The sequence below is a fragment of the Rhinoderma darwinii genome, chromosome 4 (genome assembly GCF_050947455.1).
Source record: "Rhinoderma darwinii isolate aRhiDar2 chromosome 4, aRhiDar2.hap1, whole genome shotgun sequence".
NCBI classification, from domain to species: Eukaryota; Metazoa; Chordata; class Amphibia; order Anura; family Rhinodermatidae; genus Rhinoderma; species Rhinoderma darwinii.
Window position 1 is genome coordinate 295,954,772 of NC_134690.1, and position 72,089 is coordinate 296,026,860.

A 72,089-nucleotide genomic window follows, 5' to 3' on the forward strand; every position below is an offset into this window, starting at 1 on the left:
CTGGGCACTACATATTGGCATATCTATGGAAAAAAAAATCACATTTTCACTCTGCAATATCGAGTGCACACTAATTTATGCAAAACACCTGCAGAGTTAACATGCTCCCTACACCACTAGGTAAATGCATTGAGGGGTGTAGTTTCCAAAATGGGGATCACTTTTGGGGGGTTTCCACTGTTTCGGTCCCACAGGGGTTTTGCAAATGCGACATAGCGACCAGAAACCAATCCAGCAACATCTGTACTCCGAAAGCTAAATTGCGCTCCTTCCCTTCTGAGCCCTGCTGTGTGCCCATAAATGAGTTTATAACCACATATGGGGTATTGCCGGAGACTTTGCTTAACAAATGTTTGGATTCTTTTTCTGCTTTATTTTTTGAGAAAATGAAAATTTTTGAGCTAAAGCTACGTCTTATTGGGAAAAAAATTTAATTTTTATTTTCACTGCCCAATTCAAATAAAATCTATGAAACAGCTGTGGGGTCAAAATGCTCACTACACCCCTAGATTAATTCCTGAAGGGGTGTAGTATCACAAATGGAGTCATTTTTGGGTAGTTCCACTGTACTGGTACCTTAGGGGCTTTGCAAAAGTGACATGGTGTCAAGAAACCAATCCATCAAAATCTGTGCTCCAGACTTTCTCTAAGTCTGAAGCGTTAAATGTTTCTCTCCCTGCCCAGCTAGTGTCGCTTCTCCAAAGTAACTTCCCTTTCTCGTGGCCTTCCAGAGGCATTACATATTTAGGTGCTCGTATAAGTAGAGACCTCACACAGCTGTTTACAAATAACTTCATCCCCCTGCTGGCCAAGTTTCGTACTGACCTTAGTTCCTGGCATAAGACTGAATTCTCCTGGTTCGGCCGGATTAATATTATTAAAATGTCTCTACTCCCCCGTTTACTTTATCTCCTGCAGACCATCCCCGTCACTATCCCATCTACCTACTGGTTGCGGCTTCAGCAGTGTTTTGGCTCCTTCATTTGGCCGACTGGTCGTCCGCGTTTGAGCCGAGCTCTTCTGACTCGCTCCAGGGGTGCGGGTGGGGTGGGTCTGCCGGACTGTCGGCTCTATTATCTAGCATCAACACATGCGCGGGTTTTAGATTTTTTTCACAACCGAGAATCAAAACTGTGGGTTCGTTTGGCTCAACAACTATGCCCCAGTACCCTATCTACCCTGCCGTGGACCCTGCCTGGGAATAGACCGACCCAACCCTCCTTTGTTGTACACCATACCCTTGTGGCGTTGAGGCACATAAAGCCTGGAAGTACGCTGGTTGACCCCCTGGGTCCTTTAACTCCGGTTACGGACAATCCTGCCTTTCCTGCTGGTAAGGCTGGTCGCTCCTTCCTAGGTAGGTCACCCACCAACCCCTTGTATTTTGCACAGGTTCTATCTGCCTCCTCTCTTCTCCCTTTAACCTCTATCTGCCCCGATGACGTGCTCTCTCCTCGCCGTATGTATGAATACGCCCAGTTGAAGCACTTTTATGGAGCTGTTAATCGACGCGCACATCTCCACCGGTTGTTAACTGACTTTGAACGCCTCTGTGTCTCCACCCAGCCCCCTACCCACGCCATCTCCACATTATACAAACTACTACTTGCACAGCGATCCCAACAACTCCCCTCCTTCTGCGGGGCTTGGGAGAGAGAATTACAGACTACATTTACAGAAGCACAGTGGAAGAGGTGTTTCACCCTTTCTCAAAAAGCCTCTATAGCCAGTAGGGCCCAGGAAACTAGTTACAAAATTGTCTCTAGATGGTATCGGGTCCCGGCGGCTCTGCATAAATGGTTTCCATCTGTGCCTGACCGTTGTTGGCGGTGTGGTGCTGCGGGAGGCTCCATGTCACATGTCTTGTGGAGTTGCCCCTTGTTGAGGAGTTTTTGGGATGCAGTACTTAAATTAATACTAGAGGTTACCGGAGTTTCTGTTCCCGACTCCCCAGAAGCTACTCTGTTATTTATGTTTCCGATGCCAATACACGTTTATAAAAGTTCCCTAGCTAGACATCTCCTTCAGGCGGCAAAGTCAGTGATCCCGCGCAGGTGGAAAACTGCAATGCCTCCAACATTAGATGAGTGGTTTCGGGAGGTTGCCGTGATACAGCACATGGAACACTTGGTAGCTCACTCCCCGGCAGCTGTGGTAAAATATACGTCTACATGGTCGCCATGGATAGTGTTCCTTTCGTCTTCTTCATACCTCACGGCCGTAACCTGAGTTGGCCTATGCCCCTGTGAAGTGTACGGTGGTGCTTATTTTCTGTTGGCTGCATTCATAATACCCCGGAACAGGAGTCCAGGATCCTCTTGCCCTCGCCCTTCCCTCCTTTCCCTCCCTCTCTTGGGGCCTTTTCTATTCGTTCTTTTCGCCTGTCTAGGGTAATGTGCCTCTCCTTCTCTGCTTCAATTAAGTGGCCTCAACGTATGCTCTGCTGCTTTGCTCATGAACTCATATGCTACTGACGTATACTGAATAATGTTCTTGAATGGGGATGTGATGCACATTTCTGATTTTGTTTTAGTGGGTTTTTGCTTTGGTCTTTGACCTTGTTTGTTTGTTAATTTACTGTGTGGAGGCCTTCCCTCCAAAATCTGTGCTCCAAAAGCGAAATGCCGCTCCTTCTCTTCTGTTCCTTGCCATGTGCCCAAACAGCAGTTTATGACCACACATGGGGTATTGCCGTACTCAGGAGAAATTGCTTTACAAATGTTGGGGGGTTATTTTTTTCCTTTATTTGTTGAGAAAATTAAAAATGTTGACCTATAGCTACATCTTATTGATGAAAAAGGATTGTTTTTATTTAACCTGCCCAATTCTAATAAATTCTATGTAACACATGTGGGGTCAAAATGATCACCACACACGTAGATCTTCAAGGGCTGCAGTTTCCAAAATGGGGTCACTTTTTTGGCGTTTTCATTGTTTTGCCCCCTCAGGGGCTCTGCAAATGCGACCTGGCCTCCGCAAACCATTCCTGCTAAATTTGATCTCCAAAAGCCAAATGGAGCTCTTTTCCTTCTAAGCCCTGCCGTGTGTCCAAACAGCCATTTATTACCACATGTGGGGTATTGTTTTACTCAGGAGAAATTGCTTTACAAATTTTGAGGTGCTTTTTCTCCTTTAATCCTTGTGGAAATGAGAAAAAATTAGCTAAAGCTACATTTTCTTTGAAAGAATGTAGATTTTCCTTTTCACGGCCTACTTCCAATAATTTCTGCAAAAAACCTGCAGTGTCAAAATGCTCACTATACCCCTATATAATTTCCTCAAGGGGTGCAGTTTCCAAAATGGGGCCACTTGTTGGGGGTTTCCACTGTTTTGGTCCCTCAGGGGCTTTGCAAATGAGACATGGCCTCCGCAAACCATTCCTGCTAAATTTGAGCTCCAAAAGTCAAATAGCGCTCTTTCCCTTCTAAGCCCTGCCGTGTGTCCAAACAGATGTTTATGACCACATGTGGAGTATTGTTTTACTCGGGAGAAATCGCTCGACAAATTTTGCGGTGCTTTTTCTCCTTTAGTCCTTTTGGAAATAAAAAAAAATTAGCTAAACCTAGATTTTATTTGAAAGAATTAAGATTTTCATTTTCACAGCTAACTTCCAAAAAATTTCTCAAAAAAAACTGTCCGGTCAAAATGCTCACTATACCCCTAAATAAATTCCTTCTAGGGGTGTAGTTTCCTAAATGGGGTCACTTTTGGGGGGTTTCCACTGTTTTGGTACCACAAGAGCCCTTCAAAACTGACATGAAGCCTAAAATATATTCTAATAAAAAGGAGACCCCAAAATCCTCTAGGTGCTCCTTTACTTTTGAGGTCTGTGCTTCAGTCTATTAGCAGACTAGGACCACATGTGAGATATTTCCTAAAACTGCAGAACTTGGGCAATAAATATTGAGTTGCGTTTTTCTGGTTAAACTTTGTGTTACAAAAAAAATGGATTAAAAATTAATTTCTGCAACAACAAAAAATTTAATTTGTAAATTTCACCTCTACTTTTGTTTAATTCCTGTGAAACGTTTAAAGGGTTAAGAAACTTTCTAAATGCTGTTTTGAATACTTTGAGGCGTGAAGTTTTTAAAATGTGGTGACATTTGGTGGTTTCTAATATCTAAGGACCTCAAAGCTGCTTCACAACTGAACTGGCCCCTGTAAAAATAGCCTTTTGAAATTTTCTTGAAAATGTGAGAAATTGCTGCTAAAGTTCTAAGCCTTGTAATTTCCTAGAAAAATAAAAGGATGTTCAAAAAACAAGGCCAATCTAAAGTAGACATATGGGGGATGTTAATTAGCAATAATTTTGCCAGTAACATAAAGTCCAATGTATCACGAGAAAACAATCTCAGAATCGCTTGGATAGGTTAAAGTATTCCGAAGTTATTACCACATAAAGGGAAACATGTCAGATTTGAAAAATGAGGCTCTGTCAGGAAGGTCAAAAGTGGCTAAAGAGGGAAGGGGTTAATATTATGTGTGATGTAATGGAGTGGAAATGGAAAAAAACAGCAGGTCCATTTTCTTATGGATTTCGTTTTTTACGGTGTTCACTGTACAGTGAAAGTGACGTGTTACCTTTATTCTGAGGGTCAGTACGATCGCGGTGATACCAAATTTATATCGTTTTTGTTATGTTTTATTACCTTTAAAAAAAATACAAAGTTTAAAAAAAATATTTGCACCATATTGTGACCCCAATAATAACTTTTTTATATTTCTGTGTACAAAGCTGTGTAAGGCGTCTTTTTGTACGTGGAAAGATGTGGTTTTTATTGATACCATTTTGGAGAATATCGGGCATTTCAAACACTTTATTCAATTTTGTGGGTGGTTGTAGTGGCATTGTAGTGAGATTCAGACATTTTTTTTAGTTTTTTTTCACGCTACGGCGTTCACCGTATTGGATAAATATTTTTATATTATTATAGTTTGGGTATTTTCGGACACAGGGATACCTAATGTGTTTATGTTTATTTTTATATTGTGATATAGGGATTTTTTAAAATTGTTTTTTAGCCCCTCTAGAGGACTTGTACCTGCGATCATTGGATCGCTTGTGCCATAGACTGCAATATCACAGTATTGCAGTCTATGTTGAAATCAGTGCTTTGTTATTGAGACCTGCCACAGGCAGGTCCTAATAGAAATCTTCCTATAGCAGGGCTGGGAGCGTTCACAAGGCGGCCAGCTGCTAGAGGAACAAACCGGCTCCCGCCATCTTGCCACGTGTGAGCCGGTGTTACACAGCAGAGACCCAGCGGCTATGAAGTCCGCTCTGCTTCTGAGCAGGCGCCATATTTAAATACCCTTTCCTTTACATAAATAGCCAGTGCAGCGACAGGAAAGGGTTAACAGGAAATAACTCAGAAGCAAAATGTTCTTCTTTTCTGCCTCCCTTCAGCCCCTGTAGCATTGATTTTATCACATCTCTATATAAATAGTAAATCTGTCTAGTTATGAAGTGACGTCACCTCACCATACTGTAGCGTTACATTACTAAGCAGTCTTGCCATTCAGGAGTGTGGACAATTTGGGTGACAACAGTTGTCTGGGTTTTCTCTCGGCAGATATACAGAAGTGTCCTTCCTTAAAGAAGCTCTGTCACCAGATTCTCAAATCCCTATCGCCTATTGCATGTGATCGGCGCTGCAATGTAGATAACAGTAACGTTTTTTTTTTTTTTTAAAGTTAAATTTTTGCCAAGTTATGAGCTATTTTATATATATTCAAATGAGGTTTGAAATGGACAACTGGGCGTTTTTTTTTCGTTATGTTCAACTGGGCGTGTATTGTGTTTTTAACTGGGCGTGTTTACGTGTATGACGCTGACCAATCAGTGACCAGTCAGCATCATACACTCATCTCCATTGATTTACACAGCAGCGATGTGCAGCCACATAAACAGAGATTAACGTTAATCAAGTGTCCTGATAATGAATACACATGATCATCCAGCCTGGACGTCATGTGTATTCAGAATCCTGACACTTCTGAATCTTTTCTGTGAGATTCCAGCAAACCACGCGTAATCTCGCGAGATTACGAGGTAAACGAGATTTTGTTTCCCTTGATGGAAATCTCACAGAAAAGATTCAGAAGTGTCAGGATTCTGAATACACATGACGTCCAGGCTGGAGGTCATGTGTATTCATTATCAGGACACTTGATTAACGTTAATGTCTGTGTATGTGGCTGCACATCGTTCTAGTAAGAACATGATGCTGCTGTGTAAATGAATGGAGAGGAGTGCATGATGCTGACTGGTCACTGATTCGTCAGCATCATACACTTCTATTCACAACGCCCAGTTAGTAAAACAAGTAAACACGCCCAGTTAAAAACACAATACACGCCCAGTTGGACATATGAAAAAAAACACTTCCAGTTGTCTATTTCAAAGCTCATTTGCATATATATATATATATATATATATATATATATATATATATATAATAGCTCATAATGTTAAGGATCTGCCAGGCACAGCTTCTGTATCCACGCCCATAGGTAATCGGTCTGCACCTGCTTCTATGTCTGTGAGACTGACTCCATCTTCCACCACTCAGGATGGCAGGCTTAGGAGTGGGAGAGCCTATCACAGCCTGGCCAGACGGAGCTAGTTCCCGCCCTCTGTCTATTTATACCTGCCTTTCCTGTTCCTCCTTGCTTGTGATTCTTCTCTGTTTGTTTCTTGGCCTTGCTGCAGCTTCTTGAACTACTTGTCCCTGCTTCGTATTGACCCTGGCTTACTGACTACTCTTCTGCTCTGCGTTTGGTACCTCGTACACTCCTGGTTTGACTCGGCTTATTCACTACTCTCCTGCTCTACGTTTGGCACCTCGTACTCTCCTGGTTTGACTCGGCTCGTTTACTACTCTTGTTGTTCACGGTGTTGCCGTGGGCAACTGCCCCGTTTCCCTTTGTTCTGTGTTTCCTTGTCTGTTGTCTGTCGTGCACTTATTGAGTGTAGGGACCGTCGCCCAGTTGTACCCCGTCGCCTAGGGCGGGTCGTTGCAAGTAGGCAGGGTCTGAGTGGCGGGTAGATTAGGGCTCACTTGTCTGTTTCCCTATCCCTGTCATTACACATAACTTGGCCAAAAATGAACGTTTTAAAAAAAACACTAAAAAAACGTTAATGTTATCTACATTGCAGCGCCGATCACATGCAATAGGAGATAGGGATTTGAGAATCTGGTGACAGAGCCTCTTTAACTTATGTCTTCGGCCCCATGCACACGACCGTATTTTTCATCCGTAATTACGGACCCATTCATTTCTATTGGCCACGGACACCTTTCTGTATTTTTGCTGAAAAAATTATAGAACCTCCCACTCTCCCATAGAAGCCTATGGGCGCTTCCGTATATACGGGCGGCTATGGATGTGTATCCGTAAACCGTCCGTATTTACAGAAGCGTTGCTAAGCAACATGTTAGTGACATAATTTGCAGCCTCCCTTTTTTTTACGTATCCGTATATACGGATCAAATATGGATGCACTATAGACCGTATTTGCGGATATCGTTCCATATATATACGGATAAGTTACGGATGACTACGGATCCATATTTACCGACAGTATTTACGGATAGATGAAAATACGGTCATGTGCATGGGGCCTAACCCGAGATGTATGGCGCGAGATGTTAAACGAAGATGTAAAAGAAAGTATTTACTCCGACGGATGCCTTATGTCGCCCATAGACTCCCATGTTAAAAACAAGTGTACGTTTAACGTCTGCTTTTTTTTGATGGATGGCACGAGATTGTATTGAATTGGTATTATGATACATTGTATAACTTGATGCAAGTTAAGGGTTAACACATCTGTAAGGCCCAGGTCACACAAAGTTTTTTGATGCGGAAACCGTATCAGAATTAGTGTCAAAAAAAGTCCCAAACCGCCTCCCATTGATTTCAGCCGCTCGTGTTACAAAAAAGCGGCATGCTCTTTCTTACCGCGGCACCGCCTCTGACATCCCATTGAAATCGATGGAAGGCAGAGAAAGCGTTTTTTGAGCCGTTTTTTACCTGAAAAACACAGCGAAAAAGGCCACGAAAATAGCGACACGAATTTGCAGGCAGATTTTCCATTCCTGAATTAGTTTTGAGGCAGATTTTTCTGCCTGCAAAAAAACTCTGTGTAAACGGGGTCTAACTGAGAATTATTATTTTTATTTACAATCTATTTACTGTTTTTTCTTCCCTTTTTTGAGATGACGTGTCTTGATATGATGTCATCAGTCATACTCCTATGTGGTGAACAGGTAAGTTACAAGAGGTAGGTGACTATTTAATATGAATGTATTGTCTGCGTTATTCACATAGAGTATATATGTATACTGCTACACATGGCCCGACGTGTTGCACCCATAAAATGGCGTAATCAGGAAAGATTGGTGACATATTTAGGAATGAATGACTCTCTTTTATGGACAGTTGTAGACACATGAAGGATTTTTGTGGGAATGATCTTCTACATGGGGAATAATGCCAGGGTTGCAGATATCTTCTAATGTCTGCCCCTTACATGAAGAGAGTCTCTATAGTGAGACATATGAGAATGCGTGTACGATTGGGAGCAGATCCCATCTACAGCCCCCATATCCTTCCAAATCACTTTACCGCATCATGGGAAATACCTATTTTTGTTGCCAGCTTTGCCCATGAAGGAACTTTATGCTTTAGGTTGGGGCTACATGGGAATTTCTAATCATGTTCAACACAAATGACTACTAGTACTACAGGGGCTCTGCAATTGTGACATCGCGCCCAGAAACCATTCCAAAATCCAAATGGTGCTCCTTCCATTCTGAGCCCTACCGTGTGTCCAAACAGACGTTTATGACCACATGTGGGGTATTGTTTTACTCGGGAGAAATTGCTTTACAAATGTTGCAGTGCTTTTTCTCCTTCAGTCCTTGTGGAAATGAAAAAAATTAGCTAAACCTACATTTTCTTTGAAAAAATTTAGATTTTCATTTTTACGGCCTACTTCCAATAAGTTCTGTAAAACACCTGTAGGGTCAAACTGCTCACTGTACCCCTAGATAATTTCCTCATGGGGTATAGTTTCCAAAATGGGGTCACTTGTTGGGGGTTTCCACTGTTTTTTGTCCCCTCAGGGGCTTTGCAAATGCAACATGGCCTCCACAAACCATTCCTGCTAAATTTGAGTTCCAAAAGCCAAATGGCGCTCTTTCCCTTCTCAGCCTCGCCATGTGTCCAAACAGCCATTTATTACCACATGTGGGGTACCGTTTTACTCCGGAGAAATTTCTTTACAAATTTTATGGTGCTTTTTCTCCTTTAGTTCTTGTGGAAATGAAAAAAATTTAGCTAAGCCTACATTTTATTTGAAAAAAATTAGATTTTCATTTTCACAGCCTACTTCCAAAAATGTCTGCAAAAAACCTGTGGGGTCAAAATGCTCACTATACCCCTAGATAATTTCCTCAAGGGGTATAGTTTTCAAAATGGGGTCACTTGTTTGAGGTTTCCACTGTTTTGTCCCCTCAGGGGCTTTGCAAATGAGACATGGCCTCCGCAAACCATTCCTGCTAAATTTGAGCTCCAAGAGCCAAATGGCGCTCTTTCCCTTCTCAGCCCTGCTGTGTGTCCAAACAACCGTTTATTACCACATGTGGGGTATTGTTTTACTCGGGAGAAATTGCTCTACAAATGTTGTGGTAAAAAAAGATTTTCATTTTCATGGCCTAGTTCCAAAAATTTGTGCAAAAAAACTGGCACCTCAAAATGCTTGCTACACCCCTAAATAAATTCCTTGAGGGGTGTAGTTTCCCAAATGGGGTCACTTTTGGGGAGTTTCCACTGTTTTAGTTCCACAAGACCTCTTCAAAGCTGACATGGTGCCTAAAATATATTCTAATAAAAAGGAGGCCCAAAATCCACTAGGTGCTGCTTTGCTTTGGAGGGCGGTGCTTCAGTCCAGTAGCACACTAGAGCTACATGTGGGATATTTCCTAAAACTGCAGAACCTGGGCAATAAATATTGAGTTGCATTTCTATGGTAAAACCTTCTGTGGTACAAAAAAAAATGGATTCAAATTGAATTTCTGGAAAAAAATAATGAACTTTGTAAATTTCACCTCTAGTTTGCCTTAATTCCTGCGAAATGTCTAAAGCGTTAAGAAACTTTCTAAATGCTGTTTTGAATACTTTGAGGGGTTCTGTTTTTAAAATGGGGTGACTTATTGGGGATTTCAAATATATAAGGACCTCAAAGCCACTTCACAGCTGAACTGGCCCCTGTAAAAATAGCCTTTTGAAATTTTCTTGAAAATGTGAGAAATTGCTGCTAAAGTTCTAAGCCTTGTAACGTCCTAGAAAAATAAAAGGATTTTCAAAAACCGAGGCCAATCTAAAGTAGACATATGGGTGATGTTAATTAGCAACAATTTTGTGTGGTATTACTATCTGTCTTACAAGCAGATACATATAAATTTAGAAAAATGCAAATTTTTGCAATTTTTCGCAAAATTTTGGTGTTTTTCACAATTAAATACTGAATGTATCGGGCAAATTTTGCCAGTAATATAAAGTCCAATGTGTCACGAGAAAACAATCTCGGAATCGCTTGGATAGGTAAAAGCATTCCGGAGTTATTACCACATAATTGAAACATGTCAGATTTGAAAAATGAGGCTCTGTCAGGAAGGTCAAAAGTTGCCACAGCGGGAAGGGGTTAAAGAGGCTCTGTCACCACATTATAAGTGCCCTATCTCTTACATAAGGAGATCGGCGCTGTCATGTAGGTGACAGTAATGCTTTCTATTTAAAAAACGATCTATTTTCACCACTTTATTAGCGATTTTAGATTTATGCTAATGAGTGTCTTAATGCCCAAGTGGGCGTGTTTTTACGTAAGACCAAGTGGGCGTTGTACAGAGGAGTGTATGACGCTGACCAATCAGCGTCATGCACTCCTCTCCATTCATTTAGGCAGCGCATAGGGATCCTTTTAGATCGCTATGTGCTGTCTTATACTAACACATTAACAATACTGAAGTGTTTAGACAGTGAATAGACATTCCACGGGATGTCTATTCACAATCCCTGCACTTCGTTAATGTGTCTATGGTAGTTACAGCAGAGCACAGCGTAATCTCGCGAGATTACGCTGTAGATGAAAGGTTACAACGAGATGTTGCCCTAGAAAAGGGACAAAACAAACAGAGCCCTAAAGAGGCCAAATAAATGGTACCTAGATGAAGACCATAGAAATGGTTCCTGAGTAAGGACTTTATAAATAGTGCCCGAGGACCACTGAAATGGTGCTTGCATGTGCCCAAAAACAGATGATGCCCTAGAAAAGGGCCAAAACAAAGAGAGCCCTAAAGAGGCAAAATAAATGGTACATAGATGAAGACCATAGAAATGGTTCCTGAGTAAGGACTATATAAATAGTGCCCAAGGACAACTGAAATGGTGCCTGCGTGTGGCCAAAAACAGATGCCCTGGAAAAGGGTCAAAACAAATAGAGCCCTAAAGAGGCCAAAATAAATGGTACCCAAATGAGGACCATAGAAATGGTGCCCGAGAAAGGACCATATAAATAGTGCCCGAGGACCACTGAAATGGTGCCTGCGTGTGGCCAAAAACAGATGATGCCCTAGAAAAGGGCCAAAACAAAGAGAGCCCTAAAGAGGCAAAATAAATGGTACCTAGATGAAGACCATAGAAATGGTTCCCGAGTAAAGACTATATAAATAGTGCCCGAGGACCACTGAAATGGTGCTTGCGTGTGCCCAAAAACAGATGATGCCCTAGAAAAGGGCCAAAACAAAGAGAGCCCTAAAGAGGCAAAATAAATGGTACATAGATGAAGACCATAGAAATGGTTCCTGAGTAAGGACTATATAAATAGTGCCCGAGGACTACTGAAATGGTGCCTGTGTGTGGCCAAAAACAGATGCCCTAGAAAAGGATCAAAACAAATAGAGCCCTAAAGAGGCCAAAATAAATGGTACCCAAATGAGGACCATAGAAATGGTGCCCGAGAAAGGACCATATAAATAGTGCCCGAGGACCACTGAAATGGTGCCTGCGTGTGGCCAAAAACAGATGCCCTAGAAAAGGGTCAAAACAAAAAGAGGCCAAAATAAATGGTACCCAAATGAGGACCATAGAAATGGTGCCCGAGAAAGGACCATATAAATAGTGCCCGAGGACCACTGAAATGGTGCCTGCGTGTGGCCAAAAACAGATGATGCCCTAGAAAAGGGCCAAAACAAAGAGAGCCCTAAAGAGGCCAAATAAATGGTACCTAGATGAAGACCATAAAAATGGTTCCCGAGTAAGGACTATAAATAGTGCTCGAGGACCACTGAAACGGTGCCTGCGTGTGGCCAAAAACAGATGCCCCAGAAAAGGGTCAAAACAAATAGAGCCCTAAAGAGGCCAAAAGAAATGGTACCCAAATGAGGACCATAGAAATGGTGCCTGAGAAATGACCATGTAAATAGTGCCCGAGGACCACTGACATGGTGCCTGCATGTGGCCAAAAACAGATAATGCCCTAGAAAAGGGCCAAAATAAAGAGAGCCCTAAAGAGGCCAAATAAATGGTACCTAGATAAAGACCATAGAAATGGTTCCCGAGTAAGGACTGTATAAATAGTGCCCGAGGACCACTGAAATGGTGCTTGCGTGTGGCCAAAAACAGATAATGCCCTAGAAAAGGGTCAGAACAAATAGAGACCTAAAGAGGCTAAAATAAATGGTAATGGATGAGTATAATATAGTGAGTGTGGGTAGGTTTGTGTAAAATCGAAGTGTGTTATTTAGTGAGTGCAAATAAGTATATAATAGATGAGTGTAACTTAGTGAGTTTGGGTAGGTAGGTATATAATGGATGAGTGTAATATAGTGAGCGCAGATAGGTAGGTATATATTGGATGAGTGTAATATAGTGAGTGCAGGTAGGAAGGTAGGTACAGTGAAGGAAATAAGTATTTGATCCCTTGCTGATTTTGTAAGTTTGCCCACTGTCAAAGACATAAACAGTCTAGATTTTTTAGGCTAGGTTAATTATACCAGTGAGAGATAGATTATATTTAAAAAAAAAGAAGAAAATCACATTGTCAAAATTATATATATTTATTTTTATTGTGCGCAGAGAAATAATTATTTGATCCCCTACCAACCATTAAGAGTTCAGCCTCCTCCAGACCAGTTACACGCTCCAAATCAACTTGGTGGCTGCATTAAAGACAGCTGTCTTACATGGTCACCTGTATAAAAGACTCCTGTCCACAGACTCAATTAATCAGTCTGACTCTAACCTCTACAACATGGGCAAGACCAAAGAGCTTTCTAAGTATGTCAGGGACAAGATCATAGACCTGCACAAGGCTGGAATGGGCTACAAAACCATAAGTAAGACGCTGGGTGAGAAGGAGACAACTGTTGGTGCAATAGTAAGAAAATGGAAGACATACAAAATGACTGTCAATCGACATCGATCTGGGGCTCCATGCAAAATCTCACCTCGTGGGGTATCCTTGATCCTGAGGAAGGTGAGAGCTCAGCCGAAAACTACACGGGGGGGAACTTGTTAATGTTCTCAAGGCAGCTGGGACCACAGTCACCAAGAAAACCATTGGTAACACATTACGCCGTAATGGATTAAAATCCTGCAGTGCCCGCAAGGTCCCCCTGCTCAAGAAGGCACATGTGCAGGCCCGTCTGAAGTTTGAAAATGAACATCTGGATGATTCTGAGAGTGATTGGGAGAAGATGTTGTGGTCAGATGAGACTAAAATTGAGCTCTTTGGCATTAACTCTACTCGCCGTGTTTGGAGGAAGAGAAATGCTGCCTATGACCCAAAGAACACCGTCCCCACTGTCAAGCATGGAGGTGGAAACATTATGTTTTGGGGGTGTTTCTCTGCTAAGGGCACAGGACTACTTCACCGCATCAATGGGAGAATGGATGGAGCCATGTACCGTCAAATCCTGAGTGACAACCTCCTTCCCTCCACCAGGACATTAAAAATGGCTCGTGGCTGGATCTTCCAGCACGACAATGACCCGAAACATACAGCCAAGGCAACAAAGGAGTGGCTCAAAAAGAAGCATATTAAGGTCATGGAGTGGCCTAGCCAGTCTCCAGACCTTAATCCCATCAAAAACTTATGGAGGGAGCTGAAGATCCGAGTTGCCAAGCGACAGCCTCAAAATCTTAATGATTTACAGATGATCTGCAAAGAGGAGTGGGCCAAAATTCCATCTAACATGTGTGCAAACCTCATCAACTACAAGAAACGTCTGACTGCTGTGCTTGCCAACAAGGGTTTTGCCACCAAGTATTAAGTCTGGTTTGCCAAAGGGATCAAATACTTATTTCTCTGTGCACAATGCAAATAAATTGATATAATTTTGACAATGTGATTTTCTTTTTTTTTTTTTTATATATAATCTATCTCTCACTGGTAAAATTAAACTAGCCTAAAAATTCTAGACTGTTCATGTCTTTCACAGTGGGCAAACTTACAAAATCAGCAAGGGATCAAATACTTATTTCCTTCACTGTATATAATGGATGAGTGTAATATAGTAAGTGTGGGTTAGTAGGTGTATGTCATGTAGTGATGGAGGTATGGGGTGGTGGCCAGGAGCCAGAGGAGGTAAGTATATGGCAGCCGCAGAGAGCCTTATGCCCCCTCTTTGTAGCCTTGTGGGGAAAGTGAAGACAACATTTCCAGAGGAGAGATGAAGCATGATCATTTTCCTCAGGTTCCCAAGATTTCTCCTCAGACCAAAGTTTTTCTAATTGACCAGGTACCGGAGCTTCCATCTGGACCTTTTGGTGCCCAGAATCCCGTTGACTTCATACTCTCCATCAGGAGTGGAGGAAGCAGGAGAACGAGGAAACTTCTTGGAGAAGTGATTCTGGAACAGAGACTTGGCAAGAGGCACATGAAAACATTTGGGAGTTTTCAAAGACTGTGGGATGTGGAGCTTGTAGAAAACCAAGGATCCAATTTAAAACAGTGGGTCCTCAAACAAATGTACTTGGTGGATAACTAGACCTTGTCTCCTGGGTGGAATTGTGTAGTAACTCTATACTTCTTGTATGCATTTCCCTTCAATCGGCCTACTCCTTTACTTATAGACTCCTTGGCCTCATGCCCTTTGTGCAAGAATTGAGCATGAGTGAAACTGGCTGCTGGAACTTTGGACAGTGTTGGAACTGGCAGAGGGATTATTGGATGCTGTCCATAAACCAAGGAAAAAGGTGTGGATTCCCAGGTCTAGTTATTATAAGTAAACTCTGCCCAGGGAAGGAGACTAGTCCAGTCAGCTTGTAGTGCGGATACAAAATTGCTGAAAAAGTTTTCCAAAACCTGGTTGAACCATTCCAATTCTCCATTAGATTAATGGTGGTAGGAGGAAAGAAAATCCAACTTAACTTCAAACAACTTGCAGAGTGGCCTTTAGAACTTTGAAGTAAATGTCACTCCTCTATCGGACACGATATGCTTAGGTAGTCATTTCAGACGAAAAATGTGTTTAATGAAGAGAGTAGACAGATGTTTAGCAGAAGAAAGGCCGGTCAGAGGAATAAAGTGTGCCATCTTCGAAAAACGGTCAACTACGAACCAGATTACAGTACAACCAGAGCAACTTGGTAAGCCAAGTCCAACCTGCTTGATGAGGGTTTAGTCTATATGCCGTTTGCAGATACAATACATTTTTGTGGTCGGTGTAGACAGTGATGGGATAATGAGCACCTTCTAGCAAACGTCTCCATTCTTCGAGAGCCAATTTTATGGCCAAGAGTTCCTGATCTCCAATGCCATAATTTTTCTGGGTAGGGGACAAGGCATTGGAGAAGAATCCACAGGAAAGCGTTTTTGCTTTATCATTTTCTTGAAAAATAACAGCACGCACTCCTTACAGATGAGACCTGCTTCTCCAAGATGGAGGTTTTACTGTATTCCAGTCCATGGAGAACTAAGGCAGAGGAGAAGGCCTGTTTAAGGCTGAGGAAAGCAGAAACCCGAATTTTGGCAATGAAACCCTTTTTGGTGATAGCAGAGATGGGTGCCACCAGATAAGAAAATTTAGGAATTAATTGTCGATCATAATAAGTATCTTCAGGAAGTCGTTGTATGGCTTTGAGTCCATGGGGACTAGGCAATTTAAGTACTGCTGGATCTATTTGAATTCCTTGATCAGAGATATATCCTACAAAAGACAGTCTGGATCACTCAAAAAGCAATTTTTTAAGCTTGGCATATAGATGATTCTCTCTAAGTCGGTGCAGAACAAGACTTTATTGCTTGCGATGAGTATAGTGGTCTGGGGAGAAAACAAAAATGGCATCCAAATATAACAAAACACAGCCGTATAATAGATCTTGCAAAATGTCGTTAACAAGTTCTTGAAAGACAGCCGGGGGATTTCTGAGACCAAAAGGCACAATTAGATATTCATGGTTTCCATCTCTAGTGTTAAACATGATTTTCCCCTCATTCCCTTCACAGATGTGAATCAAATTGTAAGTACCACGTAAGTCTAGCTTGGTGAAAATCTTAGCACCTTGCAGTCAGTCAAAGAGCTTGGAAATGAACGTGTTTTTTTTTTAATCGTGATTTCATTAAGACCTCGGTAGTTAATACAGGGCCTGTTCATCCTTGATGCGGTCTGCCAGACCTTTCCAAAACATAGCGACAAGAGAATCAATGTTCCACTGTAACTCTGTGGATAATGTGCAAAACTGGATGGCATATTGTCCTACTGGAGTAGCGACGAAGAAGCAAATGATGACTTTTTTAAAAGTCGTTAAAAATTCTTGGATAACAAAGATGATGGGTTTTTCCTTTTCCATAGAGGTGATGCCCAGGCCTGCGCCTCACCAGACAGTAGAGACAAGATGTTTGCTACCTTAGCATGGTCGGAAGCAAATTGCTGCGCTACTAGCTCAAAACGGATTGTGCATTGATTTAATCCTCTACATGGCTTGGAGTCGCCTTTGTAAGGTGGAGGAGTTGGTGGATGCAATCCAGGACTGAAGGCAGCAAATTGAGGAGGTGGCGATTTGCGCCCCAGGAGCAGATAAAACACTTAAATGTGAAGAAACATTTTGTAATAACTGATACAATTGATACTAGCGGACACATTGCCTGAAATGGTGTAGAAAGTTCTCTAGGATCTGGTTGACCCTCCCCACTTGGCCATTGAACTGTGGATGGTATTCAGAAGAAAGATCTAACTTGACTTCCAGCAGGCCACACAGAGCTCTCCAAAATCTTTAGGTGAACTGTACACCGTGGCCTGAAACAATATGATGGGAAAGAACATGCAGGCGAAATATATGCTGTATAAAGAGACCGGCAAGATGAGGAGTAGAAGGCAAACCAGACAAAAGATCAAAATGTGCCATTTTGAATAAGTGATCTACCATCACCCAGATGGTATTGCATTTGCGTGAAAGGAGTAGATCCCTCACAATGTCCATCGCAATATGTTGCCACAGAGAATCAGGGACTGTAAGAGGTAGAAGACCAGGTGGTCTGGACTTGGAGGTCTTGTTCCGGGAGCAGAAGGAACAGGAAGCGACATAGTCCTGAACATCCTGGACCATGGCTGGCTACCAAAATTGATGAGAAATGAGCTCTCTGGTTTTACGCACTCCTGCGTGACCGGCCAGTTTAGGGTTATGTCCCCAGGAAAGCACTGTCCTTCTTCTGGCTGAGGGAACAAAGGTTTTACGAGGATGGATATCCTTCAGTAGGACCGGAGCCACCAGAATGATGCGAGAAGGATCGATATAATATGTTTCACTTGATCAGAGTCATCAAATCACCGAGACAGATTTGGATATTACATCGCTGAAAGGTTTGGCCTCAGCTTACTTGTCCTTAAACACCCACAGCTCATTTCTCAAATTGAAATACATGTCTCAGTGGGAGACGGATATTGGTCGGGAGTCGCTCGGAGGAGGACTGGAGGGCTGCTTTACATCACTCACATAGGATATCCAAATGTGTCAATCATATAGAAGCCGTTAGGAAAATTCAGTTTCGTTGGTACCTCACACCTGTTACAACATATGCAAGCCGGGGCTTCTCCTTTGTGTTGGAGGGAATGTGGAGCAAGGGGCACATTATTTCATCTATGGTGGACATGTAAATCAGTCTACCCATTCTGGAAGCGTATCTTCCGCTACATATCAGAATTAATGGGAGCAGAACTTTTACCTTCCCCTGCATTGGCTTTAACTGATATTCAGATGGATGAGATCCCTTTAGAATATAGGTGGCCAATAAGCCATATTCTTATCGCTTCCAGATTCCATATAGCCAAGAGATGGAAAACAGCTGAGGCTCTGAATCTCTCGGAGGTGCTAAACAGGGTTTATCTTCAGTTCTATTACGAATTGCACTTTGCTACATCTAAAGGTTATAGGCAGAAGTGTTTATCTCAATGGGACCCTTGGTCGGAGTTACCCCATGTTCAACTTCTGCTCCGAAAAGAACTCTGTCACTCTGTGAATGGATCTGTGCTAACTTATACATGGTCTTCGTATCCTGCATCATCCTGTTCTTTTTTGACAACTCATATATATAATTGCTTGTATTTATCACCACCACTCTTTGTATGTCTGTTTTTATATTTGTTTGTCTGTTAATATGTCAGTATGTCAACGCCTGAGGCACGTTTCTGATATCTAAAGGTGCAAGCTTTTTCTGTGTTCTGTATACAACACTGTGAGACTGTATCATTGGGATGTTGTATACTTTTGTATTGTACTTTGGAAAAATAAAAACCAAATGAATTTCAAATCACCGAGACAGAGCGTCAGCCTTAGTATTCCTTTCGGCAGGACGGAAATGTAACAGAAATTCAAATCAGGCAAAGAAGAAGGCCCACTTGGCCTGGCACGGATTCAACCGCTGAGCGGTCTGTAGATAGACCAAATATTCGTGGTCTGAAAATAATTACAGGATGCATGACCCCTTCTAGCAGATGTTTACATTCTTCCAATGCCAATTCAATGGCCAGAAGCTCCTGATCTCTAAGAGTAATTCTTCTCGGCAGGAGAAAATAACTTGGAGAAGAAGCCGCAGGTAACAGTCTTGCCGGTAAGACCTTTTTGCGTCAGGTTTGTACCTGCACCGATAGTAGAGGCATCCACCTCAAAGAAGAATTTCTTGGAGACGTCTAGATGCTGCAACACAGGGGCGGCAGAGACAGACTGTTTGAGTTGAAGAAAAGCCAATTTGGTCTCTTGGGACTCATTTTTGGCATTCACTCCTTTCTTTGTAAGAGCTGAAATAGGCGCCAGTAATGAAGAGTAGTGGGGAATAAACTGCCGGTAGAAATGTGCAAATCCCAGAAAGCGTTGAATTGCACGGAGACCCTGAGAACAAAGCCAGTTCAGCACAGCAGATACTTTGTTGGTGTCCATCTTCAATTCCTGGTCAGAGACTATATAATCTAGAAAGGGAAGGGAGGATTTCTGTAAGACCGACTTCTCCAACTTTGCACAGAGCTTATTCTCCAGCAACCGTTGAAAGACCTGTCGAACACGTTTCCAATGTGTAGTCAAAGCGGGTGAGAAAATCTTGATGTCGTCTAGATACATCACCACATTGAAATATAACGGATCCCGGTAGAAGTATATTGATTTGGACTGCAGAGGACTGGGGTAAAGTTATTGTAACGCTGGTGGCAGGTCCCTCTCCTGCCAGTGGTCTCCATCGCTGGATCCTGTACCTTACTTGACAGCCTCCTCCAACACGATGCCGCCAACGTCCACTGATGTCTCCTGCTCACGGCAGCCGGATCCCAATTGCGCGCTGGCCCAGGCCGCATATAAGTATATAATGGATGAGTGTAATATAGTGAGTGCAGGTATGTATATAATGGATGAGTGTAATATAGTGAGTGCAGGTATGTATATAATGGATGAGTGTAATATAGTGAGTGCAGGTAGGTATATAATTGATGAGTGTAATATAATCAGTGCAGGTAGGTATATAATGTATGAGTGTAATATAATGATTGCAGGTAGGTATATAATGTATGAGTGTAATATAATGCGTGCAGGTAGGTATATAATATATGAGTGTAATATAATGAGTGCAGGGAGGTATATAATGGATGAGTGTAATATAGTGAGTGCAGGTAGGTATATAATATATGAGTGTAATATAATGTGTGCAGGTAGGTATATAATATATGAGTGTAATATAATGAGTGCAGGTAGGTATATAATGGATGAGTGTAATATGAGTGCAGGTAGGTATATAATGGATGAGTGTAATATAGTGAGTGCAGGTAGGTATATGATCTATGAGTGTAATATAATGAGTGCAGGTAAGTATATAATGGATGAGTGTAATATAATGAGTGCAGGTAGGTGTATAATGGATGAGTGTAATATAGTGAGTGCAGGTAGGTATATAATGGATGAGTGTAATATAGTGAGTGCAGGTAGGTATATAATGTATGAGTATAATATAATGAGTGCAGGTAGGTATATAATGTATGAGTATAATATAATGAGTGCAGGTAGGTATATAATGGATGAGTGTAATATAGTGAGTGCAGGTAGATATATAATGGTTGAGTGTAATATAGTGAGTGCAGGTAGGTATATAATGGATGAGTGTAATATAATGAGTGCAGGTAGGTATATAATGGATGAGTGTAATATAATGAGTGCAGGTAGGTATATAATGGATGAGTGTAATATAATTTAATAGTGCAGGTAGGTATATAATGTATGAGTGTAATATAATGAGTGCAGGTAGGTATATAATGTATGGGTGTAATATAATGAGTGCAGGTAGGTATATAATGGATGAGTGTAATATAATGAGTGCAGGTAGGTATATAATGGAGGAGTGTAATATAATGAGTGCAGGTAGGTATATAATGTAAGAGTGTAATATAGTGAGTGCAGGTAGGTATTTAATGGATGACTGTAATATAGTGAGTGCAGGTAGGTATATAATGGATGAGTGTAATATAATGAGTGCAGGTAGGTATATAATGGTTGAGTGTAATATAATGAGGGCAGGTAGGTATATAATGGTTGAGTGTAATATAGTGAGTGCAGGTAGGTATATAATGGATGAGTGTAATATAGTGAGTGCAGGTAGGTATATAATGGATGAGTGTAATATAGTGAGTGCAGGTAGGTATATAATGTATGAGTGTAATATAATGAGTGCAGGTAGGTATATAATGGATGAGTGTAATATAGTGAGTACAGGTAGGTATATAATGGATGAGTGTAATATAGTGAGTGCAGGTAGGTAGGTATGTCAGTAATACACTGCAGAATTAACGCACTATGTGATTAAGATTTTTATAAATATTATTCACTTGTATTAAATAGATTTCTACTACATGTAAACATAAAGGTTTTCTATATTTTCTTTGCTATCTTTTTCTCTACCCCACATGGCCACTCTATGGTTATGCAGGTGGGGGCGCTATTTCACTGTTTACCTCAGGCAGCAGAAGGGCTAGGTGCAGCCCTGCCACACAACAACAATCCTGGTTCCGCAGTAGAATTTTCAGTTTTTTTGGTGTAAACTTTTTGCATAGATTTTCATTGTAGGATCTGTACAAAGTGGAGCTGCCAGGAGATCGGAGACTTGATGAGATGGACGCATGCAGCTCCCGTCAGGTACATACTGGTTAGGTTAGTAGTCCCACCTCATAATATCCATGAAAAATGGAACTAAATAGGTTTTGGACAAATATCAAACTATCACTGCCAGGCAAAAAACGTTAAAACCAAATTTTTAATAAATATTAACTGTAAAAAAAATAATCAAATACCAATTTAATTTTACTATAAAACACATGGCACCTCGATCAGTGGTACAAGCATCTTTGGGGTACTCCAGCGGGTAAAGTTCATAGAACAGGGTATAATACTAGTAATACCAGTTCAGTATCGGGGCATAATAAACAATGAGTAGTCCCACCTCCCCTTTCTCATCCATATTAGGCTCTGTTCACATCTGCGTTGGGGTCCCGTTCTGACGTTCCGTCGGAGGTTTCCGTCAGAACGGGACGCTGAGCAGGCACTGACGAAAACCAGGGGTTTCCGTTTCCATCACCATTGATTTCAATGGTGACGGAGCCGGTGCCCGTGGTTTCCGTTTGTCTCTTTTGTGCACCGGACCCGTCGTTTTGCCGAAAGCAATAGCGTAGTCGACTACTGAAATCAATGGTGATGGAAACGGAAACCTCTTGTTTCCGTCGGTGTCAGTTTGTGTCTGCTCTGGGCCCTGTTCTGACGGAAACCTCTGACGGAACGTCAGAACGGGACCCCAATGCAGATGTGAACAGAGCCTTAGGTCATGACCAGACGTGGCGGAATTGCTCTGGAATTCCGCTGCGGATACTCCGCAGCAGAAATCCGCAGCGTACATGTTTCTCCATTGCTTTTCACAGCTTTTTAGTTGGGTTCGTTTACACATTGCGGACAATTCCACTGCGGAGCATAGGCTGCGGTGCTTTATTTGGTGTCCGCAGCATACACTGACTGTTGCGGACGTGTAGCGGACTTGTTGCGGACTCATTGCGGAATTTCTCCATTGACTTCAATGGAGAGTCAAAATTCAGCAATGAAGTCCGCAGATGTTATGTGTGCTGCGGAGCGTATTGGTTTTACTAACATGATAGTTCTTCATTCTGGCTGGACCTATGTATTTCTAAGTCTACAGCTAGACTGAGGAAGTCAATAGGGCTCCCGTAATTACGGGTGACTACGTGTGTGCACCCGTAATTACAGGAGCGTTGCTAGGCGACGTCATTAAATAGTCACTGTCCAGGGTGCTGAAAGAGTTAAACGATCGGCAGTAACTGTTTCAGAACCCTGGACAGTGAATTCCGATCACAATATACATCAACCTGTAAAAAAAATAGAAGTTCATACTTACCGAGAACTCCCTGCTTTTTCCTCCAGTCCGGCCTCCCGGGATTAAGTTTCAGTCCAAGTGACGGCTGCAGCCAATCACAGGCTGAAGCGGTCACATGAATTGCCGCATCATCCAGGGAGGTCGGGCTGGATGCCAATGGGAGGTCAGAGACGGAAACGTTTGAAGAAAGGGCTTGACGCTGCTTTTTCCTGTGAGTGTTTTTTTCTCGTGGGAAAAACGCCTCTGCATCCCATTGAAATCAATAAGATTAGTTTTCGATGCGGTTTCCGCGTCAAAAAACGCTCCAAAAAAACTCTGTGTGAACTAGGCCTAATATTTCTCCATATATTACATGTGGATTTTGCAGCATATTTGGCTGTGCATCCTTTGCATTACAATCTACTGCAGATTGTTACTGCTTCAAGTTTATGGAGTTTTCTATAACCCTATTCACATTCATACTTCATGTGTCAATTTGACCATGGAAATCTGCAATAAATATGTAACATGTGAACATAGACTTAGCTACACGTGATGTTTCAGGCTACATTTACACACTGCAACCAGGTTACATCACACTTGTCTTCTCTCCCAGATTGTCCTGTAGACTTCCAAACTAGGGAAGATCTTAAATGATGTAGCTGCACAAAGGAAGGCACTCTGCTGGGACTATTTGTGAGGGGGAACTCTGCTTGTAGTAGTTATTGGGGGCAGTCTACTGGCACTAATTATTGGAGGCACTTTGCTGGCAATATGGTTTATTGAGGGGTCTCTGCTGGTAGTGTTGTTTATAAGGGGGCAGTATACTGGCACTGTTTAAGGGACAAAACTCTGCTGGCACTGTATGGGGGCACTCTGCTTAGTCTAATTATGGGGTCGCTCGCTGATAACTGAGGCTTCTTAGCTGTCCTTATGGGTGGGGTTTACATAGGAAAGAAATTCTCAAACCACATCTCAATTCTCCCTGTAGTTGATTCTAAAAACAGACAAGTATGGCTCAGAAAAACGGCTGCAAAAAAATAACCATTGATGTGAATGGAAATGAACAAAATCTTTTTCGCTTTCTGCGATTATTATTTACATGTTTTATAAGACATGTTGCATCTCGTGTTATACACAGCAGGAGGCAACAGCACACATCTTATTACACAGGAAGAGGAAATACACCAGAAAGGGAAACGGGAAGAGGAAGAGCAGCCATGTCATACAGGGAAGTGACATCATCACAGGAGGTAACGTATAGCCTGTGTGCAGGGACCCCAGAAATATGATGACACTGACTTATCAGGGCTGATACATAGTAATGTTATGTTAATGTTATGTCATTATATATCATTATGTGTGTGTTTAGGCTGTGCTTATATATGTGTTAGGGATCTGCCAGGTACTTCATCTAGGTATACTCCTGGGATTAATCAATCCACACCTGAGGCCAGACCTGTTCGACTGACACCATCTCCCACCAACCAGGGTGGCAGGCTCAGGAGTGGGAGAGCCTATCGCGGCCTGGTCTGTCGGAGTTAGCTCCGCCCCCTGTCCTTTATTACCTGCCCTGTTCTCTCCCTCAGTGCTTGTAATTCTTTTGGATTCCTGGCCCCACTGCTGCTTGCTCCAGCCTGCTTCTGCCGTGCTTCTGCCTTGCTGCAGTTCTGCTTGACCTGCTTTGCTTTGCCCCTGGCTTGCTTCTGTCTCCTTGCCCGCTTGGGTGTACTCACTTCGTCCTGGTCCTGTCTGTCCGTTCGCCGCTCCGTTTCCTCGTGGCGTTCCGTGGCTACTGCCCCTTCCCTTGCATGTTCCCTGTTTGTTTTCCTGTGCACTTAGACAGCGTAGGGACCGCCGCCCAGTTGTACCTCGTCGCCTAGGGCGAGTCGTTGCAAGTAGGCAGGGACAGGGCGGTGGGTAGATTAGGGCTCACTTTCCCTTCACCTCCTTCCGGCCACTACATAATTACAAGCCCTTACCTAGTCTACCATTTCTCCTACGCTGACGCCATCATGGACCCCCTTGAGACCCTGGCCCAGCAGATGCAGGGCCTCTCCCTACAGGTCCAGGCCCTGGCCCAAAGGGTCAATCAGGGTGACGCTGCTTTAGTAGTACCCCTCACCTCACCTCTAGAACCCGACCTCAAGTTACCTGACCGGTTCTCAGGGGACCGTAAGACGTTTCTCTCCTTCCGGGAGAGTTGCAGACTGTATTTCCGCCTAAAGCCCCACTCCTCAGGTTCCGAGAACCAGCGGGTGGGTATCATCATATCCCGACTCCAGGAAGGGCCCCAAGAGTGGGCCTTCTCCTTGGCTCCTGACGCCCCTGAACTTTCCTCTGTTGATCGTTTTTTCTCTGCCCTCGGACTCATTTACGACGAGACTGACAGGACTGCCTTAGCCGAGAGTCAGCTGGTGACCTTACGTCAGGGTAGGAGACCGGTTGAGGAATACTGTTCTGATTTTAGGAAGTGGTGCGTAGCTTCTCAGTGGAACGATCCGGCCCTAAGGTGCCAGTTTAGGTTAGGATTATCTGACGCCCTGAAGGATCTGCTGGTTAGCTACCCCTCGTCTGACTCCCTTGACCAGGTTATGGCCCTAGCAGTACGACTTGACCGACGTCTCAGGGAACGTCAGCTAGAACTCTTCAGTGTGCTCCCCTCTGACTTTTCTGCGATCCCCCCCGAGGTCCCGTCTCCTCGCCCCTCCACGGAGGACTCGGAGGTACCTATGCAACTCGGGGCCTCCATGTCCCCTCGACAACGTAGGGAGTTTCGCAGAATGAATGGTCTCTGCTTCTACTGTGGGGACGACAAGCATCTACTGAACACCTGTCCCAGGCGCAAGAATAAGAAGCCGGAAAACTTCCGCGCCTAAGTGATCATCGGGGAGGTCACTTGGGCGCACAGGTATTTCCCGTTAATGTGAAACGCAATAAAATTTTGCTTCCCTTTCAGGTCTCGTTTGCTGGCCGGGCTGCCACGGGCAGTGCTTTCGTGGATTCAGGGTCATCTGCTAATATCATGTCTGCGGAATTTGCTATGTCTCTAAAGATGCCTTGTATTGATTTACCTTATCCTATCCCTGTAGTAGGAATCGACTCAACTCCCCTTGCTAATGGTTATTTTACTCAGCATACTCCTGTTTTTGAACTCCTTGTTGGCTCCATGCATTTGGAGCAGTGCTCTGTACTGGTGATGCAGGGATTATCGTCTGATCTGGTTTTAGGCCTTCCCTGGTTGCAGTTGCATAATCCCACGTTTGATTGGAATACTGGGGATCTCACCAAATGGGGTAATGAATGTCTTATGTCATGTCTTTCTGTTAACTCTATTTCTCCCCGGGAGGAGGTAAACACGCTTCCTGAGTTTGTTCAGGACTTCGCCGATGTGTTTTCTAAGGAGGCCTCCGAGGTGTTGCCCCCCCATAGAGATTACGATTGCGCTATCGATTTGGTGCCTGGTGCCAAGCTTCCTAAGGGGAGGATATTTAATCTTTCATGTCCTGAACGTAAAGCTATGAGGGAATATATCCAAGAATGCCTGGCCAAGGGTTTCATTCGCCCCTCGACTTCTCCTGTAGGTGCTGGCTTCTTCTTCGTGGGGAAGAAGGATGGTGGTCTTAGGCCGTGCATTGATTATCGTAACCTGAATAAGGTCACCGTAAGGAACCAGTACCCACTTCCTTTGATTCCGGATCTTTTTAATCAGGTTCAGGGAGCCCAATGGTTTTCTAAGTTCGATCTACGGGGGGCATATAACCTTATCCGCATCAAAGAGGGGGATGAGTGGAAAACTGCGTTCAACACACCCGAGGGTCATTTCGAATACCTGGTCATGCCCTTTGGGTTGTGTAATGCCCCTGCTGTCTTCCAGAATTTTATTAATGAAATCCTGAGAGAGTACCTGGGTAATTTTCTTGTTGTATACCTTGATGACATACTGGTGTTTTCCAAGGACTGGTCCTCCCACGTGGAGCATGTCAGGAAGGTGCTCCAGGTCCTTCGGGAGAATAATCTGTTTGCTAAGACTGAAAAATGTGTCTTTGGGGTACAGGAGATACCATTTTTAGGGCAAATCCTCACTCCTCATGAATTCCGCATGGACCCTGCCAAGGTTCAGGCTGTGGCGGAATGGGTCCAACCTGCCTCCCTTAAGGCGTTACAGTGTTTTTTAGGGTTCGCCAACTATTACAGGAGATTTATTGCCAACTTCTCGGTCGTCGCTAAGCCTCTTACGGACCTTACCCGCAAGGGTGCTGATGTCCTCCATTGGCCCCCTGAGGCCGTCCAGGCCTTTGAGACCCTCAAGAAGTGCTTTATCTCGGCCCCCGTGCTGATTCAGCCCAACCAAGAGGAGCCATTTATTGTGGAGGTTGACGCTTCCGAGGTGGGAGTGGGGGCCGTCTTGTCCCAGGGTACCAGCTCCCTCACCCATCTCCGCCCCTGTGCTTACTTCTCTAGGAAGTTTTCGCCCACGGAGAGTAACTATGATATTGGCAACCGCGAACTTCTAGCCATTAAATGGGCTTTTGAGGAGTGGCGGCACTTCCTGGAGGGGGCCAGACACCAGGTAACGGTCCTTACGGATCACAAGAATCTGGTTTTCCTAGAATCGGCCCGGAGGCTTAATCCTAGACAAGCTCGGTGGGCACTATTCTTTACCAGATTTAATTTCTTGGTTACCTATAGGGCTGGGTCCAAGAATATTAAGGCTGATGCTCTGTCACGTAGTTTCATGGCCAATCCTCCTTCTGAGAAGGATCCTGCTTGTATTTTACCCCCTGGTATAATCGTCTCTGCCACGGATTCTGATTTAGCTTCTGATATCGCGGCTGATCAGGGTGCAGCTCCCGGGAACGTCCCTGGGGACAAACTGTTTGTTCCCCTGCAATACCGGCTGAGGGTACTCAGGGAAAACCATGACTCCGCTCTATCTGGTCATCCTGGCATCTTGGGCACCAAACACCTCATTACCAGAAACTATTGGTGGCCTGGGTTGCCTAAAGACGTTAGGGCTTACGTCGCCGCTTGTGAGGTTTGCGCTAGGTCCAAAACCCCTAGGTCCCGACCTGCGGGCCTACTACGTTCCTTGCCCATTCCCCAGAGACCTTGGACCCATATCTCCATGGATTTTATCACCGATTTGCCTCCATCTCAGGGCAAGTCGGTGGTGTGGGTGGTAGTCGACCGCTTCAGCAAGATGTGCCACTTTGTGCCCCTTAAGAAGCTACCTAACGCCAAGACGTTAGCTTCTTTGTTTGTGAAACACATCCTGCGTCTCCATGGGGCCCCAGTCAATATCGTTTCTGACAGAGGGGTACAATTTGTTTCCTTATTTTGGAGAGCTTTTTGTAAAAAGTTGGAGATTGATCTGTCCTTCTCCTCCGCCTTCCATCCCGAAACTAATGGCCAAACGGAAAGGACCAACTAATCCCTGGAACAATATTTAAGGTGTTTCATCTCTGACTGTCAATTCGATTGGGTCTCATTCCTTCCCCTTGCTGAATTTTCCTTGAATAACCGGGTCAGTAACTCGTCAGGGGTCTCCCCGTTTTTCTGTAATTTCGGGTTTAACCCAAGATTCTCCTCCGTCTCCCCTGGTTGTTCCAATAATCCTGAGGTAGAGGATGTTCATCGGGAACTGTGCACCGTCTGGGCCCAGGTTCAGAAGAACCTAGAGGCGTCCCAGAGCGCACAAAAGATTCAGGCGGATAGTAGACGTTCTGCTAACCCCCGGTTTGTCGTCGGGGATTTGGTCTGGTTGTCGTCCAGGAACTTGCGCCTTAAAGTCCCGTCCAGGAAGTTTGCTCCCCGATTTATTGGACCTTATAAGATCATTGAAGTCCTCAACCCTGTATCCTTCCGTCTGGAGCTCCCCCCATCATTTCGCATACATGACGTCTTCCATGCCTCCCTCCTTAAACGCTGCTCCCCGTCCTGGTCCCCCTCGAGGATACCTCCTGTTCCCGTTCTCACCCCTGAGGGGGTGGAATTCGAGGTGGCCAAGATTATGGACAGTAGGATGGTCCAGGGCTCCCTCCAGTACCTGGTCCATTGGAGAGGATACGGGCCGGAGGAGAGGACTTGGGTACCTGCCCGTGATGTTCACGCTGGGGTATTGATCAGGAGGTTCCACCTTCTCTTCCCCACTAAACCGGGTCCCCTTAGTAAGGGTCCGGTGGCCCCTCATAAAAGGGGGAGTACTGTTAGGGATCTGCCAGGTACTTCATCTAGGTATACTCCTGGGATTAATCAATCCACACCTGAGGCCAGACCTGTTCGACTGACACCATCTCCCACCAACCAGGGTGGCAGGCTCAGGAGTGGGAGAGCCTATCGCGGCCTGGTCTGTCGGAGTTAGCTCCGCCCCCTGTCCTTTATTACCTGCCCTGTTCTCTCCCTCAGTGCTTGTAATTCTTTTGGATTCCTGGCCCCACTGCTGCTTGCTCCAGCCTGCTTCTGCCGTGCTTCTGCCTTGCTGCAGTTCTGCTTGACCTGCTTTGCTTTGCCCCTGGCTTGCTTCTGTCTCCTTGCCCGCTTGGGTGTACTCACTTCGTCCTGGTCCTGTCTGTCCGTTCGCCGCTCCGTTTCCTCGTGGCGTTCCGTGGCTACTGCCCCTTCCCTTGCATGTTCCCTGTTTGTTTTCCTGTGCACTTAGACAGCGTAGGGACCGCCGCCCAGTTGTACCTCGTCGCTGCAAGTAGGCAGGGACAGGGCGGTGGGTAGATTAGGGCTCACTTTCCCTTCACCTCCTTCCGGCCACTACAATATTTTAGTAGGTCGGACCAGAAGGATCGCGTGTTCTGTATACAAGCTCCAGATAAGAAGAACATGGATCAGCACATCAACACCAGCGCTCCTGGGACTGCGCTCCAACCACACAGCATTTCATCCGGAGGATCGACTGTTCCGTAGTCCAAAACGTCGCTTCTAGGGTTCTATTCCTACAATGGAGGAAAAAGTCAATTACATATTTTCAGTAATTATTGTTACAATATCTCCATTAAGGAAATCTCATGTATGGAATATTTTTTTGGAACACCTTAACTTCTGGTTACACCTGAAATGCCCTATAAGGGTATTTAGATATCATAGAGGGGGTATCACGCTGAAGACCCTCTCTATGACCCAAATGGAAGCTCTGCGCCACCTCTGTCCAGAGCCTATAAGTGGTATTGCAGCTTTTCTGTATTGAAATGTATAGGGCTAAACTGTCCACACACCGCACATCACCTGTGGACAGGTGTGGCACTGTTTTTGGAAGACAGCAGCTCTATTTTTCTAATTATGTACAACCCCTTTAATTAAATAATCTCTTTAGAGGGTTTTCTCCATCTCAGACGTTTATGTGATATCCACTTATGCGCATGCACGCAGATCTCTCTGTTCTGTACTATGGGAGTTACGCAAATAGTTCAACAGTGCTCAGCTGTTTCCGAAACTTCCATAGAACAGAATAGAGAGAGGGACGTGCGAGGCCTTTCCAAAGTCATTCTCCACCTGGAATCATCAACCATTAGATGGGACAGGGATCTGGGAACAAAGCAGGATAGGGTCAGGGAGAGACCTCCGTTTTCCACATAGGTGTGAGTCCCAGAGAAATAGTAAGATGGGAAATAAAACTTCTTGGTGATGATCCATTTTCTTAAGGTGTTTAATTAAACTATGGACAGTGGGGTCGAAGAACCCGCACCCAAAATATCTATACTGGACTGACATGCCTGTTACTAACGCTGTATACAAGCTCCCCACGTATAACAGACAGGGCCCTCACTGAGACTTTGTAGGGGCTCCTAGAGACAAATATATATTGATGTACAGACATTTTTCCCCTCCGTTATTGTGCAGCAAGACCTCCCCGCATATAACAGGCAGGACCCTCACTGACCCCTGGACAGACACATAGGCCTGAATATATTTATATCTTTATATTTTTCATTATTCACCTGCAGGAAATGTTATTTTTAGAAATGGGGAGAAATACTTGGAATTGTGTTTTTTTAGTTTCTGATGTTATTTTTGTTACTTCTCAGGTATAAGGAGAAAAGTAACCGGCACATACAAGATGAGACGTGGATGAAGATGTACGGAGGACTATACCCCACCGGGAAAGAGCAGGCTGTCACTGGTATTAACCATGGGGCAGATTTACTAAGGCCTCATGCACACGACCGTAGTGAGGTGCATTGACCGTGACTTGCGGCTTGTACGTCCGCGGAGTGTCACCCGCGGCCGCCCCGCAAATCGCGGGCCGTGCATATGACCGCGTGCATTATTTTCTATGAGCCTGTATCGCAAAACACGACCGTAATAAGACATGTCCGTTGTTTTTGCGGTCCCAGTTCCTGGGAAATGCACGGACCGTGGAAACCACGGTCGTGTGCATGGGCCCATTGAAATGAATGGGGCCGCAATTCACCTGCAGATTTGTGGGTGAATTGCGGCTGCAAAAATAAGTTAGTGTGCATGGGGCCTAAAACTATCTGAGTTTTACACCGTGTAAACTGATACAAGGAAGTCAGAAACTGCGCCAAATTTATCACAGTGGTGCACGATGTATGATAGATTTTACTAGACATGTTAGACACTTTTCTCTTCCTTATACCACCTCTTGGTTGGCTTAGTTTAAGACACGCCCCTTTATTCTAGGCCACGCCCCTTGTCAAGCTCCCCGCAAAATGTGTCTAAAACAATTAATAAATATGGCGCACAACATGTACGCCATAATTCTGGCTCAATTTGAATAGTAAATCTGCCCTACTATAAATGTAATATAAATTTGGGGTTAGTATTCAGGGCATATTCCCTATTCAAAGAATTGATAAGAGTCTGGAATCCTTCACCTTAGTCCATTCTCTCTACTATCAGTCAGTACAGGGAGTAGTAGTACATATAAAACATTAAATTGTCACCATGTCAGGTTTATTCTGCCTGCACTGACAGCACAAAGTCTTCATGGTGACTGCAGGACTGGAAGTCAAGGACCACCTCTATGATGTCCGCGGGACCTAATAGGGATATGGCGCTTTTTCCATTTATTTGTTGTTGTACTGTAATGAGAATATTATTTACATGCAGTATTTATTGCTAGGGGTATTTTTTTTCCCTGAAAATTATATAAAGAGCAAGTGGCGTAGGATTGGTTCAGACTGGTGACATCAAGACACAAATGTGACCTCAAGAATTCGTCAATGAGCTGATAATCCCAGTGCCAATTCTGGCTGCAAGTAATAATTTAAAGGGGCACACCTACCTCAAGTACTGGCACAGTATAAGGTCATCAGGGTGACTGCAGGACTGGAATTAACGCTCTTTTATGAAAAGGGTGTTTTGCAATGTTCGGCACATGGCAGCTTTGTGTATATAGTAGTATATAGACCCTACTGCACTGATTCTTCATACTATACCCTAATATAGCATAGTTGACAATATTTGGAATTTCTTTCTAGGGACACTTTGGTTTCAGATGGATTGAGACAGGACTTGACAGGGCGTACCTTTGACAGAACGTGGTTCATTGGGCATGGCTTGTCATGGGGCAGGGTTAGTGAGAATACACTTTGTGTACCAGATATTCCCTGTATTCTGTCCTCACTATAAAAACCTTGCAGTAAGGACAGTATAGAGGGAGGGTATCGCCTGCAGAAGTGATCTAAGTAAGTATGGCACTTGACCACTGTGGCCAGTGATTGACTAGTGCGATCATGTGCCGATACGGGACATCACTGGTCCAGCCTATGTAAACAGGCCGGCAGGGGATTGTGAACCGCCGGCACTGGAGCCGCAGAGAATTAGAAGGTGGGTATTTGCTAAATGGTGCAATTTTCAGTTTGAATTACAATTTTTATAATGCCTGGAAAACCCCTTTAATACCAAACCCTAAAATGTATTCAGACCCCGGACAAATCCCCTTTATGTACTTTTCGCTCCTTCAGCAGCTCTGGGTCCCATTCGGCTCCGGACCCCACCTCTGCTGGCTGAGCCAGGAGCTGTTAGTGATATTGGCCTTTACATATTGGAGTAATCCAATAGATAACAGCCAATTTTTTTTATAAAATCCTGCGATGTAGTTTGGGTGGGCACTGCGCCTCTGATTGCATGACAAATTTTTCTTGGAGTTCCCCTTTAAACATTGGTAAGCGGTGGGTGACACAAATACTTCACACGTGGATGGTAAAGTAAAACCCCATTTTATTTTTACTGTATTTCTGCACCGGACTGGTCCGGGACTAAACTTGACTGGTCCCTTCGTCAGGTTAAGATCAGATAAAGGGACCAGTCGTGCCAGAAACGCGTATTTAAATAAAATTCTACCATCGCTTGGCGCCCTATCTGTCCCCGTTTTGAAACCATTGTGTTAACCGCATCTTAAAGTTGAGCAGATTTACTTGTGAATTTATTTATCTTAGTTGAACATAGAACGCACTATCTACCTACCTGGCAGACAAAGGGTCTTGGTGTGGGTCACGGGGAATATCTTCAAGAGAGCAACTCTTCACTAAGACATTTTATTTATTCTTGTTTCAGAACTGAAGGGAATGTACCGTACAACATCAGCAGGAGGAAGCCCTGGTGTCGAGAACGTCAGCCATGGAAAGGGATGTGCCAGATCAAGGTCTGAAAGCTAAAGAGGCAGCAGATATGAACCACTAATGTCCATCTAAGAATGCCGGAACGTCATCCGTCCACACCTCCTCCTTCCCATCCCCCACTGTCCAGAAGGGGTTTTTAAGATCTATCCAATTAAAAGACAACTGTCCAGAAGTCTTTGAAAATGAAGCCTTGTCCATGATTCGCAGGGCTGCGGTGAAGTACAATGGTTTTGGGTGTTTAATGGCAAGTCTCTTCAGATGCCCGGCAATGGATTTCCTCCCCTCGTCCTATTTGGTAGGGTCTCTGCAGTCCCTTTCCTGTAGAACAGCTGCCTCTACAGATTCCCAAGGCCATCCATATTTTTTTCCTGTCTGGCTGATAGCAACACATGTCAATAAAAACATACCTCAATGTAATTATTGTATTTCTAATAAAAATGGATAGACATAAAAATAATTTGTTTTAATTCCAAAGAACTTTCATAAAATCTATATTATACATGTGTAATCAATTGTGGACATAGTCACTGATTCATTGAAGAATGAGTAGGCTGGGTAACCCATGGAGTAACATCCAAACAAGAAAGACATCTTCCTGCTACAAAAACAGAGGTCATAATCAGGACGTACGTACACCACCATACAACAAAGTCCAGCAAAGAAATCCCCCAGCCTGAGACATACTGTACTCCGTGTCAGAAGAACAAGAAGCTACAAAAAGAGAGACAACTGCATCCAGTCGATGTTCTTATCAACCAAGAGGTTCACAAGGTGAGAAGACTAATTTAATTTTTTTTTCAAGATATTACTCTAGGGAGCGCTCCTGTTAACATCTTTTTCTCACACTGTATTTTCCTAAGGTACTGTATACATTTCACTCATTAATGCCGACCTAGCCAAGTGAGCACACCACAAAGTAAGCCTGCGCACCCAAATAGAGTACCAACCATCTACACATCATGCCAATAAAGGAGTTTTGCCTTTGCACAGTGCTCCAAATGGAAGCACAATACAACTTCAATACTGCAAAAACCTAACCTGAATGTCACATCTGCACCTTCCTCTTCTTCTCTTTTGAAGATATTAGTGTACAGAGTAGTAGGGGAATTGACCAGACATGATGTGCTGCCTCGTGGACTGTTCTATATTTCAGGAGCGAAGGAAAGATAGGTGGTCTGGCGAGTTGTAGACTTCATCCCTAACATCTGACACAGACCAAAATAAGTATTCGGCACTCAAAGCTAAAGTTTTAAGAAATCTCAAGTGCGCCTACTACAGCGGTCAGCCGCCATTCGGAACGAAGCGCCAACTACTGGATGTACCAGCAACCAGAACGGCACAGTGCCTGATGAAGGTCATGTAATGACCGAAGCGTCGCACTAAGCCTTTGGCATCTACAACCACTTGAAAAAAATCAAGATTTCTTCTTTAAACTTCAGCTTTGTGTGCCAAATACTTATTTTGACTACGATTGGGTTGGGACCCTATTCGTGCACCTACATTGTCTAATGCGTTCTGAACCACTACTTATCTGGCACAGACCATCCTGGAGCTGAATGTCTCTGAGGCTGCTCTTTCAAAGTTGCTAATGTAGCTTATCTGGGCTCCATAGACCCAACCTTTATATATGACTCCTAGAGAAATCGGTTAGTGAAAGAAAAGGTAAAATTCAGATCCTGGAGGCCATTGAGTATGTCAACCTTTGGACCTTGATTGGCACCTACGCCATATTTTCAGAGTAATCCATCGGATGTCCCAAGAAGAACATTTTATGAGAAAAGGACAATGTTGATGAGATTGCAGGTCCTCCTGTTTCTAAGGCCTCCTTTACACGAACGTGATATACGTCCGTGCGACGCGCGTGCTTTTCACGCGGGTCGCACGGACCTATACAAGTCTATGGGGGCATGCAGACAGTCCGTGAGTTTTGCTCAGCGTGAGTGCGCTGAAAAAAACTCACGACATGTTCTAAATTTCTGCGGTTTTCGCGCATCACGCACCCATTGAAGTCAATGGGTGCGTGAAAACTGCGTGATTCGCGCAAGAGCTGTCAAACTCTAAATGTAAACAGAAAAGCACCACGTGCTTTTCTGTTTACAAACATCCAAACGGAGTATCAGAATTTAGAGATGAGCGAACCGAACTTCACCGGGTTCGGCCGAACTCGTTTTGACCGAACCCGGCAAAAAAATTTCCGGTACGCGACGTCAGGAGACAGTCACTGTCCAGGATGCTGAAAGAGTTAAACTGGTTCAGCACCCTGGACAGTGACTTACGATCACAATATACATGAACCTGTAAAAAAAAAAAAAAAGTTCTGACTTACTGATAACCCCTGGCTTCTTCCTCCAGTCTGATCTCCCGGGATGACAATTCAGTCCAAGTGACAGCTGCAGCCAATCACAGGCCAAGCACAGGCTGCAGCCAATAACAGGCTGCAGCGGTCACATGGACTGCCGCGTCATCCAGGGAGGTGGGGCCGGATGTCAAGAGAGGGATGCGTCACCAAGGCAACGGCCGGGAGACCGGACTGGAGGAAGCAGGAAGTTCTTGGTAAGTATGAACGTCTTTTTTTTATTCACAGGTTGCTGTATATTGTGATCGGAATTCACTGTCGAGGGTGCTGAAAGAGTTACTGCCGATCAGTTAACTCTTTCAGCACCCTGGACAGTGACTGACGTCGACTAGCCTCATCTCTATGATGGCGGCTGCGCGAAAATCACACGGCCGCGCATCATACACTGATGACACACGGAGCTGTCAAGTGCCTTTTGCGCATGCAAAACGCTGCGTTTTTTTGCGTGCGCAAAATGCACACGCTCGTGTAAATGAGGCCTAACTCACATAATTATTACCCAGCATCCAGGTAAATAGTGCATACAAAGTCCAGAAAAATAACCAGTCGACTGTCCAGATAAACATTGGATACAGCGCCCAGAAATGGTGCATTGTGCCCCGATAAATGTTTCCTTAAAAGGAATGTCCGAGAAATTAAACTAGTTGCATGGAATGTTATGAAATGGAAAAAACAGCCATTACTCACGTCTTAAATCCCCTGCACCCATGATCTGGTGGTCAACCCGATGGGTTGATTGAAGAGACTACCCTACGTGGATAGACAACCGCTACAAAATTCTCACCCAAAAATTAAGTTATGGAATAGGTTACCCCTTTCTATGGCAGATCGAATAGCCGTAATTAAAATGATAGTATTACCCCAGTTGTTGTATCCACTGATTAACAGTCCCATATGGATAGGAGAAAAGACGTTTAAATGCATAGAAAGTTTAACCCCTTCCTGACATTTGTCTTAAGTATACGACATGGAAAGCCAGTGCTTCCCGCAAAATGTCATATACTTACGCCAAATGTTTGGCACCGGCTCAGAAGCTGAGTCGGTGCCATCATCGCCGGATCTCAGCTGTATCAGGACAGCTGACATCCGACTGTAATGGCGGGGTCCAAAATTAGCTTTGATCCCCGCCATTAACCCCTTCAATGCAGCGTTCAAACGTGATCGCTACATTTAAGCTGTTAGCAGCTCATCGGAACCACAGCAATGAAATTGCCGGGGTTCCGGTGGCTGCAATAGCAACCGGAGGCATAATACTGGCCTCCCAGTCTGCCTAGCACGGAAGCCGGTCAAGATCCGCCCGGCGGCGGAGCCTGATCGGCTTCCGTAGCCGCCGGCAAGATGGCGCCGACTCAGGAGCTGATCCGGCGTCATCAGCGGTGGAGGTCAGCTGTATATTACAGCTGACATCCACATGAAATGGCAGGAACCGGAGCTAGCTCCGATCCCTGCCATTAACCCCTTTGATGCAGCAATCGAAAGCGATTGCTGCATCTTAGCGGTTGCTAGCAGATCGCCAGCCCAGACAGGCAATCAGGACTTGCGACTGCTGCTATGGCAACAGGAGACACAATGGCCTCATGCTCTGCCCTTACGGAAGCCGATTAGGCCTCGCCGGGAGGCGAAGCCTAATCGGCTTGCTGTCAGTGAATAACTGACAGATCTAATACATTGCACTACGTAGGTAGTGCAATGTATTAGAAAAAAACTAAAGCTGACAGTTGGACCGTCAAGTCCCCTAGTGGGACTTGAGAAAAAGTGTAAAAAAAAAGTATAAAAAAGTGTAAAAAAAGTGAAAAAAATAAAAGTTGGAAAACAATAAAAGTTTCAAGTAATAAAATAAAACACAATCGCCCTTTTTCACTTATCAAGTCCTTTAGTATTGAAAAATAATAATAAACCATACGTATTTGGTATCACCGGGACTGTAACGACCTCAGGTATCAAAATATTATATATTGCACACGGTGAACAATGTAAAAAAAAACGTAAAAAACTTTACCAGAGTTTCTGTTTTTTGGTCACTTTGACCTACATATATTGGAATAAAAAGTGATCAAAAAGTCGCACGTATCCAAAAATGGTACCTATAAAAACTATAGCTCGTCTCGCAAAAAACAAGCCCTCATACAGCTCCGTCGACAAAAAAGTAAAAAAGTTATGGTTTTCACAACTTGGCGACAGAAAAAATACATACTTTTTACAAAAGTAATTTTATTGTGCAAAAAGTTGTAAAACATAAAAAAGTGCTAGAAATTAGGCATCGCCAGAATCGTACGGACCCGCAGAATAAAGTTAACATGTAATTTATAATGCTTGGTGAACGCTGTATAAAAAAAAAAAGGAAAAAAAAAACTATGCCAGAATTGTATTTTTTTGTTTACCTGGCCTCACAAAAAATAGGATAAAAGGTGATCAAAAAGTCGCATGTACCTCAAAATGGTACCAATAATAACTACAGCTCGTCCAGCAAAAAAACAGCCCTCATACCACTACATCTATGAAAAAATCAAATTAGTTAAGGCACCAATAAGTCAGGAAAGAAAAAATATGCAGTTGTGCCGGCCCGAGGGGAACATTTCTTCTGTTTCAAGAGGCGATTTACCAAGGACCTAAAATTAGGGAACCAGGAAGGGCAGGGCCCAAACATATCTGCAGGAAGCGAGGGTGCCCGTATTATACCAGGACAACACTTTCCCAGCAAAATTCCCCAAACTGCAAAGGTGTGGAGTGTGGACCAAAAGGGGGATAAGAAAGGACGCCATATATCAGTGCGACACCGGCCTGTGCAGAAAGGATTGCTTCACAGCATAACACACATCTATGGATCATTTTATTGTTTTTTTACCACATTATTATGCCACCTGACTATGCCCCTGATGTACTCTGCCCAGCTTACATGTACCCCCAAATTAAAAATGGAAACACCAGCAATAATCAAACAAATCTACTACCAAGCAAAATCCGCTCTCAAAAAGCCAAATGGCGCTCCCTCCGCTCTGAACCCTACAATGTGCCCAAACAGCAGTTTACTTCCACATATATGGCATCTTCATACCCGGGAGAACCCTTTTAACAATTTTTGGGGTGTGTGTCTCCAGTGGCATAAGCTGGGCATGACATATTTTTCACTGAAATGGCATATCTAGGGAAAAATATAAATTTTTAATTTGCACCATCCGCAGTGCAATCATTTATGGAAAAGACCAGTGGGGTGAAAATGCTCACTACACCCCTTAATAAATGCCTTGAGGGGTGTAGTTTCCAAATGGGGTCACTTCTCAGGGGTTTCTTTTTATTATTCCACATCTGAGCCTCTGCAGTTGTGAACCAATACTTTGTAAATCGACAAATTAGGCCTTAATTTTAAATGGTACGCTTTCACTCCTGAGCCTGGTCGAATGTCCAGGCAAAAGATTAGGGCCCCATGTAGGGTGTTTCTAAAACCGGGAAACACTGCATAATAATTAGAGAGCTGTCTTGTTATGGTGGCACAAGCTGGGCACCACATATTGGCATATCTATGGAAAAAATCCCATTTTCACTCTGCAACATCGAGTGCACACTAAATTCTACAAAACACCTGCAGGGTTAAAATGCTTACTACACCCCTAGGTAAATGCATTGAGGGGTGTAGTTTCCAAAATTGAGTCACTTCCGGGGGGTTTCCACTGTTTTGGGCCACAGGCGCCCAGAAACCAATCCAGCAACATTTGCACTCCAAATGGCGCTCCTTCCCTTCTGAGCCCTGCCGTTTGCCCAAACAGCAGTTTATGACCACATATGGGGTATTGCCGTACTCGGGAGAAATTGCTTTACAAATGTTGGGATCTTTTTTTTCTTTATTTGTTGAGAAAATGAAAAAATTTGCGCTAAAGCTACGTCTTATTGAAGAAAAAGGACTGTTTTTATTTTCACTGCCCAATTCTAATAAATTCTATGAAACATCTGTGGGGTCAAAATGCTTACTACACCCTTAGATGAATTCCTCAAGAGGTGTAGTTTCCTAAATGGAGTCCCTTTTTGGGGGTTTTCATTGTTTTGTCCCCTCAGGGGCTTTGCAAATGTGACCTGGCCTCCGCAAACCATTTTCTCCTTCAGTCCTTCTGGAAATTAGAAAGAATTAGCTAAACCTACATTTTCTTTGAAAAAATGTAGATTTTTATTTCAGGTCCTACTTCCAATAATTTCTGCAAAAAAACTGTGGGGTCAAATCGCTCACTATACCCCTAGATAATTTCCTCAATGGGTGTAGTCTCCAAAATGGGGTCACTTGTGGAAGGGTTTCCACTGTTTTGTCCCCTCAGGGGCTTTGTAATTGTGACATGGCCTCCGCAAACCATTCCTGCTAAATGTGATCTCCAAAAGCCAAATAGCGCTCTTTCCCTTCTAAGCCCTGCCGTGTGTCCAAACAGCCGGTTATTACCACATGTGGGGTATTTGTTTACTCGGGATAAATTGCCTTACAAATTTTGTGGTGCTTTTTCTCCTTCAGTCCTTGTGGAAATGAGAAAATATTTGCTAAACCTACATTTTTATTTTCAGGGCCTACTTCCAATAATTTCTGCAAAAAAAGAACTGTGGGGTCAAAATGCTCACTATACCATTAGATAATTTCCTCAATGGGTGTAGTTTCCAAAATGGGGTCACTTGTGGGAGGTTTCCACTGTTTTGTCCCCTCAGGGGCTTTGTAAATGTGACCTGGCTTCTGCAAACTATTCCTGCTAAATTTGAGCTCCAAAAGCCAAATGGCGCTCCATCCCTTCTAGGCCCTGCCGTGTGTCCAAACAGACAATTATTACCACATGTGGGGTATTGTTTTACTCGGGAGAAATTGCTTTACAAATTTTGCAGTGCTTTTTCTCCTTTAGTCCTTGTGGAAACCTACATTTTCTTTGAAAAAATGTAGATTTTAATTTCCACGGCCTTCTTCCAATAATTTCTGTAAAAAACCTGTGCGGTCAAAATGCTCACTATACCCCTAAATAATTTCCTTGAGGTGTGTAATTTCCCAAATGGGGTCACTTTTGGGGGATTTTCACTGTTTTGGCACCGCAAGAGCCCTTCAAACCTGACATGGTGCCTAAAATATATTCTAATAAAAATAAGGCCCCAAAATCCTCTAGGTGGTCCTTTGCTTCTGAGGCCAGTGATTCATTCCAGTAGCACGCTACGGCCACATGTGGGATATTTACAAAAACTGCAGAACCTGGGCAATAAATATTGAGTTGCATTTCTCTGATAAATCCTTCTGTGTTATAAAAAAAATTGTATTACAAATGTATTTCTGCAAAAAAATATGAAATTTGTAAATTTCACCCCTACTTTGCTTTAATTCCTGTGAAATGTCTAAAGGGTTAAGACATTTTCTAAATGCTGTTTTGAATACTTTGAGGGGTGAAGTTTTGGGGGTTTCTAATATATAAGGCTCTCAAAGCCACTTCACAACTTAAAGAGGCTCTGTCACCAGATTATCAAATCCCTATCTCCTATTGAATGTGATGGGCGCTGCAATGTAGAAAACAGTAACGTTGTTTTTTTTTTTTTAAACTATAATTTTTGCCCAAGATATGAGCAATTTTATATTTATGCAAATGAGCATTTCAATGGACAACTGGGCGTGTTTTCTCGTATTTCCAACTGGGCGTGTATTGTGTTTTTACCAACTGGGCGTGTTTACTTGTTTTACCAACTGGGCGTTGTGAATAGAAGTGTATGACGCTGACAAATCAGCATCATACACTTCTCATTGTTCCCACCCAGCTTCTTTCACTGCAGAAATACAGCGTGACGTCACCCACAGGTCCTTCAACGTTGTCGTCGGACAAAGAAGATACATCGGCTCCAGGCGTCCAAAAGGTTAATATGCTCGTCTCTAGGGAGTTTGCTATGCTTACCTGCACATACCCTGCACTGTACTCCCTGACGCCTGGTGCTGATGTGTCTTCTCTCTTCCGACGCCATCATTCCCAGCCAGCTTCTTTCACTGCAGACACAGTGTGACGTCACCCACAGGTCCTTCAACCTTGGTGTCGGAAGCGAGAAGACACATGCGCTCCAGGCGTCAGAGTACAGTTGAATTTGCAGCAGCATCACTATGTGCAGGTAAGCATAGCAAACTCCCTAGAGACGAGCATATTAACCTTTTGGACGCCTGGAGCCGATGTATCTTTGTCCGACGACAAGGTTGAAGGACCTGTGGGTGACGTCACGCTGTATTTCTGCAGTGAAAGAAGCTGGGTGGGAACGATGAGAAGTGTATGATGCTGATTTGTCAGCGTCATACACTTCTATTCACAACGCCCAGTTGGTAAAAACACAATACACGCCCAGTTGGTAAAAACACAATACACGCCCAGTTGGTTAAAACACAATACACGCCCAGTTGGAAATACGAGAAAACACGCCCAGTTGTCCATTGAAAAGCTAATTTGCATAAATATCAAATTGCTCATAACTTGGGCAAAAATGATAGTTTAAAAAAAAAAAAAAAAGGTTACTGTTATCTACATTGCAGCGCCCATCACATGCAATAGGAGATAGGGATTTGATAATCTGGTGTCAAAGCCTCTTTAACTGGCCCCTGTAAAAATAGCCTTTTGAAATTTTCCTGAAAATGTGAGAAATTGCTGCTAAAGTTCAAAGCCTTGTAACGTCCTAGAAAAATAAAGGGATGTTCAAAAAATGATGCCAATCTAAAGTAGACATATGGGGGATGTTAATTAGGAACAATTTTGTGTGTTATAACTGCCTGTCTTACAAGCAGATACATTTAAATTGAGAAAAATGCAAATTTTTGCAATTTTTCGCTACATTTTGGTATTTTTTACAATTAAATACTGAATATATCGAGCAAATTTTGCCAGTAACGTAAAGTCCAATGTGTCACGAGAAAATAATCTCAGAATCGCTTGGATAGGTGAAAGCATTCCGACGTTATTACCACATAAAATGACACGTCAGATTTGAAAAATGAGGCTCTGTCAGGAAGGTCAAAAGTGGCAAAAGAGGGAAGGGGTTAATGAGGGAGCTAATTTGGAGAGGAAGGAAACCCAGGATAAAGTTAAAATACTTGATGGATAGAGGAGAAGTGGACTTGCAGTACCTGACTTGAGAATATATTTTTGTCAGGACAGTGGAGAAATATTTTGAGTGGGAAACAATGTCCGTTTATACAAAATATTATTAAGCCTAGTAGGGGCCATCTTCAGAATATACTTCAGGTAATGGAGTCCGGGCAATTGAGAAATTGTAAGGAGTATCCAACAATATATATGATGCATGAAATTGGGGTTAAATTAAGAAAAAAATTTCATTTAAATGGAGCATTGAGCTTCACAACATTATTTGGCAACATTAATATATTAGAGGTTAATAAAATAACTGATTGGAGTGGATGGTCCAAATATGGACTCAGGTTGGTTAGACATTTTTTTTTTTCTAATGGCAATCTGAAAGATTGGGATACACTGAGTACAGAATTGAATATTCCTTCACATATGAGATTTCAATATTTGCAATTACATCACGCGGTGATTGTGACTCGGGATAAAACTTTTTTCCATTTGGAGTCTTCTGACTCGTTATGGAACTTATATCAATTTGGGAGGGGAAAAGGTTTACTATAACGGATTTATAAGAAATTAAAATGCGGGTCTAGAGGGGAGGGGAATCAAAGAGGAAGGGGGGAGTGGGAATATCTTTTTGGGATAATAGATGACAATGAATGAGAAAAATAAGCAGATGCACTGGTAAATTTTAATTGAATAGGTCCCATAGAATGACATAATATTTTATTATACACTGTTTGTATTTAACGCCAAAGAAAATGAAAAGGTTTACGGGAAAAAATTGCGGGAAATGCATCAGATGTGGGATATCAGAGGCAGATTTCTCGCACTTGTTTTGGAATTGTCCTATGGTTCACCAATTATGGGTAAGCTTGGCACAGAATAATACTAAGGAATATAAACATGGAGTTTGGATATTATAATAGCAAAAATAAAAACTTTACATTTGAACAACTATGGGAACCATGGATCAAGAGCATGACAGATGAACAAAGGGTTATGTTCAACTCAAGGATGACAATTGGGTAAAGATGTGAGGGTGGTCGGAGAGCTACGTATGGGAGAGAGTTGAAGGTTTTTTGATTTGATAAAACTAATAATACATATGTATACGCTTAAAATGTACTTTGTTATGTATAAGTAAGGTTTTTGTATTAGGATTAGGTTGGGGGAGGGGTCGGGATTGTTTTTTGTTATATGTATTAATATCTTATTGGAATGAGAATAAAAAAAAAAACAGAATCGCACTCTGTTTCCGCTTATCTGGATTCTGGAGCGGCTGCGAATTTTATCCAACAGGCCTTAGTAGACCGTCTCTATTTGCCCACGACGCCTTTGGAGAAACCTCCAGCTGTCGCTTCTGTGAATGGTCAACCTCTGCCAGACCCAATTCTTTCCATTACTGAACCTAGTGAAAACATGCCGTTCATCCATGTGAACACTGCAGCCAATCACTGGTCTCAGCGGTCATGTGCTGTACATGCTAGCGTCACTGCTGAGGTAAATGACTGGCTCCAGTGGTCTTGTGGATGTACGGCATATGTCTAATGTATGAGTGGTGTGTACAGCATGTATCCTATGTGTGAGTGGCGTGTACAGCATTTATCCTATGTGTGAGTGGCGCATGCATCAAGTATCCTATGTGTGAGTGGCGTGTGCAGCATGTATCCTATGTGTGAGTGGCGTGCACAGCATGTATCCTATGTGTGAGTGGCGTGTGCAGCATGTATCCTATGTGTGAGTGGCGTGTACAGCATGTATCCTATGTGTGAGTGGCGTGTGCAGCATGTATCCTATGTGTGAGTGGCCTGTACAGCGTGTATCCTATGTGTGAGTGGCGTGTGCAGCATGTGTCCTATGTGTGAGTGGCGTGTACAGCATGTGTCCTATGTGTGAGTGGCGTGTGCAGCATGTATCCTATGTGTGAGTGGCGTGTACAGCATGTATCCTATGTGTGAGTGGTGTGTGCAGCATGTATCCTATGTGTGAGTGCCGTGTACAGCATGTATCCTATGTGTGAGTGGCGTGTGCTGTGTGTATCCTATGTGTGAGTGGTGTGTACAGCATGTATCCTATGTGTGAGTGGCGTGTACAGCATGTATCCTATGTGTGAGTGGCGTGTACAGCATGTATCCTATAAGTAAGTGGCGTGTACAGCATGTGTACTATGTGTGAGTGGCGTGTACAGCATGTATCCTATGTGTGAGTGGCGTGTACAGCATGTATCCTGTGTGAGTGGTGTGTACAGCATGTATCCTATGTGTGAGTGGCGTGTGGTGTGAGTGCCGTGTACAGCATGTGTACTATGTGTGAGTGGCGTGTACAGCATTTATCCTATGTGTGAGTGGCATGTACAGCATGTATTCTATGTTTGAGTGGCCTGTACAGCATGTATCCTATGTGTGAGTGACGTGTACAGCGTGTATCCTATGTGTGAGTGGTGTGTGCAGCATGTGTCCTATGTATGAGTGGCGTGTGCAGCGTGTATCCTATGTGTGAGTGGCATGTACAGCATGTATCCTATGTGTGAGTGGCGTGTACAGCATGTGTACTATGTGTGAGTGGCGTATGCAGCATGTATCCTATGTGTGAGTGGTGTGTACAGCATGTTTCCTATGTGTGAGTAGTGTGTACAGCATGAATCCTATGTGTGAGTGGTGTGTACAGCATGTATCCTATGTATGAGTGGTGTGTGCAGCATGTATCCTATGTGTGAGTGGTGTGTACATCATGTATTCTATGTGTGAGTGGCGTGTGCAGCATGTATCCTGTGTGAGTGGCATGTACAGCATGTGTCCTATATGTAAGTGGTGTGTACAGCATTTATCCTATGTGTGAGTGGCATGTGGTGTGAGTGGCGTGTACAGCATGTGTACTATGTGTGAGTGGCATGTACAGCATTTATCCTATGTGTGAGTGGCGTGTACAGCATGTATTCTATGTCTGAGTGGCCTGTACAGCATGTATCCTATGTGTGAGTGACATGTACAGCATGTGGCCTATGTGTGAGTGGCGTGTACAGAATGTGTCCTATGTGTGAGTGGCATGTGCAGCAGGTATCTTATGTGTGAGTGACGTGTACAGCATATATCCTATGTGTGAGTGGCGTGTACAGCATGTATCCTATGTGTGAGTGGCGTGTACTACATGTATCCTATGGGTGAGTGGCATGTACAGCATGTATCCTATGTGTGAGTGGTGTGTGCAGCAGGTATCTTATGTGCAGGGGCGTAGCTAGGGGGGGGGCAGGTGAGGCATGTGCCCCGGGCGCAACTAGATGGTAGGGAAGGGGGGGGGGCGCCGCAGAGCAGCTGATCGCTGCTGATAGGCGCCCTTTATGTCAGACACCTGCAGCAGCTTTAGGAAGAGCCAGGAAATAACGCAGCGTCGTTCTGACTGAGGTCTGTGACGGCCAGGGAGTGGACCAGTCCAATCACCCTACCTGTCACTTGACCTCACGTCAGTGACATGAGGTCAGATGACTCAGGTCAGGGGACTGGACTGGTCCACTCCCTTGCTGCACCCTTCCAGCATGTAGGGGGTGCCACTGGGCTCTGCCTCTACTCTGTGCTCTGCTGTTACACACACGGAGTAAATAACAGCCGAGAAGCAGAGGAGGAAGCTCCTGTCCTGAAAGAAACTTGTGATCCTGTCAGCAAGGATACATGGTGAGTGTCTGTGTGTATATGTGTGTGTAGTGTGTATACAGTATGTGTCTCTGTGTTTGTATGTGTATATGTTACAGTGTGTGTGTGTGTGTGTGTGTGTGTGTGTGTATGTGCGTGTGCGTGTGTGTCTGTCTCTGTGTCTCTGCATGTGTTTGTCTCTTACATCTACTACATTATCTGTACTCAGAGAGTTATCACTGTGTTATCTGTGGTGTTACATAGGACTGCAGGTAACACTACTACATTATCTGTACTCCGTTATTACTGTGTTATCTGTGGTGTTACAAAGGACTACAGGTAACATCTACTGCATGATCTGTACTCAGAGAGCTATCACTGTTATCAGAGGTGTTACATATGGCTGCACGTGAAATCTACAACAATATCTGTACTGGGTATATATGGGTCCGGAAAAAAGGGGACAAAAGTCGATGGTGCAGCGCAGTCAAGTTTAAAACAGAACGTAGTTCCAATTTTATTTGGATAGTTAAAACAAGATCATTCCCGAATGCAAGGGTGAAAATGTAGATAAGGTGCCTATGCGTTTCAGACGTATACCATGTCCTTCCTCATGGCTTTAATGCTAACAACTAAATGTCAGAACGAGGTTTATATCCGGTTGCCAACAGGTGAAAATTAGTGATGTCACAGAAAAGTGGTGCTGTCCAGCATAGTAGTGTTGAACTAGGGAGACGCCTATAGGGCATCAGCATTCTGTGAATAAAAGCTATCCAGCACGGTGGAGCTGTCCAGCAGAAGTGGTGCTGAAACAGAGAGCCGGTGATAGAACATCACTGCTCCACTAGTAAGTTATGTGCTTACAGCATTGGTTGATGGCTAGTAATAAATAATAAGATGAGGGATAACAATGATCCAAAACTATCCTAGAGTAGTGGATAGAGTATTAATGCTAATATCTGTTTATTAGGCTGTCGGATATGAACCTCTGAAATACTCACATCGAAAAATGAAAACATAATTAGACGCTAAAAAAGACATGATATTAAACAGTTTAAGACAATACATGAACTGGAAAAAAGGGGAATTATATAGTGGTCTTCAAGGATAATTAGTATTGGAAAATTTGTTTTCCTTTGTATACTAGACCGTCAATTGGTTAACGGGAAATCTGGTGGGGGAAGGACCCGTTGATATGGATAGTTAGGTGTCATCTGTAAAAACTATGAACATTAACAAGTATTATTAATTATTAGGCCATATTAAATTCTGCCGATCATTTCATAGATTCTTTTGCTAATAGTGGAAGATTAATTCTTTTTTTAGGTTCAGACCTTTAGGAAACCTCGTTTTTAGTGTAAATATCCAGTATGCTTCACGTGATAAGATTTTATGTTTGATGTTCCCACCTCTGATTGGGGTTTTGACTTTTTCTATGGCATAACATCTCAGACTTGTAATTGATCTATTATGGAAGGTTATAAAATGTTTTGCAACATTGGAGATATTGGTGAGGTTAGGATTTCTTATATAGCCCAAATGTTCTAGTATCCTAGCTTTGAACTTGCGGCTGGTGCAACCCACATACATTAGGTTGCATTCAATGCACTCCACAATATATATTACTGCCTCGGTATTGCAATTAATGTAAGTTTGAATTGAAAAATTTGTATTGTTATCTGAATCTCTAAAGGTCTTAGTAGGCTTGGCATATGAACAGATTTTACATGGATGCGAGCCGCATTTAAAGAAACCCGTATATTGAAGCCGTGTCAGTTTGGGAATGTTTGAGGAAAATATAGAAAGAGACAACAGGTCACCTAGGGAAGGAGCTTTTCTGGACACCACACGACAACCATCCTTCAAAATATCTGACAGAGCCTCGTCTTCCATTAGAATAGCTAAATTTTTATGGACGATTTTCTTTATTTCATTAAACTGACTACTGTGTTGTAACACCAAAGTAGGTACGTTTAGACCGGTATCTTTGTTATTAGGTTTTGGCTCTAGCAGTATATCTTGAGGCTTTGTTTCTACAATGGAGGTTGTTGTTTTGTGGGTCCTTTCTGCATATCCTCATTTGCGTATCCTCCACCCGGTAATTGGGGTCGTTACTACAATTTATTTTTGCTCTGTACATTTCTCCCACTGGGATTGATGAGATGGTTTGTCTGAGGTGACCACTTGTAGCATGGAAAATAGTGTTCCCTGAGATAAGCTTACGATATGTTTTAGTATCAATTATTTCCCCTGCATGACCTGTGAGTTCTAGGTCCAGAAACTGGATAGTATCTTTTTGTGAAGAATAGGTAAATTTCATTTCAAGTTGAATTGGTTGTCATTAAGATAATTGATGAAATTTGGGATATCTGACATATTGCCTTCCCATATAAATAGCAGGTCGTCTATATACCTTGCATATCAGTTAATAGATCTGCCAAAAGGGTTATCACTAGAAAAAATGAAAAGTTCCTCCCACCAAGCCATCACAAGATTAGCCAAAGAAGGGGAGAATTTAGCTCCCATTGATTCTCCCTGTAGTTGTAGGTAAAACAACCCATCGAACTGGAAGAAATTGTGTGTCATCAGGAAGACAAGGACCTCTAGTGTATATGATTGTAGCTCAAAGCTGTAGTTGCTGTGTTTAAAAAGATGATATTCTAGTGCCCTATGAGCTATTTCATGTGGGATACTAGGATAGAGTGAGGTCACATCACAGCTCAGCCATGTAAATTTATTTTCCCATCTTTTTTTGTGAAATTAGCATAACACATCTCTGGTGTCACGTAAATGGCCTGGGGTTCTTAGTGCAAGGGGTTGTAACAAGGAGTCTAGCCATTCAGAGAGTTTTTCTGTTAGTGATCCTATCCCTGACACTATGGGGTGCATAGGTGGGGGGTTTATGCCTTTATGAGTCTTGGGCAATGCGTGCATGATTGGAATTGAGGGACATTGGACCATAATATATTCTGCTTGTTTACTTGTTAATACACCACTACTTAAACCATCGTTTATTAGTTTGTTGAGCTTTTTTTGGAACATGGATGTTGGATTACACGTTAGTTTTTTATATGTGTCTGTGTCTGCTAGACGTTTCAAAATTTGGGTTTTGTACATTTCCCTATCTAGCACAGTAATACTGCCCCCTTTATCCGACATCTTAATAATAATATCCTTGTTATTTTTGTTAACGATTTTTTTGCCATATTCAGCTCTTTAGAGATATTAAAGTTCTTATTGCAACACTTCGAATTTTCAGATAGTGGCTGGAGATCCTTTTCAATTGGCCATTGAATCTGTCCATAGAGTCTGTCCTAGATGCCAGAGGATAGAAGCTTGGATTTTTCGTAACAAAGTCAGCAGAAAAATGAATATTTCTTATAGGAAGTTCTGGGTTCAGACTCTCTAAGCATTGGATTGCCCTATGTTCCTCAAACGATAGTGATCTATGGTTATGGATGTTTGTATTGGATTCTCTGAGATAAAAATCTTCGGAGTCTGTTGTCATTGAGAGCGTATTATAAAAATGAGTCTTTACTGTTAAATTCCTTACAAATCGATTAATGTCCAGAAGTGTTTTGAAAGTATCGAACATGCGATTAGGGGCAAAATTGAGGCCCAACGACAGAACTTTGACTTGTGCTGGAGTCAGTTCAGATGAGGAAAGGTTGATCACATTAATGCTGAGTGTGGATTCCTGCGGTTCCGTAGGCGGCGGTTTTGTTCCTGGTCTGTTTGGGTGATGTTTCCTACCGCCCCTCCTTCCCCGTTTTTTGACTTCCTTGGTTTGCTGACTGGTTGGTATCCTTGGGAGTATGGGTTCCTAGAGTTATCACTATCTGAGGCTTCATTAAATCCTTCAATTGAATCAGGTTTCCGAGGAGCTGAAACTGACTCTATTCAGACTGCTGCCGGATCTTCTCTCTTGTCTGCGATTTTTTAAGATGGGTCTGATTTTATTGTGTTCTTTGTCTCTTTTATTCCAATCATACACCTCCTTGTTTGCATAGTCCCTGAGGTCTCGATGGAATTTATTTTTCTTAGTTTCAGCTATGGATTTATTTAATTTTTCCAAGTGCAGCTGATTCAATTGAAGGATTGTAGGCACCTTACCTACATTTTCACCCTTGCATTCGGGAATGATCTTGTTTTAACCATCCAAATAAAATTGGAACTACGTTCTGTTTTAAACCTGACTGCGCTGGACCATCGACTTTTGTCTACTTAGGTCTACTTAGATACAACGGCTTAGCAGACAGTATCACACATGCTAGGCCCAATTAGAAGGTTAATTGTGAAGAAATGTCTTATGGTGTTTTTCGATAAAGATCACTTGAACTGGTATTATTTAAACAGTTAACCGATGAATGGTGCTGTTTATGTGGAATTTACCCTGCGGCCTAATGTACCATATAATGTATTAAATTTTTTTTTTTAAAACCTACATTTTGTGGGGTGAATTGAAAAAAAACCTGTAATTCCACCATTTCTGTTTTGATTTTACAGTGTTCATCGGGCGGCATGAATTGCATGATAACTTGATTCTGCGGGTCGTTACGATTATGGCGATACCAAATTTATATAGTTTTATTTTTTACAAAATAATTTGTTTTTGTGACGCTGCATTTGAAGATTAACTGCATAGTTTTTCAATGCAACAGCACTTCATAGGGCGGTAAGGGGTTAAATCCCACTCTCTGAAGCCCCCCTTCAAGATACATTTCAACTAATCTGTTCCCCATGGCAGAAATATGTCTTTCCATCTGGCACCTCCAGCAGACTCCTTTCAGTCTAGTTTGATTTCTTTTACCTCAGAGTTCCTCTTTTTACCTTTTTTTTAAAATTATTTCTAACAGGGGCTGTGCAGGATTAGAAAAATATGTCTGCTTTCTTCCAAAAACAGCACCACACCTATCCACAGGTTGTATCTGGTATTGCAGGTTAGCTCCATTGAAGTGAATGGTAATGAGCTGTAGTACCACACACAACCTATGGACAGGTGTGGTGCTGGTTTTTGGAGAAAGCAGACAAGTTATCTTATCCTGGACAACCCTTTGTCATGAATAGTTCTTGTGTGGAGATGCTCCCTGCATTATGCCTTTTCCTTTATGGCCACTGATATGTTCTATTCAGCTTTAAGGCCTCTGTGGTAAGTACACTGCCAGTCATTAAAGGGTTAACACTTCAGACCACTGTGGGTGACGTCACAATGAATGAGGCGGCAGTGTTAATAAACTCCTGTAGTAATGATGATGAAGGTGCTGATTAGAGATGAGCGAACCGGGACAACCGAACCCGGTTTTGGTCCGAACATCGGGAAAAGTTCGGTTCGCAGCGAATCCGAACTTCACCGGGTTCGGCCGAACACGTTTTGACCGAACCCGGTCAAGAATATTATACAAATCGGCAGCCACTTGTCTCTATCAATAACTGATAGAGAAAAGAGGCTGCTGATTAAAAATAAAATAAAAAGCATTTCATACGTACCAGGTCGTTGTCTTGGTGACGAGTCCCTCTTCTTCCTCCAGTCCGACCTTTTTTTCTGACGCGGCAGCCTTTGATTGGCTGCAGAGGTCGCTGCAGCCTGTGATTGGCTGCAGAGGCCGCGGCAGCCTATGATTGGCTGCAGCGGTCACATGGGCTGTAACGTCATCCAGGAATGTCGGGCCGGATGTCGAGAGGGACGTGTCACCAAGGCAACGGCCAGGAGACCGGACTGGAGGAAGCAGAAAGTTCTCGGTAAGTATGAACGTCTTTTTTTTTTTACAGGTTACTCTATATTATGATCGTAATTCACTGTCCAGGGTGCTGAAACAGTTACTGCCGATCAGTTAACTCTTTCAGCACCCTGGACAGTGACTATTTACTGACGTTGCCTAGCAACACTGCCGTAATGACGGGTGCACACATGTAGCCACCCGTCATTACGGGGCCTCATACACACGACCGTAAAAACACCCGTTATTACGGGTCGTAATTACAACCCGAAATAGCGGGCCCATAGACTTCTGTTAGCCACGGGTACCTTCCCGTTTTCTCACGGGAAGGTGCCCGTGCCGTTAAAAAGATAGAACATGTTTATTTTACGGGCCATGCTCCTATACTTTATAATGCCCTCCTGTCCTCAATAACACTTTCACATGATTGGCAAGTCACCACCCCGCACAAGATCCGCACGCTCATCTCCTGAAATACTCTGTGCTGCCTTAAACTCTGTGGACAGGTCAGGATCCTGTTTCTTTTAAATGCTGCACTGTAGCGCAGCCTTAGGCTGGGTTCACACGACCTATTTTCAGACGTAAACGAGGCTTATTATGCCTCATTTTACGTCTGAAAATAGGGCTACAATACATCGGCAAACATCTGCCCATTCATTTGAATGGGTTTGCCGACGTACTGTGCAGACGACCTGTCATTTACGCGTCGTCATTTGACAGCTGTCAAAGGACGACGCGTAAAAATACAGCCTCGTCAAAAGAAGTGCAGGACACTTCTTTCAGACGTAATTTGAGCCGTTCTTCATTGAACTCAATGAAGCACAGCTCAAAATTTACGGCTGTCAGAGAAGCCTCGCAAAATGCGAGGAGGAGGAATTACGGCTGAAACGAGGCAGCTGTTTTCTCCTGAAAACAGTCTGTCATTTCAGCCGTAATAGCCTCTCATCGTGTGCACATACCCTTATATAGTGGATCGAGCGGGTTCCCCAGCAGCATTTAAAATAAACAGGATCCTGACCTGTCCACAGAGTTTAAGGCAGTACAGAGTATTTCAGGAGAGGAGCCTGTAATTGGGTGCAAACGCCGCGGCAGCCTGTGATTGTCTGCAGAGGACACGGCAGCCTGTGATTGGCTGCAGAGGCCACGGCAGCCTGTAATTGGCTGCAGAGGCGGTCACGTGACGTGCGTGACCGCCACTACAGCCTGTGATTGGCTGCAGCGAGCGGCGACATGGATGAAACGTCATCGCTGGAGGCCGGACAGGAGGAATGTAAGTATGAACGTATATATTTTTTTTTTTATTACATTAAAATTGTATTTCCGCTCGCCGAGCATGGTACTGTCAAGGTTGCTAAAAGAGTTAGTGCAGCCCATTAACTCTTTCAGCACCCTGGACAGTACCATGCTCGGCGCACGGAAATTACAGGTTCGGTCAGAACTAGTTCGGTCCGAATCAAACTTTTTCGTGAAATTCGGCGAACTAGCCGAACCGAACTTTTCATAAGTTCGCTCATCTCTAGTGCTGATGTCATAACTACAAATGTTTATGACATAAAGAAGATTCCATATTAGAAGGTTTTACTGCCAAATTCAGCGCTATATTGGATGGGACTGAGGACCTTGAGCTTGACTTCCCCACCAATACCGACCTGATGTAATTTGTAGGTTCTAGCAGGGAAACCCTTCACCCAAGACCACTTCTTCATCACAGTGATGCCATCCTCTTCATACGGGTTGTCTGTAATAGAGGGGGGTTTCCAGCAGGAGATCCCCCTCTATTAGCCGGAGGGGAGACAGATGCTTCAAGGAGGCATCTGGAGGACCCGTCTCATCCGTGGATCACCCATTCATTTTAATGGGTGCCCAGGAAGAGAGACCTCCGCCTAGCCAACCAGATCAGCCGATTTATGTGTTTTATGTTGTTCGTTCATTGTATTGTCTTTCCTTGAAAATCTGAGAAAACGTACAAATTCTGTTACAAATTCTATTTTGGCACCTTCTAAGCCCAGAGGAAGGGCAATCCTCCAGCCATGGTTTCCCTAGAGGTTTCCCCCACAGGAGTTTTTTCCTTTCCTGCGTGCTGGAGGGTGACTCTTCGTGAGTCGGAGGTTTGCCATTTTAGGTTTGGTCATATAATATAATAAAAGCTTTGAACATTTAACACCTAATTATAATGTTTTGTGTCTTTATTTTGCATTCTTTGGTTTGGTGATTGGGATTCTGGGCCTATCACATATCACAAAATCATAAGGCCGGACATCTACTTCCCACACTGACATAGAATGTAGACAACAAGCGTTACTGCACAATTAAGTGTACACATCCTTACATTAACCCCTTCCCGACATTTGCCGTATGGGTACGCCATGGAAAGCTATGACTTCCCGCAAATTGCTGTATCCATACGCCAAATATTTGGCACCGGCTCAGAAGCTGAGTCGGTGCCATCATCGCCGGATCTCAGCTGTATCAGGACAGCTGACATCCGGCTGTAATGGCGGGGGACCAAAATTAGCTTCGATCCCCGCCATTAACCCCTTCAATGCAGCGTTCAAACGTGATCGCTACATTTAAGCTGTTTGCAGCTCATCGGAACCACAGCAATGAAATTGCCGGGGTTCCGGTGGCTGCAATAGCAACCGGAGGCCTAATACTGGCCTCCCAGTCTGCCTAGCATGGAAGCCGGTCAAGATCCGCCCGGCGGCAGAGCCTGATCGGCTTCCGTAGCCGCCGGCAAGATAGCGCCGACTCAGGAGCTGATCCGGCGTCATCAGCGGTGGAGGTCAGCTGTATATTACAGCTGACATCCACAGTGTAATGGCAGGAACCGGAGCTAGCTCCGATCCCTGCCATTAACCCCTTCGGTGCAGCAAACGAAAGCGATTGCTGCATCGTAGTGATTACTAGCAGATCACCAGCCCTGACAGGCAATCAGGACAGGCGACTGCTGCTATGGCAACAGGAGACACAATAGCCTCCTGCTCTGCCATTACGGAAGCCGACTAGGCCCCGCCGGGAGGCGAAGCCTAATCGGCTAGCTGTCAGTGAATAACTGACAGATCTAATACATTGCACTACATAGGTAGTGCAATGTATTAGAAAAAAAAGATCAGACAGTTGGAACTTCAAGTCCCCTAGTGGGACTTGAAAAAAAGTGTAAAAGAAAGTATAAAAAAGTGTAAAAAAAAGTGAAAAAAATAAAAGTTTGAAAACAATAAAAGTTTCAAGTAATAAAATAAAACACAATCGCCCTTTTTCTCTTATCAAGTCCTTTATTATTGAAAAAAAATAATAAATCATACGTATTTGGTATCGCCGCGACCGTAACGACCTCAGGTATCAAAATATTATATTATTTATTGCATGCGGTGAACAGCGTAATAAAAACCCGTAAAAAACGTTACCTGAGTTTCTGTTTTTTGGTCACTTTGCCCTACAAATATTGGAATAAAAAGTGATCAAAAAGTTGCACGTATCCAAAAATGGTACGTATAAAAACTATAGCTCGTCTCGCAAAAAACAAGCCCTCATACAGCTCCGTCGACAAAAAAATGTAAAAGTTATGGTTCTCACAACTATAAATTAGGTATTGCCGGAATCGTACGGACCCACAGAATAAAGTTAACAGGTAATTTATAACGCATGGTGAACACTGTATAAAAAAACCTAAAAAAGCTGTGCCAGAATTGCGTTTTTTTGTTTCCTGGCCTCCCAAAAATGAGGATAAAAGGTGATCAAAAAGTCGCATGTACCCCAAAATGGTACCAATAATCGCTACAGCTCATCCCACAAAAAAACAGCCCTCATACCACTACGTCTATGAAAAAATAAAATTAGTTATGGCTCCAAGAAGTCAGGAAATAAAAAATATGCAGTTGTACCCGAGGGGAACATTTCTTCTGTTTCAAGAGGCGATTTATCAAGGATCTAAAATTAGGGAACCAGGAAGGGGAGGGCCCAAACATATCTGCTGGAAGTGAGGGTGCCCGTATTATACCAGGACAACACTTCACAGCAAAATTCCCCAAACTACAAAGGTGCGGAGTATGGACTAAAAGGGGCATAAGAAAGGATGCCATATATCAGTGCGACACTGGCCTGTGCAGAAAGGATTGCTTCACAGCCTAACACACATCTCTGGATTATTTTATTGTTTTTTTACCCCATGATTATACCCCCTGACTATGCCCCTGATGTACTCTGCCCAGTTCACATATGCCCTACATTATAAACGGATACACCAGTAAGACTCCAAACAAAACTATTACCAAGCAAATTCCACGCTCCAAAAGCCAAATAGCGCTCCCACCCATCTGAACCCCACAGTGTACCCAAACAGCAGTTTCCTTCCACATATATCGCATCGTCATACCCGGGAGAACCCTTTTAACAATTTTTGGGGTGTGTGTCTCCAGTGGCATAAGCTGGGCATGACATATTTGCCACTGAAATGGCATATCTAGGGAAAAACATCAATTTTTACTTTGCACCATCCGCAGCGCAATCATTTATGGAAAAGACCTGTGGGGTGAAAATTCTCACTACACCCCTTAATAAATGCCTTGAGGGGTGCAGTTTCCAAATGGGGTCACTTCTCAGGGGTTTCTTTTTATTATTTCACATCTGAGCCTCTGCAATTGTGATCCAATACTTTATAAATCGCCAAATTAGGCCTCGATTTCTCATGGTACGCTTTCACTCCTGAGCCTGGTCGAATGTCCAGGCAAAAGATTAGGGCCACATGAAGGGTGTTTCTAAAACCAGGAAACCCAGCATAATAATTAGAGAGCTGTCTTGTTATGGTGGCACAAGCTGGGCACCACATATTGGCATATCTATGGAAAAAAATCCAATTTTCACTCTGCAACATCGAGTGCACACTAATTTCTACAAAACACCTGCAGGGTTAAAATGCTTACTACACCCCTAGGTAAATGCATTGAGGGGTGTAGTTTCCAAAATGTGGTCACTTCTGGGGGGTTTCCACAGTTTTGGCCCCACAGTCGCCCAGAAACCAATCCAGCAAAATCTGCACTTCAAATGGGAAGGATCCTTTCTGAGCCTTGCCGTGTGCCCAAACAGCAGTTTATGACCACATATGAGGTATTGCCGTACTCGGGAGACATTTCTTTACAAATATTGTGTTCTTTTTTTCCTTTATTTGTTGAGAAAACCAAAAAAATTGCGGTAAAGCTACGTCTTGTTTAAGAAAAAGGACTGCTTTTATTTTCACTGCCCAATTCTAATAAATTCTACAAAACATCTATGGGGTCAAAATGCTCACAATACTCCTAGATGGATTCCTCAAGGGGTGTAGTTTCCTAAATGGAGTAACTTTTTGGGCGTTTTCATTGTTTTGTCCCCTCAGGGGCTTTGAAAATGCGACATTGCCTCCGCAAACCATTCCTGCTAAATGTGATCTCCAAAAGCCAAATAGCGCTCTTTCCATTCTAAGCCCTGCCGTGTGTCCAAACAGCCGTTTATTACCACATGTGGGGTATTGTTTTACTCGGGAGAAATTGCTTTACAAATTTTGTGGTGCTTTTTCTCCTTCAGTCCTTGTGGAAATGAGAAAAAATTTGCTAAACCTACATTTTCTTTGAAAAAAATGTAGATTTTTATTTTCAGGGCCTACTTCCAATATTTTCTGCAAAAAACCTGGGGGGTCAAAACGCTCAGTATACCCCTAGAAAATTTCCTTGAGGTGTGTAGTTTCCCAAATGGGATCACTTTTGGGGGATTTACACTGTTTTCGCACCGCAAGATCCCTTCAAACCTGACATGGTGCCTAAAATATATTCAAATAAAAATAAGGCCCCAAAATCCACTAGGGGCTCCTTTGCTTCTGAGGCCGGTGCTTCAGTCCAGTAGCACGCTACGGCCACATGTGGGATATTTCCTAAAACTTCAGAATCTGGGCAATAAATATTCAGTTGCATTTCTATGGTAAAACCTTCTGTGTTATAAAGAAAATTGGATTAAAAATGTATTTCTGCAAAAAAATATGAAATTTGTAAATTTCACCCCTACTTTGCTTTAATTCCTGTGAAAAGTTTAAAGGGTTAAGAAATTTTCTAAATGCTATTTTGAATACTTTGAGGGGTGAAGTTTTCAAAATTGGGTGACTTTTTTTAGGTTTCTAATATATAAGGCCCTCAAAGCCACTTCACAAGTGAACTGGCCCCTGTAAAAATAGCTTTTTGAAATTTTCTTGAAAATGTGAGAAATTGCTGCTAAAGTTCAAAGCCTTGTAACGTCCTAGAAAAATAAAAGGATGTTCAAAAAACGATGCCAATCTAAGGGTATGTTCACACGGCCAAATTTCAGACGTATACGAGGCGTATTATGCCTCGTTTTACGTCTGAGAATACGGCTCCAATACGTCGGCAAACATCTGCCCATTCATTTGAATGGGTTTGCCGACGTACTGTGCAGACGACCTGTTATTTACGCGTCGTCGTTTGACAGCTGTCAAACGACGACGCGTAAAAATACAGCCTCGTCAAAAGAAGTGCAGGACACTTCTTTGGACGTTTTTGGAGCTGTTTTCTCATAGACTCCAATGAAAACAGCTCCAAAAACGGACGTAAAAAGCGTGTGCGTGTTGCAAATGCGTCTCTCGTGCTTATACGCTGCATTGCAGCATTTTTAATGCGCGCGCGACCTGCATTTAAAACGCGCGTAAAAAACGCAGGGAGGAGTTAATGAGAGGCCAGCCTACAAAAAGGCAGGCTGGCCCAACCCCTGCTTGCTGGGTGAACAGGTTGTCAGCCTTATTTCATCCTCTGCCAAAACCAGTGTTTGTTTAAACTGTTGACATGTGTCTTGGCTTTCAAGCAACATTTATGGCTTCCCCGTCGCTGGCACGTGTGCTGCTCGCGTGGATGAGTTTGCGACGATTTGGCGAACGGCGACCCAGGCTGCAGCACCTGCCACGTACAAGAAGTAGGATTTGGGTTCATCCGCTTGTGGCCCAACATACCTCCAAAGGGCACTTTCATAACCTATATGAGGACTTACGGCGTCACCCTGAGAAATTTTGTGCATTCTGCCGCATGTCTGTGTCCACCTTTGATATGCTGCTTGCGCAGATTCGCACTGGAATCACCTACCAGAATACCAGCATGCGGCGCTGCATTTCCCCTAAGTTATGACTGCTTGTGCCCTTGAGGTATGTCTGCTACTGCAATTAGTTCTTAGAGGACGCTGTATGCTTTACAAGTCCGCCATAACATGTGTTCTTTATTGTTTCTGTTTTATCTTGCATTTCGATTTCTGGCTACAGGCAATAGTTACCATTCTTTACATTTTGAATTTCTTTTGGGAGTGACCACCATTTCCTTCATTGTGACATCCACCTGTGTTGTGCTGTGGCAGAGATTAAAGACCACGGTCATGCCTCAGCCCACGACAGAACAGTGGCTTAGAATTTCTGATGCATTTCTTAGTGCAACACAATTTCCGAATTGCATTGGTGCCCTAGACGGGAAGCACATTCGATTGAAGAAGCCCCCACGCAGTGACTCCCGATACTATAACTACAAGCAGTTTTTTTCTATCGTCTTGTTGGCCTTGGCGGACAGTAATTATTGTTTCACGATTGTAGACATTGGCTCGTATGGAAGCTCTGCTGATGCCCGCATATTTCATTCGTCCAGAATGGGTAAACGACTTGTAATGACAGGGATAGGGAAACAGACAAGTGAGCCCTAATCTACCCGCCACTCAGTCCCTGCCTACTTGCAACGACCCGCCCTAGGCGACGGGGTACAACTGGGCGACGGTCCCTACACTCAGTAAGTGCACGACAGACAACCAGACAAGGAAACACAGAACAAAGGGAAACAGGGCAGTTGCCCACGGCAACACCGTGAGCAACAAGAGAAGTAAACGAGCCGAGTAAAACCAGGAGTGTACGAGGTACCAAACGCAGAGCAGAAGAGTAGTCAGTAAGCCAGGGTCATATGAAGCAGGGTCAAATAGTACAGAAGCTGCAGCAGGGCAAGGAAACCAGCAGAGAAGAATCACAAGCAAAGGAGGAACAGGAAAGGCAGGTATAAATAAACAGAGGGCGGGAGCTAGCTCCGTCTGGCCAGGCTGTGATAGGCTCTCCCACTCCTAAGCCTGCCATCCTGAGTGGTTGAAGATGGAGTCAGTCTCACAGACATAGAAGCAGGTGCAGACTGATTACCTATGGGCGTGGATACAGAAGCTGTGCCTGGCAGATCCTTAACACGACTTGTGAATAATCAACTGGCAGTGCCCCGAACCTACCATCCTCCCTGGCTCCAGTGGACCACCAATCCCATATGTCATAGTTGCAGATGAGGGTTTTGCCCTGATAAGGCAAGTAATGCGGCCATTTGCAAGAAGGGGCTTGGATGAGCATCGACACATGTTCAATTACCGCCTATGCAGAGCTCGAAGATGTGTGGAATGCGCCTTTGGCATTATGTCTAACAGGTGGCGGGTGTTTCTGTCTACAACGCAAATGTCACCGCAGAATGTGACACGTGTCATCCAAGCGTGTATAGTTCTGCATAACTTCTGGCGCATTCATGATGCAACTTTTGATGCCGAATATATACTAACAAATGCACCCACCAGCAACACTGTGCTGGCAATTCCACAAGGGAGATCTCTCAAATCTGGACTCCGAGTGTGCGAAAGTTTTGCAGCATATTTTGAGAGCCCATCAGGAGCCGCGCCATGGGTGCGTGATGTCATTTAAAGGGTGGCATAGTTCTTAGTTTATTGTGTCCACAGGTCCGAAGTGGCCAGTGTTTGTTCTTTTAGGTTAGGGGCTTGTAGTGTTAGGGACTCGCAATACATGAGGACCCTTGACGTGGGTTGCGAGCTTACATCTGTTGTGGTTTTGTACTTGCCATTTGACAGTCCTGAAAGTGATTGCATGAGAATCAATTTTGTTAGTCAAAATTAAGTTCTCCTCCAATCCCGACTGTCCTTTGTGTGGCTATTGGGAAATCACAGCACGCCAACATTGACATCTGTTTAGAACAATGGCAAACCCCTACAGATGAACTAATACCTCATTGAACGCGTGCTCTTCTTTTGGGGTGAGGTCAACAGTGTGTGAGTGTACAGTAATATACAGTTAGGTAATCATTTTGAAGAGGAGGGGCCAAAAAAATGTCCACACGCAATTGCAACTTTAACCCCTTCAGGACCCAGCCTGTTTTGGCCTTCAGGACCCAGCCGATTTTTTCAAATCTGACATGTGGTAATAACGTTGGAATGCTTTTACCTATCCAAGCGATTCTGAGATTGTTTTCTCGTGACATGTTGTACTTTATGTTAGTGAAAAAATGTTGTCGATAATTTTGGTATTTATTTCTGAAAAACACCACAATTTAGAAAAAATTAGCAAAAATTAGCATTTTTCTAAATTTAAACGGATCTGCTTGTAAAACAGATAGTAATACCACACAAAATAGTTACTAGTTAACATTTCCCATATGTCTACTTTATGTTTGCATCGTTTTTTAAAAACGATGCCAATCTAAGGGTATGTTCACACGGCCAAATTTCAGACGTATACGAGGCGTATTATGCCTCGTTTTACGTCTGAGAATACGGCTCCAATACGTCGGCAAACATCTGCCCATTCATTTGAATGGGTTTGCCGACGTACTGTGCAGACGACCTGTTATTTACGCGTCGTCGTTTGACAGCTGTCAAACGACGACGCGTAAAAATACAGCCTCGTCAAAAGAAGTGCAGGACACTTCTTTGGACGTTTTTGGAGCTGTTTTCTCATAGACTCCAATGAAAACAGCTCCAAAAACGGACGTAAAAAGCGTGTGCGTGTTGCAAATGCGTCTCTCGTGCTTATACGCTGCATTGCAGCATTTTTAATGCGCGCGCGACCTGCATTTAAAACGCGCGTAAAAAACGCAGGGAGGAGTTAATGAGAGGCCAGCCTACAAAAAGGCAGGCTGGCCCAACCCCTGCTTGCTGGGTGAACAGGTTGTCAGCCTTATTTCATCCTCTGCCAAAACCAGTGTTTGTTTAAACTGTTGACATGTGTCTTGGCTTTCAAGCAACATTTATGGCTTCCCCGTCGCTGGCACGTGTGCTGCTCGCGTGGATGAGTTTGCGACGATTTGGCGAACGGCGACCCAGGCTGCAGCACCTGCCACGTACAAGAAGTAGGATTTGGGTTCATCCGCTTGTGGCCCAACATACCTCCAAAGGGCACTTTCATAACCTATATGAGGACTTACGGCGTCACCCTGAGAAATTTTGTGCATTCTGCCGCATGTCTGTGTCCACCTTTGATATGCTGCTTGCGCAGATTCGCACTGGAATCACCTACCAGAATACCAGCATGCGGCGCTGCATTTCCCCTAAGTTATGACTGCTTGTGCCCTTGAGGTATGTCTGCTACTGCAATTAGTTCTTAGAGGACGCTGTATGCTTTACAAGTCCGCCATAACATGTGTTCTTTATTGTTTCTGTTTTATCTTGCATTTCGATTTCTGGCTACAGGCAATAGTTACCATTCTTTACATTTTGAATTTCTTTTGGGAGTGACCACCATTTCCTTCATTGTGACATCCACCTGTGTTGTGCTGTGGCAGAGATTAAAGACCACGGTCATGCCTCAGCCCACGACAGAACAGTGGCTTAGAATTTCTGATGCATTTCTTAGTGCAACACAATTTCCGAATTGCATTGGTGCCCTAGACGGGAAGCACATTCGATTGAAGAAGCCCCCACGCAGTGACTCCCGATACTATAACTACAAGCAGTTTTTTTCTATCGTCTTGTTGGCCTTGGCGGACAGTAATTATTGTTTCACGATTGTAGACATTGGCTCGTATGGAAGCTCTGCTGATGCCCGCATATTTCATTCGTCCAGAATGGGTAAACGACTTGTAATGACAGGGATAGGGAAACAGACAAGTGAGCCCTAATCTACCCGCCACTCAGTCCCTGCCTACTTGCAACGACCCGCCCTAGGCGACGGGGTACAACTGGGCGACGGTCCCTACACTCAGTAAGTGCACGACAGACAACCAGACAAGGAAACACAGAACAAAGGGAAACAGGGCAGTTGCCCACGGCAACACCGTGAGCAACAAGAGAAGTAAACGAGCCGAGTAAAACCAGGAGTGTACGAGGTACCAAACGCAGAGCAGAAGAGTAGTCAGTAAGCCAGGGTCATATGAAGCAGGGTCAAATAGTACAGAAGCTGCAGCAGGGCAAGGAAACCAGCAGAGAAGAATCACAAGCAAAGGAGGAACAGGAAAGGCAGGTATAAATAAACAGAGGGCGGGAGCTAGCTCCGTCTGGCCAGGCTGTGATAGGCTCTCCCACTCCTAAGCCTGCCATCCTGAGTGGTTGAAGATGGAGTCAGTCTCACAGACATAGAAGCAGGTGCAGACTGATTACCTATGGGCGTGGATACAGAAGCTGTGCCTGGCAGATCCTTAACACGACTTGTGAATAATCAACTGGCAGTGCCCCGAACCTACCATCCTCCCTGGCTCCAGTGGACCACCAATCCCATATGTCATAGTTGCAGATGAGGGTTTTGCCCTGATAAGGCAAGTAATGCGGCCATTTGCAAGAAGGGGCTTGGATGAGCATCGACACATGTTCAATTACCGCCTATGCAGAGCTCGAAGATGTGTGGAATGCGCCTTTGGCATTATGTCTAACAGGTGGCGGGTGTTTCTGTCTACAACGCAAATGTCACCGCAGAATGTGACACGTGTCATCCAAGCGTGTATAGTTCTGCATAACTTCTGGCGCATTCATGATGCAACTTTTGATGCCGAATATATACTAACAAATGCACCCACCAGCAACACTGTGCTGGCAATTCCACAAGGGAGATCTCTCAAATCTGGACTCCGAGTGTGCGAAAGTTTTGCAGCATATTTTGAGAGCCCATCAGGAGCCGCGCCATGGGTGCGTGATGTCATTTAAAGGGTGGCATAGTTCTTAGTTTATTGTGTCCACAGGTCCGAAGTGGCCAGTGTTTGTTCTTTTAGGTTAGGGGCTTGTAGTGTTAGGGACTCGCAATACATGAGGACCCTTGACGTGGGTTGCGAGCTTACATCTGTTGTGGTTTTGTACTTGCCATTTGACAGTCCTGAAAGTGATTGCATGAGAATCAATTTTGTTAGTCAAAATTAAGTTCTCCTCCAATCCCGACTGTCCTTTGTGTGGCTATTGGGAAATCACAGCACGCCAACATTGACATCTGTTTAGAACAATGGCAAACCCCTACAGATGAACTAATACCTCATTGAACGCGTGCTCTTCTTTTGGGGTGAGGTCAACAGTGTGTGAGTGTACAGTAATATACAGTTAGGTAATCATTTTGAAGAGGAGGGGCCAAAAAAATGTCCACACGCAATTGCAACTTTAACCCCTTCAGGACCCAGCCTGTTTTGGCCTTCAGGACCCAGCCGATTTTTTCAAATCTGACATGTGGTAATAACGTTGGAATGCTTTTACCTATCCAAGCGATTCTGAGATTGTTTTCTCGTGACATGTTGTACTTTATGTTAGTGAAAAAATGTTGTCGATAATTTTGGTATTTATTTCTGAAAAACACCACAATTTAGAAAAAATTAGCAAAAATTAGCATTTTTCTAAATTTAAACGGATCTGCTTGTAAAACAGATAGTAATACCACACAAAATAGTTACTAGTTAACATTTCCCATATGTCTACTTTATGTTTGCATCGTTTTTTAAACGTCCTTTTATTTTCTAGGACGTTACAAGGCTTAGAACTTTAGCAGCAATTTCTCATATTTGAAAATTTAAAAAGGCTATTTTTTCAGGGACCTGTTCAGTCTGAGGTGGCTTTGAGGGCCTTATAGATTAGAAAATCCCCAGAAGTCACCCCATTTTGAAAACTGCACCCCTCAAGGTATTCGAATCAGCATTCACAAAGTGTTTTAACCCTTTAGGCGTTTCACAGGAATTAAAGCAAAGTAGAGTGAAATTTACAAATTGTATTTTTTTTGCAGAAATTAATTTCTAATACATTTTTTTTTTTGTAACACAGAAGGTTTTACCAGAGAAATGCAACTCAATATTTATTGCCCAGATTCTGCAGTTTTTAGAAATATCCCACATGTGGCCCTAGTGTGATAATGGACTGAAGCACCGGCCTCAGAAGCAAAGGTGCACCTAGTGGATTTTGGGCCTCCTTTTTTTTTAGAATATATTTTAGGCACCTTGTCAGGTTTGAAGAGGTCTTGTGGTGCCAAAACAGTGGAAACACCCCAAAAGTTACCCCATTTTGGAAACTACACCCCTCAAGGAATTTATCTAGGTGTATAGTTATCATTTTGACCGCACAGGTTTTTCGCTAAATTTATTAGAATTAGTCTGTAAAAATGAAAAACATAAAAAATTTTAATATTTACAAGAAATAATAAAGAAAATGCACCCCAACATATGTAAAGCAATGTCTCCCGATTACGGTAATATCCCATATGTGGTAATAAACTGCTGATTGGACCCACAGCAAGGCTTAGAAGGGAAGGAGCGCCATTTGGATTTTGGAGCACGGATTTTGGTGGATTGGTTTTCGGTTCCATGTCGCGTTTGCAACCCCCTGGAGGGACCAAAACAGGGGAAACCCTCCAAAAGTGACCCCATTTTGGAAACTACACCTATCAAGGAATTTTTCTAGGGGTATAATTAGCAATTTGACCACACAGGTTTTTCACTAAATATATTGGAATTAGTCTGTAAAAATTAAAATCTACTTTTTTTCTGAAAAAACATAGACATTTTTAATATTTACGAGGAAAAATGAAGAAAATCACCCCAAAATTTGTAAAGCAATGTCTCCTGATTACAGCAATATCCCATATGTGGTAATAAACTGCTGATTGTACCCACAGCAGGGCTCAGAAGGGAAGGAGTGCCATTTGGATTTTGGAGCACGGATTTTGCTGGATTGGTTTTCGGTGCCATGTCGCGTTTGCAACGCCCTGGAGAGACCACAACAGGGGAAACCCCCCAAAAGTGACCCCATTTTGGAAACGACACCTCTCAAGGAATTTATCTAGTGGTATAGTTAGCATTTTGGCCACACAGGTTTTTTGCAGAATTTAGTGGAATTAGGCAGTGAAAATGAAAATCAACTTTTTTTCTGAAAAAGCATAGAAATGTTAAATTTTTACAAGGAATAAAGGAAAGAAAGAACCACAACATTTGTAAAGCATTTTCTCCTGATTACGGCAATACCCCATATGTGGTAATAAACTGCTGATTGGACCCATGGCAGCGCTCAGAAGGGAAGTAGCGCCATTTGGATTTTGGAGCACGGATTTTGATGGAGTGTTTTTCGGTGCCATGCCGCCTTTGCAACGCCCTGGAGAGACCAAAACAGTGGAAGCCCCCCAAGTTACCCCATTTTGGAAACACCCCTCAAGGAATTTTTCTAGGGGTATAGTGAGAATATAGACTCCACGGGTCTTTTGCAGAATTTATTAGAATTAGGCGGAGAAAATTAATATCACAATTTTTTTCCACTAAGATGTTGAATTTTCTCATTTTCACAAGGGATAAAGGAGAAATAAACAACCAATTTTTATAAAGCAATTTCTCCCGAGTACGGAAATACCCCACATGGGGTCATGCATTTTTTTTTTCATTAGAAATGAATTAACCCTTTCAGGACTGATCCGTCAGTAGAGTGATGTGACGGTTTATTTCTTGCGGGAGGAATTTTAGTTTCTAGTGATACCATTTAAAGTGAAATAAAAAGTACTGGGAAACTGAAAAAAAAATAGGAAAATATAGTAATATAGGAAAAAAATCTGATTCCATTTTTTGGGGTTTTAGTTTTTACAGCTTTCGCCGTGCGGTAAATACAAAAACTACAGCGATTTTGGCGGTTTAAATTATTTCAGTTTTTTACGGTGTTCACCGTGCGAGTTAAATAATGGCATATTGTAATAGTTCGGCCTTTTAAGGACGTAGCGATATCAATTCTGTTTATTTTTTTACATTACTTTTGAAGAAAAATGGGAAAAGGTTTTTTTTTGTAACTTTTTTTTCTTTCTCACTACTAATAACTTGAATTCTTCTACACATTTTATTAGTCCCCTTAGGGGACTTGTACCAGCGATCATTGGATCGCGGGTACAATATGCTGCGATACTAATGTATTGCAGTATATTGTTATTTTTACAGGCTTCTGTAACCGCACTATCGCTGTTCCTGTCCATTAGGGGGGATTCACACGAGCGTGATTTGCGTGTGTGCAGGGCGCCTTTTTTTCGCGCGCCACGCACAGCCCAATAGAAGTCAATGGGGCAGTTCAAACAGTGCGTGATTTTTGCGCAGCGTTTGTTCACTGCGTACAAAACGCGACAAGTTCAATATCTCTGCGTATTTCGCGCATCACGCACCCATTGAAGTCAATGGGTGCGTGAAAATCACGCATGTTATACGGGGGCAGCTGCGCCGAACGCGCGTTTTTCACGCAGGACACGTTGTCTCTATGCTAAGGAGTTTGAACTAACTAGTTGAAACCAGCAGAAAAGCAGGAAGTAGCTTAGAGAGCAGGTTTTCAAAAAGAGGCCAAACCGTTTACTACAGCACCACAAGCAGCTTGCAGCCATGCCTCGCCAGATGGATGTTGCTAAGCTCATCGCATTAGTTCAGGAGCGTCCGGAGGTATGGAACACCCATGCGGAGTCATACCATGACCGCACAGTCAAGGAGGCAGCATGGGAGCATATTGCCGAGGCGCTGTTCGAGCAGGAGTGGGCCGGCAGCCGCACCCGTGACCGCCAACGCATTGGTGAGTGTATATATGTGTGTCGACATATATGTGTATAATGACATCCATATTGCCTATTGCGTCCCTGTTGAGTCAATGCCTGTCATTGGCAACGTTTCCGTTCAGTGGCATCTTTATAGTATCATAAAGTAAGGTGTGTTCTTGTGTGGACGTGTGGTACAGTAGTTTATATGCACTGTCTGTGTGCGCAGTAACATCTGGTGTGCTTCTTGAATGATGTGTTCTTTATTATTTATACAGTGGACGATGTAAAGAGACGTGGCGAAGTTCAAGGGACCAGTTCCGGAGAGAATATGGTTCCGGCGGCCGCAGCGGAGAAGGTGGCACCAGGAAGCGCCGCTATATTTATTATGAGCAGCTGTTGTTCCTGCGGGAAATAATGGACATGCGACCGTAAGTACTCGTTGTTGTCCCTTTTTGCAAACGTGACCTCCCAAAAATGTCAGATACGCCAAAGCTGCTTTGTGTTTGCACAGTAAATTGTGTTCCTCAACTGACGTCTCCCCTATATTCTAGAACTAGCGACACTTTTGACGCGTCAGAAGAGGAGGCACGGCCCGAGTCTAGCCAGGCGTCCGAAGCCGCCGCTCCCCTGGTCACCCTAACCCCGGACCCCACCAGAGAGGATCCTGTCCCAGTCACCTCAGCGCCAGAAGCTGGGCCTCCGGACCAAGTGGCACCTAGCCATGCAGCACCCCGCCGCAGACGCCCTGTCAACCCACCCGCAGGTGCACAGGTGGACACGCATGTTCTGGAGTACCTGCGGCGTGCAGCTGATGAGGACAACTACGACTTTTTTTGTCGCAGCATGGCACCTTTAATGCGCCGGGTACCAGTGCATAGGCTGGCACGGCTGCAATCTAACATGCTGTCGCTACTCGACAGTGCTACACCCCTGCTTAGTCCAGGGCGGTGCTTCACAGCTATCGAGCAGTGGCGTAGTGTCTTTATGCCCTCCGCGGGGGTCCATTTGCCAGGGCCCTCACAACCTGTCCCTGGCATATCGCAGATGCCGCAATATCCTCCAGGGCCAAGATACCTCTCCCCTGGCCCAATGGCTGGCCCTGTCCGTCACTTCCCTCCATACTCCCTACCTGCCCCAAGTTTACAGGCTCCCATGCAGCCTCACGGCTACCAGACCCAGTATCATCCCCACTATGCTGTGCAGGAACATCCTCATCAGGCCCGGGGACAGAATAGTGGTGCTGATATGTCTGCTTACACCTCGCCGCCCCATGCCTATCACAATCTGTAGGGGCGCGTGTGTTCTAAGGCCAAATGTAAAAAAGCCATGACAGCCTAGGAATCTTTCCAGGTTACTTTATGCAATGCATCATGTTGGTGCCAATTTTTGTTGGGGTATGTTCTCCCACGTCTGTTTTTTTGTGTTATGGAGTGTATGTGCAAATAACATAAACGCCAAAGTTTTATATATTTCACTCCCGTGTGGACAATCCTTCTGTTACATAGCTCACCGATTTCTACAGCCTCTACCGCTATGAGGTGCCATGGCGTAAGAGGTTTGGACAGTATGACATTTCTCCACCACATCGTTGAGGTATTCGTTGATCGGAAGGGGTTTGGAATACCAGGAACTGATGTGTTATTAGTATAGTTATTGTTTGCCCATACCTACCTTTACTCACGCAGAAAGGGGCGCTGACATATAGGACAGGAAATCCTTTGTCTACACAAGAGGATGTTATGTCCGGGAATTGTTGGCTTAAAAAAAGGGTATTCCAAACCCCTCCCGAGCTTTAAGCTCGCAACCCACGTCAAGGGGCCTCAAGTTTTGCGAGTCCCTAACCCTACCCCCCCAAACAAAAAAAGGACTAGAGAGATAAACAGACGTTCGACAAAAGAATACTAACTTCACCACACCTCAAATGGCTATGTTCCGGCAGGGTACATCTCCAGGCTAGCTGTCAAAATACTCAGCAAATTGCTGGCGCACTCGCAGGCCAGATGTCGGTGGCCGCCCTGGCCGAGCAGCCTGGGCGAGGCTGGTGGTGGGTGCAGTTGTTAACATATATTCCCCATCATGAGCGGCATCATGGATGCGGGTAAAGTTGTGCAGCACAACACAGGCTTTGATCACACATGTCACATTTGACGGCGACATTTGCATTGCTGTCATCAGGACCCTCCACTTACTGGTCATGATGCCAAAGGCGCATTCCACCACTTTCCGTGCTCTGCCTAGCCGGTTATTGAAAATGCGCCTACGGTTATCCATGCCCCTCCGCGCATATGGACGCATGACTTGTCTGCTGAGGGCAAAACCGTCATCTGCAACCATAACATAAGGAACGGGTGGACCGCTGGTGCCAGGGAGGATGCTAGGCTCGGGAACATCAAGTTGGTTAGACATTGGACGCTGGCCCATTCTGGACGAGCGAAATATGCGGGCATCCGCAGAGCTTCCATAGGACCCGATGTCCACGATGGTAAAGCACAAATTACAGTCCGACAAGGCCAGCAAGACTATGGAAAAAAACTGCTTGTAGTTGAAGTATCGAGACCCAGAGTGGGGGGGTTTTTGGACATGGATGTGCTTTCCATCCAGTGCACCAATACAGTGGGGAAATTGAGTGTTGGTTTCAAACTGCTGGGCTATTCAAAGCCAGTGTTGGGCCGTAGGCTGAGGGATCACGCTGCTCTTCAATCTCAGCAACAGGACCACACAGGTTGCTGGGACAATGCCGGAAATAGTGGACACTCCAAGAAGGAATTCGAAATGAAGGGAATGGTAGCTATTGCCGGTCGCCAAAAATCTACAGGAAATCAGGAACACAAACCACAAAGCCAACATGTTAGGTAGGACATGAAGCACCTAAAACAATGTGTAACCTGGATTAAGAAACAGCACATACCGTAAGGTGACAAGGAGACGCTCCTCTGGGGAAATACAGCGCCGCATGTTGGTGTCCTGATAGGCTATTCCAGGCCGAACTAGCTCCAGCAGCATATCAAAGGCAGGCACAGACAGGCGGCAAAAGGAGCAAAATTTATCTGGGTGACGACGGAGGTCAGCATAGAGGGTATGAAAATGTCCTTTAGAGGTGCGTTGGGCCACTATTGGGTGAAGCCACATCCTACCTGATCTCCGCCGGTGTGGCAGTAGCATGCTACGGCGTTGGCCAAACCTCCGGGATACCATCCATGCTAATAGGACACGGGCCAGAGAGGTAGGTGGCATCAATGCAGTGTGGCATACAAAGTAACCGCAAATACTCGTTTGAACACTGTGTTGCACCAAAAGCATATAAATTCAGAAACACAGGTGCACACATCAAGCAGGGGTGTTGCATTCTTGGCCTTTTTATATGCTGGCGTAAACAGAACACCTGCGTGCGTTTTTTACACGCGCAGGAAAAACGCATGTCTTACGCGCGTAATACACGAACACATGGTCCAAATACGCATGCCACACGCTGCTGACACGCGCGCAACATGCGGCGTTTTTTGCGCGCGCAAAAACGCAACGTTCGTCTGAATAAGCCCTTAGTCCTGGGTGTTAGCTCTAATACACAGCCGACGCCCGCAGCGTATGGAGCGGGCTCAGCACGTGAGCCCGCTCCATACATCATCCCCGCACCATGACGTGCTATTAAGTCATAGTGCTCAAAGGGGTTAATGCACAGCGGGTGGTGTGAATATTGCAATTTTCCACTGATATGCCATTTTAGTGCATAATATGTTGTGCTCAGTTTGTGCCACTGAAGACAAATACCTCACAAAACGTTAAGCGGGTTCTCCCGGGTATGGTGATGCCATATATGTGGGCGCAAACTGCTGTTTGGCGACGCTGCATGGCTCAGAAGGGAGGGACGCCATTTTGCCTTTGGAGCGCAGATTTTGCTTGCTAGTTTTTCTGTTTTGGGTTTCGCTGGTATTTCAGTTTATAATGTGGGGGCATATGTAAACTGTGCGGAGAACATCAGGGCATAATAAGAGGGTATAATAATGGGGTAAATAAATGATAATTCATAGATGTGTGGCCGGTGTCGCACTGAAAATGGTGTCG

At 43.8% G+C, this 72,089-nt stretch overlaps 1 long non-coding RNA gene across 1 annotated transcript; it reads left to right on the top strand.

Annotated features, from left to right (window-relative positions):
• Positions 1-21,400: 21,400 nt before the first annotated feature.
• On the top strand, positions 21,401-29,827 carry LOC142761159 (uncharacterized). The gene is made up of 3 exons (XR_012883529.1): positions 21,401-21,675; positions 24,039-24,150; positions 29,677-29,827. It is a non-coding gene; the product is annotated as an uncharacterized LOC142761159 (long non-coding RNA).
• Positions 29,828-72,089: the final 42,262 nt, after the last annotated feature.